The 62,381-nt window shown below is 42.2% G+C and overlaps 3 protein-coding genes and 1 long non-coding RNA gene across 12 annotated transcripts; 2 read left to right on the top strand and 2 right to left on the bottom strand.

The window, feature by feature from the left end:
• Positions 1-6,718: 6,718 nt before the first annotated feature.
• Positions 6,719-32,195, top strand: map7b (microtubule-associated protein 7b). Of its 8 annotated transcripts, none has more exons than XM_047573639.1 (20): positions 6,719-7,801; positions 19,017-19,181; positions 19,280-19,357; positions 19,888-20,051; positions 21,301-21,418; positions 21,784-21,885; positions 22,294-22,404; positions 23,087-23,182; positions 24,319-24,438; positions 25,994-26,166; positions 27,203-27,342; positions 27,570-27,829; positions 27,913-28,063; positions 28,149-28,320; positions 29,418-29,522; positions 29,614-29,664; positions 29,762-29,786; positions 29,875-29,989; positions 30,074-30,255; positions 30,523-32,195. In XM_047573639.1, exons 1-20 carry the CDS (start codon positions 7,756-7,758, stop codon positions 30,531-30,533), a joined length of 2,385 nt encoding a protein of 794 aa, XP_047429595.1. In that variant the 5' UTR covers positions 6,719-7,755; the 3' UTR covers positions 30,534-32,195. The 8 variants fall into 8 exon arrangements, with proteins under 8 accessions (XP_047429595.1, XP_047429591.1, XP_047429592.1 ...); XM_047573635.1 differs by lacking the exon at positions 6,719-7,801 and adding an exon at positions 10,838-11,601; XM_047573636.1 differs by lacking the exon at positions 6,719-7,801 and adding an exon at positions 10,840-11,601 and having other exon boundaries at positions 26,018-26,166.
• Positions 7,539-9,425, bottom strand: LOC124998964. Its single transcript, XR_007111115.1, has 2 exons — positions 8,081-9,425; positions 7,539-7,809 (listed from the first exon to the last, which is right to left on the bottom strand). It is a non-coding gene; the product is annotated as an uncharacterized LOC124998964 (long non-coding RNA).
• A 60-nt stretch (positions 32,196-32,255) lies between the features above and the next one.
• On the bottom strand, positions 32,256-35,297 carry armc1l (armadillo repeat containing 1, like). The gene is made up of 7 exons (XM_047573647.1): positions 35,207-35,297; positions 34,612-34,790; positions 33,700-33,791; positions 33,371-33,554; positions 33,159-33,275; positions 32,971-33,045; positions 32,256-32,859 (listed from the first exon to the last, which is right to left on the bottom strand). Exons 2-7 carry the CDS (start codon positions 34,762-34,764, stop codon positions 32,665-32,667), a joined length of 816 nt encoding a protein of 271 aa, XP_047429603.1. The 5' UTR covers positions 34,765-34,790; positions 35,207-35,297; the 3' UTR covers positions 32,256-32,664.
• A 63-nt stretch (positions 35,298-35,360) lies between these two features.
• mtfr2 (mitochondrial fission regulator 2) lies at positions 35,361-42,521 on the top strand. 2 transcript variants are annotated; one of them, XM_047573644.1, is made up of 8 exons: positions 35,361-35,524; positions 36,204-36,386; positions 36,512-36,616; positions 36,813-36,937; positions 40,581-40,795; positions 40,897-41,209; positions 41,333-41,516; positions 41,613-42,521. In XM_047573644.1, exons 2-8 carry the CDS (start codon positions 36,315-36,317, stop codon positions 41,652-41,654), a joined length of 1,056 nt encoding a protein of 351 aa, XP_047429600.1. In that variant the 5' UTR covers positions 35,361-35,524; positions 36,204-36,314; the 3' UTR covers positions 41,655-42,521. The 2 variants fall into 2 exon arrangements, with proteins under 2 accessions (XP_047429600.1, XP_047429602.1); XM_047573646.1 differs by having other exon boundaries at positions 35,377-35,520; positions 36,201-36,386.
• Positions 42,522-62,381: the final 19,860 nt, after the last annotated feature.

Below are 62,381 nucleotides of genomic sequence, written 5' to 3'. Positions count from 1 at the left end.
GTTAGCGTTGTTGACTTCTAGATGCCGACAGTTGACTAGCAGCTGTGTTGTTATGACGACTTACAGCTGATGAGGCCAATGAGCATCCAAGCATTTTGTGTGCATGACTTCTCATGCCGTACAAGCACACAAGTTGCATTTGAAAAAAAAAAAATCAAAAATCCACCCACTAGCAACTCTAACACTCAACAAATAACCTGGTACATCGTTCCATTTAATCTGCACCTAAACCAAAGTTTAAAAATCAAACCTTTTTCTTTTTCCTATCTTAATGCTAAGCTAAATTAAGCTAAGCTAATCAGGTGCTGGCTCTATTTGTGGCACACATACACAAGTGTATTTCGCAAATGCTTCTGTAGTCCTCCGAGCAACGGTGTTACTTGGTTTCTCGTTTGTTATTCGAAAGAGATTCGTGTCTGCACGGGGGGGCGGCATCAGAGCATCATGGTTGCCAATGTGCTCCCTCTCAGTTGCCACACACTGCAGCGTGGCAGCAGTTTAGTAGGACACTCCTGTGTGCTGTCTGATTCTGTAAAGAGCCCATTAGGGTATGACATTATTGCTCAATGTGTGCATGAGTAGCCTTTCTCTGCGGCACGTCTTAGCCCATATGGACTAACCCACTGGCCTACTGTACGTTGTTGCTAGGCAGAAAGTGGTCATTAGTCAGAGACAGGGACATTTAAGACTGTTGCTCAAACGGCTGAGCCTGGAAACGTGTAAACGCGGTTAAATTTAAGCGAGCATGTCAAAAATCAGTGGAAATGAAAGCTTGTGTATTTATTTCAAAGGGGAAGTCATGTGGAAGAATGTAGGCCAGTTTACTGAGGAGGCAGACAGAGAGAAAGAGACATGTTTGGTGAATGTGCCGCAGCTTTTATTCCCGCTGAGAACGTGACAATAACGAGGATCTTCTAATTCACTGACATACATTCCCAAACAGCCTTGTGGATGTCACTGCAGGAGACAGAAACGCACACACACACGGTTGCTGCTGCCATGTGTCAGGAGGTACACGGGAGTCAGAGCGGCGCCAGCGCTACTGTGTGGTGAAACGGGGCCGCGTGTGCCTTTAAATTCCGTGACCCACTTTTCACAGCTGGGCCTGGCTGGCAGGGAGCGCTCGTGCACGCTGCCTTGAATAATCGGGACTGCAAGGTGAATGTGAGGAGAATGGTTAAGGACGGGAGCTTCCCCCCCCTCCGCCAGCCACCGTGCCTGCTTCAGTCAGCTGGCTGCACACCAGCAAATGTCACACCAGACATCAAGTTGCTGTCGGTCATGTCGCTTCAGCACGTTAAAGCCGACGTGAAAATAAGACGCCGTCTGGTGTGAGGAGGTGTCGTTTTTCTCGAGCCGTAACCAGTTAATATTATTGAAGCCGTGGACTTTCAAAGAATGTAAGAGAATATATGAGATGCCCCAACAGACCCTGCTGTAAATTTCATGCCTTCCCATCCCCCCTCTCCATCTTTCCACTCTCTCTCTTGATCCTATGTTTTCCTCCTCGACTCCCCCTTTTCTCCTTCCCCATATCTCCCCCCACCTCCCTCCCTCTCCCTAGTGGATGCAGCGATCCATCATGGCTTACTTAACACAAACCGAGAGGGAGAAGGGGAGAAGACAGACACCGTGAATGATCAGGGATGCTGAAGGAAGAGACGAGAGAGCAGGAGCATCTCCAGCCGCTTCTCTACAGCTGGAAGATCGATCCAATCTCACAGCCACTGGAACATGCCACACTGTGGCTGGCAGCCTGCTCGTTCATTCATGTGACAGGCAATTCTGCTATAAAGCATCACTCGTTGCACAGACTTAGGCGAGAGAGAGATGTTTTCCTTCTTTTATCTGCACGACACTCGCGTCTCTATCCTACAGTGTAAACTGCAGCATTCACAGCGTCATTAGCCGAAATCAATTTAACGTGACAGTTAATTAAAAAAAATTAAAAAGGATTAAAAGAAGTCACTTCAGACTGAGTAACTTTCAGTGAATGTGTGCGTGTGTTTTGGACGCGTTCTTAATATTTCATTCTTCTTCAGCCTTAAGTACAACCAAATCCCTGGGAACTAACTCCTCGCTCCACCCCATAAATACTATATCACACACATGCACGTGTTCCACTTACACATTTCATATGTGTGTGTGTGTGTGTGTGTGGCAAAACCTGCAGCACCCTCGTGGGAAAGCAATTCAGTTTCACTACACTGAGTCCATTCACTTTCACTCCAGACACGAATGTTACAACTCTCGCTCTTTAGGCAGAGAAGTTTGTAGCGCGCACGGACTCTGTCGCCGTCACCGACCATTTCTACAGCTGCTGCAGCTGGAGGCGAACACACGGAGCAGATTCGGCCCGAATAAGCAGGAGGAGCTTTTGTGCATCCTAAGCAATTTTAGCTAGAACTAGTCCAAAGTTCTGATATTTCCACCAAAGCGTAAAGCTCGCCCGAATGATCCGAGAGGAAAATCAGTTTCCAACGGAGAGACTCCAGACCAACGTTTGTGCACAAAAAAATATATTGCAATGATGTGAATAAACACAAAATTCCTGCTGTGCCTGTTTAGCAGTGTATCGTGCATTAAAGAATGAATGTATCGTGACTCTTATTGTAACATATCGTGACAGTGTTGTATCGTAAGTGAATAACGTGTGTGCAGAGGCAGGAGCTCGGGGGAGAAGTCCTTCATTTAAAATTGCAAATTCATTTAGAAAACACAACGGACATGTTCTGTACTATCATCACATATTAGATTGTTAGTCTATAAAAAGCGTTTTACCGTTTCTCTTGGTCACAGGCTGAGTGATAAGCCAAAAATGTTGGGAACCACCGGTGCCAACATTTTACAAGAATAGACTCTCTGAAGGAGTCAGACATTATTATATAAACTATTACTACCAATTAATGAATAGATATGATGGAACAGATACGATATATAACGCCAGCTGGGACGCATTTACAGAGTTTGCTTTCCAGTACAGATTTCCTTTACCCTTCCCTAACACAATAAACACTAGACAGTAAACACGGCTGTTATAAACACTGTGTAGACAATACTACCGAAGCCACCCGAGGGCTTAATTGAGGGATTTAGATTTAATAGCACTATTTACTTGGGTCACACAGCCATATGTCTGCTGGCCTGTTTTTCCATCAACTACTTGTTTTTCCAGGTTTGATTCCTTTGTTGTGATTGGCCCTTCCCGGTCGTACCCAGAGGGATGACACCGGTCAGCTGTAAATGGTCTCAGACATAGATGCTGTATGCACCGCACGGCTGAGAGACTGTGTGTGTTTTTTGTGTCCTCATGCAGGGCAAGCCTATTCAGACAACACGGGGCGGGAGGGGGGTGGGGGGGAGTGGGGGGGGTTGGGGCGATGTGTCTATCCGCAGGGGGTGAGTTCAGATCATTCTCCTTCATGCCATCTGTTTCTAGTGAATTATGTAGAGGTGGATAATTAAAGAGCCTATTTTCATTTAGCAAAACAACACGGACTACGTGCTTCATTACAAGTGCACGGACGTAACAGTGGGGGAAAGAATAACAAATACGACTCAAGAGTCAGAAAGAATTATTCATCAAAAGCAAAAGAAGACTTCTTTTGATTGAAGCTCAGACTAATAAAACGCAGTGTGGTGTTTACACGGAAGATTAAACCGCCTTGAAATGTCTGATTCTTTCTTTTTTTGTAAGTCGTATTAATGGAATCAGGAAAATTGTGTCATTTGTCAAATCAGAGAAAGAGCCCAGTCGAAGTTAAAATGCCTCATGTAGCCAGCTTGGAACAGGCTGACGTACAACAAGACTGAGAGTGGAAATACGAGGTCGGTCCAGGTCGTCTTCTGCTACTGATTAAATTCAGTTTGTGTATGTATATGGAAAAACGCCTCTGTGGATCAGACTTGTTCTGGTGCATCTAAAAGATACTTGATCTGTTTGGGATCAAGTGAATTTAGAGGTCAGGTCAACACCGTGTGCTGTTTTTCATGTTATTTGAGTTGTTCCTAAACCTTATCTGTCTGCAGCCGATAAGGAATGTCATTTCTATGAGGTGGGGGTCTGGTCCGGTCAGTGGTACATGTCTAAGTAACATCTACAAGAATGCGAAGTCCAAACATCTCCCAGCAGAACATTGTATTGTCACAAGATGGTCAGTGTTATTTACTTCTCCTGTCAGTGGTCATAATGTTATGCCTGATTGGTTGGATCCTCTGATCTAAATGACTTTAGCGGGGCTGAAGAAATATTGTCCAAAAGCACGTCCATTCACTGCGGCGGAGAGATGTTTTCATCTGTCTGCTGCTTAAGAGGTAACACGAGGATACAGAGAGAGGGCGACAGAGGCAAAAGCAGAACCAGACACAAAGGAACTGACTGACTCTTCAAGTGAAAGGGATAAGAGCCAAAAGTTGAAACAAGACCGAGTGACAGTTTATGCTGTACTGTGATGAAACTCTGCTTTCATGTCTGCTATAAAATTGCGGCCGTGTTACAATTTTGTCGTAGAAAACATCTGCAGAGTCTGTGGTTCACAGTGGCTCACAGCCAGACGTATCGTCACAGTGCTGCTTCATCACTATCAACTGGCCAAAAAAATTATCTTAATAATAAATACAGAAGTAAATGATAATGGGGGACGTGTGAAAATGCACGGTTAAGCTGCGAATAACCATTACCAGATGGTATCACCGGCATCTGTTGACTAGTATTTTGTAGGTGGTGGCGCGATGCCGTCGACGAAACACAGCAGCATTTCACTGCGAGCTCATTTAAATGAACTTGTGCGGCATATGCGCTGTTCACTTTCAACACCACATACGTAATTAGCTGCTAAACTGACTTCACCGCTGTGTTGCGCTTGGTGTTAACGTGATGTAATGATTCAGATCAGTTGTTGACACAAATAAGACATTTTATAATCTTGCTTTGATAGTGGTGGAGGTAATGGCAGTAATGAGGATTCCCCACAGTCTAATTTAAAGACTGGCTTTTTGAGCAATGTAGTTGATGTAATTGATTATATTATGTTATTTCCCCCAGAACATCATTGTTGTCCATTGGCAGAAAATAGCTGAATAATCCAAATCTTGGGGGCTTTCAGTTCTAGATTCTAGACAATTCAGTTCGTGCCCAATTTGTTGATCCCACTTGTTAAACCAACCAGCTTAAGCTAGAAACTGATCTGGTTGCTCACCCGATGTTCCCGATGCCTAAACACTGGGCCACATGCAAGCATACAGGCAGACACACACAAGAGCACAAATTAATCCAAATGAACCAACGAAGGGGTGGGGGGGATAGAACGCACGTCCTCAAAATCAATCAGTTCCTCAATCTGCTTATTCCCACGCCAGCCGTCCCCCACGGTTCGCTGATTACTGCCTCGCATGAAGAACATTAATCAAGAGAGGCTCAGGAGCCTAAAGTGGGAACGTCTGACATCCATTTCCTTGAGATCTTTCCCACATTTGGGTCAAGCAAACATATAGAGTACACACAACCTTTTGTGTCTTCCGCTCTGTGTGGAAGAAGGTATAGAGAGCACGGTTATGGCTTTCATTGGATGGATGAGCAATCATGGTGATGTGTCCGTGTGGGGGGAAAGCACACGGCCTTTTTCCCTTGGGAACCAATTACAGACAGTTCGGAGAGGCTTTCATCATGCACTTGTGAACGCAGTCAAACACACATGACCTTGAGCCTCACTCTGGGTTTAACCGGCACCTATTGACACGACCTTGTAAAACATGACTACTCGACTTCTCACACGAGCAAAAACAAGACACCAAACGCAGGCACATAACGGAAGCGGGGGTGTATTCATCTGAATGACACCGTCGGAGTCAAAGGTTTTGGGTGACTTCACTCCACAGTCAACATTTTCTCTCTGCGTCTGTCAGACTCCAGACAGTAACCCAGGAGTGTGTGTTTATCTGACTCTTTGTCAGTATTCTGGTATATACCTGCAGGCCAATCCCTTCCCTCCACCTCCTCCATCAGAGGAATTGCCAAACAGCTGGTTGCCATGGTTGCAGTTTTCTGTGCACCAATCACTAGCCATTTTACTGGGGGTCCAGAGAGGGGGCTAAGCCGGCGCAGTCTGGTAAATAGCAGTTATATGAGCGGAGATTAGCATACATTTAGCCAAGAGCAGCAGAGCCATCCTTTAAATATCGCTGCAAATATCAGACGTCTGTTTTATGTTCATCTCATTTGGTTTTACTGAGCTGGGACTTTGTTGCAGAGGTAACTGGGAGATAAAAACATCCTTTATATTTGCGTGTCGCTCATCCTTTGACATTTTTGATGTTTGGTGAATTGGTGAAATGGTGCACATCCATTCATTAAAGCTGCTGTTAATCAGGCGTAATTATATGAGTTGGATGTATTGTATGAGTTTTTACAAATAGCTAAACCGTTGGTATGTTGATGATGTCAGTGAAACCTAATGAAATAATTATTAAAACCCTACAAAGGGACTGAATGTAGTTCTGATGGGTCAAAATATTTTTAATGTAAGGAGAGGGCTCCCTCTGCTGGTTGCATGGTATAATTGTAACACAGTCAATATTTATGTGTGATTTGCAGCAGTACAAAACTTCAGGGTATTACTAATATGTCCTGTATCTGCTCGTCAGTGAGTACATTCAACTGCGGATGTTTCCATCAACCTTAAAGACTAACTATTCATCTTCAACCAAGAAAAAAAGGTCCCACATGCATGTTTGCTTGTTCATACTTGTACATATATTTATATTTGTGATCTGTTTTAATAGTGTCTTTCTTTTCCCTCATCTTTACATTTCAACTTGTTGGAAGATTTCTGTTTTGATATCGTTGGGAGTGTTGTCTTTGGCATTCAGAAAGCATTATATATTAACAGCCTCAGCGAGTATAATCAATGCGCTGTAGGGCCTGCAGTGGTTTAAGGGGATTTATGGGTGCCTTTGCAAAATGTGTCAAAAGGCAGCCATCTGGCCCCCACCCCCTTCTCATTTGTGACACTGTCAGTCAGCTGAGCGTTAGCTCAGCCTGCCGGCTCTGTCAGGAACATGACAGCTGGGTGACTGATGGTACCTTGCTAACTCTGTGCAGCTTGTGATTTCGCATGGGGAAGGCTCCACAGACACCCAGCTACTGTGCCGTTAATGCAAGCTCTGGTCTCAATGGGGCTGAAGCTTCTTGGGGATAAAAACTAAGACTGTATTGTAAACTGTTTGCAGAGGTTGAAGGATTTTGCAAATTGTGGAACGCATTTATCTATGATTATATTCCATATCTGATCAACTCACTGGCAAGTACTTTTCCTGATCACCACCAGATGTCAGCACAACGCCTGTTATTATTATTTATGGAGCCATAGTGGCTGCCGTTTCACTTATGCAGTTTTCCTGTTTTAGGTTCATTAAAATAAATCTCACATTTATTTAAAGTAGTTAACATTTTAAATATGTTAACCCCGACAACAGCACCTTTTTCTGATCCTGTAGTTGCTGTAGGTAGAGTTTCCTCCCAAAAACTGCATGGCTCAAAATAATTAAATCAAATGTGATAAAAGTTCATTTACACAGAGAATTATTACGTGTATTACATATTTAGGGTTAAATTCCCGTGACTGAATCGATGCCGGCCCGCGTCCTTGCCCACCTGTCCGGGGGAGGGGCCCCGGTCCCTGGTCCCTGGTCTCAGGATCGTCGCAGCAGGTCGCTCTGGTTCCTGTCGCTGATCCCTCTCAGCTGACGTCAGGAGAAATGGCGGACCAGGATGGCAGCGACACATCTCCTCCGGAGTCCCAAGGTGAGTTCCTGCCGGCAGGAAACTTTACTTTGACAAACTTTATAACCGGGCGAGCGGCTACCCGAAGTGTTGCGGGCAGCTCAGCGGAGGGGCTGCGGTCCATTTACTCGTCGTTTAGCGCTGAATTACAGAGAGAGACTCGGAGCCGGCTCGGGTCACGGGAGCGGGATTAACTATCAACCAACTCACCCAACCGGTTGCTTTTACGTTTATTAAACACGGCGTGTCACGTAGACTACTCCGGCATTATTGTTATTATTTTAAACATATAGTTCTTACTTGTTTGCCTTCATTTAGAGACACTTTGAGCTCCTCCCGCGGCGGCAGACACCTGTTGCTGACATTTTGTCAAGTCGTCGAAAAGCGCTTTGCGTTGACGTGACAGGTGAATTAATGGGAATGAGCAGAAGAGAGGGCCGCGGAGGGAGCCGAGTAATGTGTCTTTAGGCTACTAGTTTATACACAGGCGTTTACGAGCACTTTAAACACGTTTTTTAGTCTAAGCCGTCTTGTTAAGGAACCTATTAAAAGAAAAAAGAAAAAAACACCTGACACCACTTTTATGGTGTCGTCGTTTGTTAATTTAACCTAAAAAAAAAAAAAAGGGCCACTCCCCCTCACAAAAAAACAACAAAACAAAACAAAACAAAAAAAGTAGCTAAATACGGGTTAATATTAGTATGGCTTAGCAGTTGTCACCTATCCCCAAATGATAATAATACTAATAATAATTCACTATCAGCTGTAGGCATACTGGTTTCTTTTTTAAAAATGAAAATAGCAGCATGTTTGAATCGCCTCTAGCCACAGAGTAGTTAGTCTAATGACACGGCAGGTGATTTCAACCAACTCTTAATGATATATTTCAGTCTGTGATGTCACTCAGTGGAATGTGGTGCCTTCAGTTTCCCCGGTTTATCAACTGTGCGTCGATGTTCAAACTCTTACTATCGCAAATAACATGACCCATCATCAGTTTTGCATGGATAAATCTTGTGTTTCATAAAACATTTTTTTTTTGTCAAATTGCATAAAAACTAATGTGCCATCTGAAAGAAATGCTATGCTAGACAGTGTTATTGGCATTGGCTCTGATTTTAACATGTAATGACATTTAGAAGCTGAACTCTATTAATGTGTATGTTAGGAGTGAGTAGTTGACAAAGCTGTCTAACTATGTCACTTCAGTAGTCTAAGTAACCTTTTAGAGTTTGCTGGTCTTCAGTTTTTCAAAAAATAAATGTGCACCACCCATGAGGAACTGAATGAGAAGGTGTGTCCATATTTTTGGCTGCGAGTGTCCATGTAGTCATCTGGTATATCTAGTCATCCTATGATCTTTAACTGCTTTCAAGCTGTCCAGTGAGCTTGTGTTCATCACTAATACATTTTATCCGGTTTATCTTATATTTCCATACCGGGTTAAAATTTAAGCCACGCAGTCGCTCCAACCATCGACAATTGTAGCTCTAAAAATGTCAGAATCTCAAAGGACTTTCACCTGTTAGCCCAAATCTGCCATTTGCCAGTGACGAGCACTAGCTGCCCTGAAATATGCCTGCACCAAAATGTTGCTTAAGCATCGGTGCACCTGTCTTGTGAGTAGCTACACTTGCTGTCCACTTTCCTGTCCATCATCAGTCCTGCATACAGCAGTAGTTAAAGACGACTGTGTAATATTTTTGTTTCTTTTGTTTTATTGGTTTAATCTTTGTCTACTTTCATGACTTAAGTAAAAAAAAAAACGCTGGAGTTTTGGGTTTATATATCTATATATAGATTATATTATCATCTTTGGTCACGGTTCTACTGCTCTGAACATCTAACATTTTTTGATTATTATAATACTCCTTCCCAATCCTTCCAAGTCCTCGTTAAACACAATAACCCTCTTAACCCAAGTGTCAAGCTTGATTAAAAAATAGCTGTTTATCCATGGAATCAAATGGAAAAATAACCATAATGTGCTTTTTTTCAGCCGCACATTCAATGTCTGTCTGAGACACATTCAATAGGTGTGAGAAGGGTGTGTAGGTAACCTATCAGGTTAAAGTCTGAGCGTAGGATTACAGCATGGCTCTGTCCTACAGGGACAAAGATCAGATTGCTCTTTCATGAATGTGTGCGGTTGTGCAGCATGGGTTCTCAGAGGAAATGCGGCGGCGAGGGTGGTTCCAAGTCCCTTTATACGTTAAATGTCCACGAACGTGGGATTTGAATGCGTTTTATTAATAAATATTACTTGTTTTTGAAGATTTGCACAAGTTTTTCATTTTACAAAGTCAAGTAGAAGAAGAGGTCCAACTGTAACTGGTCTGAGTCGAGAGGCCTATAAAAGGTTGCCTCCAGTCAATATATTCTCTCTGCTGCAGAGCCCTGCTGGCATCGAGCTAACATGCTGGCTGTGTAATCTTTGTCTATTGCCTTTTAACAGATTGGAGATACATGTGCACAAGCACACAACGCCTGTAATGTTTGTTCAGGTTGGTGTTTGCACTGTTGTGGGACAGGGCTTCGATCTAATCAGCTCATTATTGTTGCTGCAATAATACTGCTCAGATATACATAGTGATGTGCTACGCATTGCTTCTTCTGTGCAGTTGTGAAGAACCAGCATGAGATATTTACCACCTACCATGGTGCGACATGTCAAATAGCTGATGGCTCTTTAAGCGGAGGATGAGGCGGAGCCACGTACCCATGTGCTCTCTGGACACGCCCCTTCCACACAGGCAGTTCCAGTGCTGCATTGTTTGGTTTGGTGTGTGCATAGGCGTGCGTTCCTAGTAATGGGAGTATGGTTTGTGTGTGTGTGTCTGTGTACATTAGACGAAAGCGCTCCTGCTCTGTGACTTCTACCCTCCCACTGTTGTCATTGGCCCATGTGCCGCCGTTGTCAGGGAAACCCTTTACCGGTACCGGCTCACCTTCCGCCACTGGATTTGCACTGAATATTTTAACAACCGCACTGCGCTCACACCTGTGTACTGTATTTGGTGGCACCGTGTGTGTGTGTGTGTGTGTGTGTGCGCGCGTGTGTGACGTTATCCTTCTGACAAGTTTACATTTGCCAAGCAAGGGAGATCCAGGGAGGAGGGGAGGAGGGGATGCGGTTAAAGTAGCGGCGGCGGAGGCAGCATCCCTTGAGGAGTGAAAAGAAGTCAGATCCAGACAGCTCTCCACTGAGCCAGTCCTGTGGATTAAGTTTTTCCTCTTCTAAGCCAGGCTACAAGAGCTCATCCTTAGACTCCATCACCACTCTCTTTTACTCTCTCCGCGCCATCACAGCCTTTGTGGATGTGGCACACTGAGCCGCTCTGCTCGTCTGTGTCACACTCCCACTCGGCGTTGCACTGTACTTCCTTCCTCGCCCTTCTCCCCTTTTCTCTCTCCACTTTCTGATGTCTCAGACGCAGAGCAGCAAATGTGCAGCCAGAAGAAAGTAGCTGCTAGCGTTAGCCGTTAGCTGTCTGTGCCTCACCAGAGGCGGGGGTTTCTAGGGGTGACCCTGACCGCCTCCGTCCTCCGGCGTCCGTCACAGCTCACCTGCCGACCCCCTCACCCTCCGCCGAAGGGGCGAGATGGGCGGCGGTTGGGTGAGTTAGCCGGGGGGGCTGGAGGGTTAGCAACAGGGCAGGAAATGCCAGATAGTAAAGGACGAGGAGAAGGAGGTGGGTGTCCGCGGGGCAAGTGGAAGCTGAGGAAGGGAGGCAGCCGTTCGGCTATCCCGGCACTCTTCACTATCACTGAGGAAGAGGAGGGACAGAGACGGAAACATGGTTGCAAGAAGAAGAAAAGAGGTATGGAGGAACAGGAAACTGGCAGGGGTTTGGATGCTGTGTGCTGATCATTTAGACTGTTAAATTGTGTGTGTGTGTGTGTGAGAGAGAGAAAGAGAAAGAGAGAGGGTATCAATATCTAGGACAGAGAGGCTACTGGGGCAGAGTGATGTTCAACCAGTCTCCAGAGAGTCACAGCAGCAGACAGTCCGAAAACAGGTCTGAAAATGTGGGTCATTAAAGACAAAGTGTATACGTGTCTCTGTCAATATGATAATAAATTAATGTTTTAGGAGTTTTTATACAAAGTTCCTAATCGTGTTAACGTGCTGGAGGATGCGTGCGCATGACTGTGTCTGTGTCTGTTTGCTGGTTTGTGTACGTGATGCCGTCTGCTTGGGTCTCTTTAACCCATCCCGCTCAGCCATCCGTAGACAGGTGGCTGACAGGACTGGTGAGCAAGCACAGTTTGTGTTTTGTGTTTGTGAGTGAAAATCCGCTGACATGGCAAGATCAGGTCAAGACAAGGACAGCAGATGAGAATGTAGGTGCAGTCCACTTCACAAATGTCCATAATGCATCAATAAGCTGGGCAGTCAGTCAGCAGGAGAGCATGTGATTACAGAAATAACTTTTGGTTGTTTGCAGTAACCTGTTTCTGTCTTAAATATTAAATTCAGGTGGAAAAAAGGCAAAATAATTTATAGGTTGAGAGTATTACAGACTGAAACTAGAGGCTTAATGGGTTGTCAGTGCAATGGTATTTCTCTCTAGATACATTATTTGTCTCCATCAGCTAATAATATAGAAGGAACAAGACAAAACAAAGTAGCAGGTCTGATTTCTAAATACTTGTATTTCCTTTCAGTGTAAAACATTCTTCTGCATACTTTAGGATCCTCATGGTGCAAACATTCATATAAGTGCTCACTTAAACCATAAATAATAAAGGAGATAGATGGGGAGAACGATGGAGCTGTAGAGATGATTGTGTGGTCTGTCCGTAAGCATCATCCCTCAAGATAAAGCCACTGCATTTGTTGGATACTTGTCTTTATTTTAAAGATGGCACGTGTTATTTATAATGACCTTTTAATTTGTAAATAACAGCATGGCCGTCCTAAAAATTGATGGGAGCTTAAATTCTGACCCGAATATTTCCACAGGCTGATTTTGCTTCATGAGCAACTTTTGCTACGGACGTGTAGTCGATGCCATTCATACGGGTTTGTATGTGTATGCACCTTAGTGTCTTCTATACATTGGGTAGGAGAGGCCAAAAAGTTCCAACTGTCGCCACGTGGACTTTTCTAGGTCAAAAACTCTTCGTTAACAGCCACCCAGCCTGCCTACCTTCCTCCTCCTTTTGTGTTTACCCCCACCTACTCCTGCAGTCTACCTTTGCACCTAACATTGGTTACATATTGCTACCCCAGATTCTGTTAGCATAGCTGTTGTATGTTGGTGTGAAGGTGTAGTAATCCCAGAGCTGTTGTACAACCACATGAGCGACGTATTGGACCGTCCCCACTCGGAATGAAAATCTGATAAATATGTCTTATCGTCGCGCATCCAAACAAAGTTTCTATTTAAAATACCAGACAGCTATCATGAAACGTGAGACAGCAAATGTTCGCTGCTGGATGGTGGCGGTTTCTATTATTCATGGCCCTTTTTTCGATGACACAAGACATTCCTTCCACCATTTGACCTGATACATGTGTATCTGCAGTGAACGCAGCTTGTGTGCACTACAAAGCTGAAGCCACCCTTCTCCCACCTGTTATCAAGACCTGAGAGTGTAACTATAAAGGAAGTACTCCTATCCCTGCCCCCTTTGCCTCTCTGGTGGTTAGAGCTTACAGTTTAGCTTAGCATTAGCAGCGGCTAATCCTCTCAGGCTGCAGGGGAGGAAGGAGCCACACAGCATGCTTGCTGCTACCCACTGGCTCGGACAGCAGAGCATTAATCGCCAACTCTGACCATTTAATCTGACTGGCAATGAATGCAGATAGATTGGGGGTGGGGAGCGCGCACACAAACACACACACACACACACACACAGCGCAAAGGAAGGGAGGGGCAGATTAAACAGTCACACTCTCTCTGTGCCTCACTCTCTTCGACACACATGCTCTTATTACACACACATACAGGCACACATGGACAAAAGGATGGGGGCTGGAAAGTCGCCACAACCTGTCTCACACCGCCTCTCAGCAGCAGTGACACGGACCGTAACTGACCCCTCTCTCGTTTTCCCTTTACTCTATAAATAGTTGGGTTTGGATGGATCTTTTTGGCTTCTCTCATTTGCACCATGAACTTTGAATATGAGCTTTATCTTCTGCCGGGAAAGATGTTTTCAGGAAGTAGAAAGGTTGAGTCCGGCCGTCCGGTTTGAGTAGTCAGAGTGAGCACCTGCCAGGAGAACGACAAGTCCCACCTCAGGATTGGCCCCTGGAATTATGAAACACAATCCAGGTAAAGAACCCGGACCCTTTTTGACATTTCCCTTCATTTAGATGTAGTATTAGTGATACACCAGGAGAATGCAACAAAGGTCCCGAAACGGGCTCGGCTTTCAAGAACATTTTAGTCCATGTGGTATGCACCCTTAGCACTCAGTTATTGGGTCATCCCGCACCCCGAAGCTTCGGCTGATTTCCCAAACAAGTCCATACATATTGAACAGGGTGCAGGATGGAGAATGAGCACAGATACTTTGGCATTAATGTCCATCTAGTTTTGTACACTGAGTTCTACACTGTTAACTCAATATGGATCTTAACACACGTCAATATTGTTTCTGAAGGTTTTGTTTCTTTTTAAAGTTTATTTTTAAGCGAGATATTACAAATTTGTAGTATATCTGTCCCCGATCTCTGTCTTTTGTAGGACTTAAATACTTTTGTTCATTTGAATTGTGTAAATCTCTGGAGGAGTGAAAGGTAGTCCGGATCTCTGGAGGTTACCTTGTGACCATGGTTATAAGGACATTTAGTGTTGGCGGCTACAATTATGCTCCATATTAAACTGGCTTTAGTGTGTTTGCAAAGGTTGTTAAACTGCTGCCCAGTGCGCACAAGCAAATATACTCATTGCTATTTAAGGGTTTGTTGGAGTAATGACCTTTACAACAGATAGATGAGCATTTGAGCCAGTGGGAGGACACATCTTGATCTACTGTCTGTTCATTTTGTTTTATACTTATATCAGGTTTGGCTCATTGTGTCTTTACAGTGCAAAAGGCGTCCAATGAGTTTGTAGTTTGTTTTTTTTTAGGAATGGATGAAAAGTTATATCAACCAGAGATGATGTAGAAATCAGGTTAACAAATGTGGAATTTTGAGAGTTGAACCCTGACATGAAAAGTTAAAGGCCCTTTGTGAACCGTGATTACATGGAATCAGTTGTTACCTGCTGCATAACTATTATATTACTGCATACCATTTTTTTCAGGCCAATGCGTATTAGTCTGGTCAAAATAAAACCCTCTGCTGCCCAGACCTGGACTTACATGCAAATCCCGGTCACAGACCATTGACATTTGTTGTCAAAACTCCAGTTCATCGCTTCCTGTTTAATTACTAAGCTCTGTCAGGAAAGTCTACCTTGTATTCATAGTCTGTTTGAGAGAGTGTGAGAGAAAGTGAGAGTCCTTATTCGGCCTAATTGTGAACAGAACAAAATGTTTTTAAAAATTAGAATGGCTGAATGATTGTTGAAAGGACCTGAAATCAGAGCGTGGAAGTTAAATGTGGGTTTACTCAGTTTGCATGTGTGGACCATGTGGGCTGCCATACTTTCCATCATTACTACGACACCTCAGAATATGAGAAGAATTACTGTGGATTGATGTGACACATTCTAGCTTGTCATGGGTTCGATAAATGGATATCTACATATTGTTATGGGCGTTGTTGTTAATATTGGCCACATTGTTTTTAGCACATGTTAGCTTAGCTTTATTTAAATTCAGTGTCGGGCTTCGGCCAAGACAAATCTTTTAGATCTGCGATAAACTAAATACACATCTTTGTAACATCAAAAAAATGTCTTCCTCATTGCGTAAAGCCTGACAAAAAGAGGTGGTAGTCGGAGATCATTGTTCCATACTACCTACTTAAAAAAATAAGCGCGATATGTTGAGCAAAGGCTGCACAGAAACAACAACAAACACTGAACGCTGCTTTTTAAAGAAGAGAAATCTTTCCCGGAGAAAAGATCAATGTGAAAAATGCTCCAGAGAGCATTATGGAGTCTATGGCGATGGATGACCAGACCATTACTGACCGCCCTATGTATTGGACTGAGTACAGTCGCACTGTGCACACGATGTGATCTAGGACAATACAAAGAAGAGACACAAAGCATTGATGAATGTCCAAGGGAGGATCAGCTGATACAGAATCTTAAAAGACTGGTGTCAGATTAGGGCCAAATAAACTTGATCGGGACATCCCTAGCTTTTATTGTCTATTGTGTGTTGATTGTGTTACTGCTACTACTACGGCTATAAAGACAAATTTCGAACGAGAACAATTTACAACCTGCTGGTGTAAGAGTAGGTTAGTTTACAATAACCAGTCATTAAACATTTCCATGGAGGCGCGCTGCTGCTCTAACAATGGTGTTGTTATTTTTCTTTGACAAGTCGTTTGACTCAGCTTCCTCCTCCAGTCTTGAGTCTTTGCAAGTGGGAGTAGTTGGTTTCTGTTGGTTGATTTGCTTATACAGTGAAGTGCTTCAGTTCAAGCTGTCAGATTGATGAGAGTGGTTCTGCCCTTAGTCACCACCGTCTCATTGTACAGTTCTCTATCCGGCCCCTCTGAACGTCCACTTCATCACTAGATGTTAACTGGAAGGGATCTTGCACAAAATAAACTGTTCATTACTCTTCCTTTTTTTCATCTAAATGTATGGACTTATGACATCTCATTCAGTGTTCGCTTATTCTCATTTATGCTGTATTTAATCAAAAAGTGATTTCAAGTGTCTAGTTAAATGTTTGTCTGGAGCGCATTAGCCTCCTCTTTCATTGAGCTGATCTTTTCAGGGGGAAATAACATACAATCCCAGTCCAGCCTTTCCGGTTATAACAATGATCCTTATAAAAACCCTCGGTCCACCTGAGGCGGGGTAGACCTGTGAATGCTTGAGTACACACCTCTGTCTGCAGATGTCCCATACACTGTGACATACAATACCTAGACGCGCAGCTATGACCTCATGTCTTTGTCCAGCTTGTTTTTTGTGGATGACAAAAAACTTGTCAGTGTGTGATGCCAGCATGGATAGTTCAAATTGATAGTGTTTCCTGCAACACACCTTTTTTTCTGGATTAAACATACAAGCAAAACACAGGCACAAGAGAACCCACTTGTAGTCTTAAGGCTACTGCGAGACCTAGACACCGTAATTTACAGCTATTTATACTCCCTGCTTCACTCTTCACTTCCTGCTTCACCATCAACTATGGCGACTGAAATTTTGGCTGAAATCTTTATCTCTGAACCCTCCTCAATTAACCTTTCCTTAATGTTTTCCTCCTGTATTAATCCAAAACAATCAATTCAAAAACTGCAGATATGGAGAAGCAGCCAGAAATACTGAAGCGGAAACATGCTTCTACCAGATGGATCAATCACAACTCTTGCAGGCTGCAGCACTTCGGTTATGGCATCAGGTTCTGCATGTGGGTCTACGCTGTTGCTGTAGCTTCTGCGTCAACTTAACACAGAACTCTAAACCACCTATTAAACTTTTGCAACTCTTTTCCTACGGCGTCATGTCAGTAAAGGATAAAAGAGCGAGAACAGTCTCAAATAGGGTGTGTTGATATTTTAGGTGCAGTCTATATTTTCAGTTTGTCATGTTAGTCTTTGTCAGACTGATTTAATTCGGTCCTCTTTCTGGGACACACTGGTCTCTGTGGATGCTTCGCTCTCTCGATCCTCACCTCCTTCACAAAAGCGATGTGCTGAAATCTTTTTTTTGCCCACCTACGGTATCTAGTATACAGTTCAGAGCTATTGCTGCCTCAATATATGCCATGGTTTTCAAACTTATTGAACCAACTTTCCACCTCAAGGTTCTTAGGCATGTATATTTTTATTTTTACATTTGGTTCATGTTTTTGTGCGTCAGGGCCAGTGTTAAGCTTAGTGTCCAGGAGGCTGACCTGTAAGTGCTGAGTCACCTGGAGCCTGACAGCACCTTTAATCAATAGTCCAACTCAGTGGGGATATTTGAGATGTCAGAGTACATTTAGTTTTACCTGCCGAGTTAAAGCGCAGAGCTTAAAAATACACTAAAGGCAGCGAGTCCACTCTTGGGATGTAGGTAGACCTTTCCACACTTGTTTTTTCCACTGCTCCCTTTTGTGAGACATGACATGAGTCATATATCGCGTTGTGTTCAGTTTGTCTTTTTCTTCTAGACTTTGTTTTAAAGCTACGGCTATTTTGAATCAAAATCAACACACACACAGGTTGGATGTAATACGTTAATAAGCTTTCCGACCATCATTGATTTATTTGCAGTGGTGAGCTTGCAGGGTATTGGCATTTTCACTACAAATGAATCTGCATTTTTGTTGTTTTTATTCGTTTTTCATAAATTTTTATTTAAACAATAGCCTTCATTGAGAACAAACGTGTTATTTTATTTATTTATTTTTTTACCATTTGAATACATTTTCTTTTATATTATCCTGCAGCCCACAAGCTTCCTTTGATAAGCAGTAAAAGACATGTGAAAACTGACTTGACCGCTGTCAGTACAACTAACTCTAAAAGTGAAGGTAGTTCTTCGCTGTCAGATGCAGGACGTCCTCTCTTACAGCCTCCAAATGAGAAAACACATGGAGATAACGATCAGGGTGTGCGGCCACACATCTGTGGCCCTTTGCACACTTACGACCTTGCGGTACGACTTATTATCATGCATTGTATACACTAAGTAAGGATAAGGAAGTGTATTGTGTCATGTGATGTTGAGTCAGCCGGGAGGCTCACTGCTGTGCGCGTGTCTCAGTGCACAACTGGGAGGTAAATCTTTCTGTCAGGTGCTAATTTATCAAAGACACTGTATTTACGATGCATTTGAGACAGTTTGTGTGGAAAACTGTACTTTTTAAATATTTGGTAGAGCAATATGTGGATGTTATAATTACGCTTTAAAGACACTTTTGACTCTGAGAAAGGGCACCTGTGGTGGTGGCGGTGTTTTATTTGGTAGTAAAACTTTTATGACAGCAGCAGGTGATGATCTTTACATAAGGAGTCCAGGATAGTTAACCAGTCATGGAGCTGCCCTACAATTTTTCCTTTCGATTTCTCCATCGCTCTTTCACCTTCTTTCCAACTTCCAACTTTCCATCTTCCAATCTTTCCTCATTATGTTTCGTGACACGTCTTTGTCCTTCCGTCCAGCATCCTACTCCCAGTACAAGTCGGAGGACGGAACCCTGTCTTCAGCGACCCGTCCCAGCTCTGCGGGCTCCGGACAGACCTACACTCCCACTCTGACCCCCACGCCCACCCCCAGTCGCGCCACCACCAGCAACAGCCCCAATAACAATGCTGCCACCAAAACAGGTAAATTACACCGAGTGAAACAAACACCCATCTCGTTCTGACTCCGCGTCGCCTGCTGACTTTATTTTATGCTACTGTTAAATTTTTTTGTGCTGCAGACTCGTCGCTTTTTAACAAGATTGACGAGAGGCTGCGGCAGGCCCGTGAGCGGCGGGAGGAGCGTGAGAAGCAGAATGGTAAGTTACAAAGAGTTTAGTGGCCTTAAATGCACTCTTGACTTTCTCCTTTGTATTTCCCACAACATATTGCGACTGAACTCGGTTGGTAGCTGTTCTCCGCTTGTTACATAAAAGTCTAGGCTGAAGCCAGGCACCCTGTTGCCATGGATTCCTGTATTACATAACGACGCAGTCTACGGGACAGGTTTTAGGAAGGCTGGTGGTGGTGGTGGTGGTGGTGTTGTTTTGTGGGAGTGTGCGATGGGAGCCGGAGCTTGATTGTTGTTGTGTATTTTATTTTTCGTGTTAAAGTGTGCATGCGTTTATACAATCGTGTTACAGCGGTCATACGTCCGGTCCCAGCTGAGAGGTTGAGGGATTTGCTTTGTGTTGAAAGCTAAAGCTTAGTCACATGATCTACAGCTGACCCATCACACTGCTGCTGCTGCTGTAAGCCTGTGTGTGTGTGTGATTTTTTTTTCACATGCACACATAAAGATCAAATCGGTGTTAACGGTGTGTGTTTATGTGCACGCGCTGCGCTTCAGCTGCCAAGGAGGCGCAGTGGCAGGCACGTGAGGAGCGAGCCAAGCAGCACTACGAGAAGCTCCTGGAGGAGAGGAGGAGAAAGCTGGAGGAGCAGCGGATAAAGGAGGACAAGAGACGCGCTGCCGTGGAGGAGAAACGACGGCAGAAACTAGAGGAGGACAAGGTGGGATTTTTGCTCTCGACGTAAACACTAAGATGCTCATATCCACACAAGTCCGAAATTGACCTGCTCACCTCACATGGGCCCTGTCGTTTCCCCTTTTTACTCCCACAACGTCTCAACTAAAGATTCTGGGCAGGCACATATTGTCAAGAGACCAAGAGAAAACAGCCCTAAAATACAGTTCTGTCAATCACTATCTTCAACATTAACCAACAAAATATATAAATTATCTTAAACCTTTAGTATCTTGGAGAAACAATGATGTTTAGCATCTGTCAGCTGTTGTTTGCTGACAGTTTCTAGTTCTGTAGTAACTAAACTGCTCCAGAGTGAACTAGGTTTTTGTTTTAATGAGCTGGAACAGCAATATTGATGACTTTGCAAAAGCAACATATTTTTCTAGAGAGCAAAATCATCTTAAAGGTTAAATCTCACAGTAAATCGCAGGATTTATGAAGTGCTTTTCATCAAAAGAGCTTTACGGCTCAGGAGAAAATACTAAATGTGAAAACAGAATCACTCAGACAGTCTGCACGGATGCACTATTACTACTTAGTTTTAAGCCTGAACGATATATTTCATTTAATTTTGAATTAAGTTAATATTAACATTAACATCTTCCTCGGAACATGACGCGAACCACTTTGAGCATGTCAGAAAAGGTGGAGCTTTAAGCCTTTAGACATGAAACAAAGGCAGCGGTTCTGGCCCTAACTTCAATGACAGCACTTAATTGATTCAGTAGAAGGAGATGACCGGGGTGGATCCGCATTCCAGCCACTTCGTCTTTTCAGTGACTTGTTTGAACGGGATGTTGTTTTGCTATGACTGCGATTCTTGCTCCTAGGAACCTGTTGGACTGCATGTTTACTTTTTAATCAAAGGCTTACAGCACATCTCTCCATCACTCTGAAAATTCCTTTCATCTAGACTCGTCTGCTACTGTCGAGCTGGTTACATGAGATATTTTTGTTGTGACTGGGCTATTGTTGTTATTAATAGTAAGACACTAGCGTCCCTGTAAATGTAGCAGTTGGCAGCTACTAAACCATTTTCACTGTATAATCTAAATCTAATCACATCTTAACATTCTAGGATGATAATAAACGTCTGCTTCTACAGCCTAGAAACTAGCGACAGAGAGACAGAGCAGTTTTACTTTTGTTTTGGGCAGGTTTGATTGTATCGGACATTTACTGGTACAACTGGGCACACAGGACATTTCCTTTTGTTGTCTTTGTGACTGAAGGCTCGTCACGAGGCTGTTATCCGCCGGACGCAGGAGAGGAGCCAGAAAACCAGACCGAAGTCAAACCGCTGGTCCTGGGGAGGCGCTCTGCACACAAACACACCCAGCACACCAGCCGGTACTTTAACACAGCTCACACACTCCCTGCACACGCCAACGCTGCTAGTTTGCTTGTGTTCATTAAAGTGTGTTGAAGCAATATGTTAGTGTCGGTGTTATTGATGCGTTCACATTGATTGAATACTTTTGATATGTCCTCTCCCTGATACTTGTCAGTATTGTTCTGCAGTGTTTATAATGAACTTTTCAGATCCTCTGCCTCTGTTCATGCTGCTCACTCACACCCATCTCTGCCTCTCCCTCTCCCTCTCTCTCTCTCTATCCTCTATTCTCAAACTCAACCTCTCTCCGACTCCCTTCCTCCCTCTACCTGCTCTCTGCTCTTTGTTTCTCCGCTATTGTCCTTTTACCCTCCTGGTCCAGGTTTTGTCGAGTCGGCTTTCCTCTATCCACTCGACCTTGCTGGACTGGAGCACATGCAGAGTGCTTTCAGTGTCTGCTGCCGATACGGAATGACGGCTCAATGTGAATATTACATAGCACCGTGTCAGTTAGCTGGCTAGCTTTAGCACCGTAACCGTGCAGCACCGTCGTAGCTCACTCTCGTTAGTCTAAACGTAGGCCGGTGTGAAATGCATGGTTAGTGTTTGTTGTTTTATTTGCACGTAGCCGTCCATGTGTGACTTCAAATAACATCCCAAAGAGTAGGATCATCGAGGCCATTTTAGTTTCACTTCTAGATGACAGACTTAGAACTAATTCATTTTTCAAGTTGTTGGTAGTTTTTCAAGCCGAACCTGAATTAACCACACTAGAAGCCTTTCAGAGAGAGACTGCTGGCTCCAGCTTTCTCTTTCTTCCCTTCTTATCTGCCTTACGTCCAGCTGTTAAACACGCCGTTGACTTGTTTCTGTCCTCTTTGTTTGCTCCTAGATGCTGACAGACGGTCAGTGTCCACAATGAATTTATCCAAACACACAGATCCTGTCATTACCAAGCGCCTCTCCTCCTCCTCTGCCACACTCCTACACTCACCGGACAGAGGTAACGCAAATACACACAACGCACCTAGTTTACTCTGTCATTTTTTAATTACATGACATAGTAGTTTGGCCCTATTGTTTTCCTGTTTAATAGATTCTCAGAAGTTTAAACTGCCTGTTCCAGTTCCTGATCAGGCTAGGTTAGTGTGACTGAGGCATATTTATTAGACTATTATTCAGATTATTATACTCAGTATACTAGTCCATGGAAACGTAGTCACAGTTTTATTCTTTTAATGACTTTAATACAAAGAAAAAGCACAAAACATATTATATTATAGGACCTTAGATTGCTCTCTTCTTCAGAAAGAAAAAGAGTGCCGTCGCTGTTACAGTAAACGTGAGGATATACCCAGCAGATAATTAGCTTAGTTTAAAGAATGGAAAAGTGGAAATGGCAAGTCAGATCCTGTCCAATGTGGAAGAATACAGTGGGCCTCACCACTAAAGCACCTTTCAACATGCTTCATCCATAGAAAAACAAAGCAATACAAACAGAGTTTATTATTATGAGCTTATAGGGAATAGGGAAACAACAACCTGTCGTTTTACATCTAATGAGATGTAAAGTCTTATATAGTTATGCTAACAAGTTCCTGTCCTTTCTGTATTTATCTATATTTTGTCAGTGGTAATGTCACTATCAGCTCATGCATTCTTTGATGTCCATATGTTGCTGACAGGCTTACACATGAGGACAACCTCCTCCCCTGTTATAAGCAAAGCTCAATCCAAACCCCGCCTACATCCGGGGAAGACCACCCAGCACAGAAACACAGGTGTCTCCTGGGGAATTTTTGGTCTCTCACTTTATACTCTGCACCTTGTGTTGCAAAGCATATGAAGATCCTGGGCTGGAAACTGTTAATGAATTTCATAAAGAGCAAAAAACTCGTGAATGGTCCCTTTCTAGGAATATGTATATCAGTTTTCCACCACAAGGACTCATCTCTTGGATGATGTAAGACATTAAGTCAACACAGTGATTCAGAAATCCTTCTATCACAGAATGATGTGAGATTATATTTACAGTATCATCATCAATATGAACGCTCGCGTTCCGCCTCGCGCCGTATACGTGCACGTGTTTGCACTTGTGTTTCATGAGAGGGATCAAGAATTTTTTTTCCCCCTCTGGCGTGACCCCTTTCTCTAATCCTCTGTGGGATAATCTTTTTGTTTTTGTGGGAACACTGTATGCTGTTTTTATCCCAGCCGCAAATTTGACACCCACATTTCAAACAGTCAGACGTGCTGCATATCAAGCAGTCAACCAATCCCCCTTTATTGCAACACATTGACTCAAACGTTCTGTTTCATGTGTAGTGGCGTAGGGTAGACACTTATTCATATTCATAGAACAGTTTTCAGCCCAGTTCTAGTATCTTTGCCCCATCCTCAAACCTTACTGCAAAGCTGCATGTTTAGTCTGATACACCCTCTCGTGTCTCTTTTATGTGGCTAATGAGGTTATCGTGAATTAAATAAAATATTCCTACTTGAGTAAAAGCCAAATATTTTTAACTTACTTGCAAAAAGCTGTGAGCATTTGTTGAGTTATTTGGCTGGTGAAATCGCAGATGTCAGAAATCAGAGATAATTAAAGGCTGTTTTCCTAAACTGCTGATGTGCTTTGCTCTGCACTCGTTATTTAAGTGCTGTTTGCCCTTGGTTTGCGCTTCACGCCAGGCTGTTTGCTTTCTGCCATGATTAACAGTCCGTTGCATGCAGGTGGAGGTGTAACACAGCAGCCTGTGCATGGGTACAGCTTCTCTTTAGCTCTCAGTTTAATGAGGGAGCGGGTAACAAATGGAGTCGTTATGCATCATTCCTAATCTCTTCTCACTGATTGCTTGGACTGACCAATGGGAAGTTAACAGTTTTGGCTGCACATCTGAAAACTGTGTGTTTTCAGGGTTGCGCCGCCTCCCCTTGACGCCATGGGAGAGCAACGTGGTGAACCGCCTGCAGCAGCCGACGCACTCCTACCTGGCCCGCAGCCGCAGTGCCATGAGCCTGTCTGGAGAGCAAACATGTAAGAAACACCTGACCCTGATTTAAAAAAAAAAAAAGAAAAAAGAAACAGGCTTTTTAGGTCTGGAGGCACCTGAAACAGATGTTCAGAAGGACACACAACGCTATAAATCACTGCATCTTCCAGTGCTACAAAACGTCGCCTGTTTGTATTTTGGACTCTTGACCGGACCAGTTTTGGAATTTAATCAGATTTAGTCAGACTTATAGCATTATACTGTCTGAAACTCCCTTTAACGGACTGTATCAGGCACCCAAAGCTGCGTTCCCCCGCTCACACACACAAACACAAAGGTCTGAATAAGTAAGCTGCTCAAGTATTTCTCCATTGATATTATGCCTTGTTTTACTACGTTGTTACCACAGCAGAAAAAAAAAAATGAAGACAAGTTACCGATTCATATGTAATATCTATCATATCACAGCCAACTTTAACCCTTTAAAGCCTGAACGTATCGCTGGTGACACGTTAAAGCATGCGATATTTGAATTACCGTAACTCACAGTGGTTTGCTACTGACAACGTTCAAAGCGTGGCTGAACACTGGGAAGTTGTGCTTTTGTCTGGAAGACCTTTGTGACATCTCAAGGGTTTTGCCAACGAATTCCTCCAAACAACTCTTCTCTTCCTGGAGCTCCACGGTCTGGCATCGCTCCCTAACCGGCAGCCAACAGCAGCGCTGCACATCATTACCGTAATGGCAGCTTTTTTTCCCCCAGCTTCCCAGCGTTCAGCCACACCTTGAGTTTTGTCCGTCGGTGAGTTACGGTAATTCAAATACCGTAAGCTTTATTTTTACGTGCAGGCGGATGCTCAGGTCTTAAAGGGTTTCAGTCACGGATAGATCTTGAAATGATGTGTTTGTTGTGATTTACTTTTCCTGAGAATTTACAGCATCTTGTGCAGAAATACATGATGCTGTTCCCTTTGCTGAAGGAAGTGTGTTTTGTGTAACCACACTCTATTACACTCGCACAACACAGTCACACGACCTCTTGTTTTCCTCTACTCTGCACACTTTCACGTGTCCTGCGTGATCTACAGTATGTGAAAAGGCACTTCTCGCATGTGTTTATGTTCTCTGTGTGTTCTGCATGTTTTTAATCAGTGTTGCATGTTCACTTCTTTTGTGTGTGGTAGTTTGTAGTTTGTCAAAGTAGAAATGCTTCCAACACTGGGTTTTCTTTTACAGCTAATGATAATATCTCAGCCTACTCTGGAAATACTCCAAATATAAAAGTACAATAGTGTAACTGTATGAACTAACGTGATCAATCAGACCAAGTGCAAACTATTCCCAAGTGATGGTTGCAGCTTATTTGCAGCAGTTCGTCCAAACAGTAGCACTAATGCTTTCTTTCTTCTGTTTTTTGTTCCTATCAAACATCACCTTCTCATTCCTTCCAATCCTCCGCTGACTTTCCCCAAACTCTTGGCATTTCTTTAATAATTCACCTGACATCCCGCTCATTCCTTCCTGTCTGGTTTCCCACAACTCCTCACACTGTCCCGGTCCACACCTCCTTAAACATTCCCACCTCGTACATCACTGTAGCCTTGCCTGTGTGTCCTCGCTCAGTGTCCTGCCACCCCATGGGCTCCATGTCCTTTAAGGCCCTGCAGGCCCAGCCGCTCCCTCACTGCCGCAGCCACGAGAGGAGCCTCAGCAGGGAGACGGCGTCCTCGTCTTCCACCACCCCGCGGAGGAGGACGACCGGACCGACACAAGTAGGCGGCGCCGTCCATGTGTCCAAATGAAACTGTCCATTTGTGATGGCGAACTGTGAGAGTGGAGTTTTAAATATATATAGATGTACTCCACCAGTTAAAAGTTTGAACACACTGTCTCATCTAAGAAGTTTTTCTTTATTTTTAAGACTATTTACATTGTAGATTCTCACTGAATCACTACTTTGAGGACGTATTTAGTGTTATTTAACAATTTTTCTTTGCTACATAATTACATATATCTTGCTTCATATATTTAATGTCTTCAGTATGTATCTACAATGTAGAAAGTAGATCGAATGAGAAGGTGTGTCCAAACCTTTGACTGGTAGTGTGTATATATATATGTATTTTAAATTATGTTAAATATTTCACCTTTCTGTCGTTTTACTACCCTCAGCCACCCTCTCCTCTTCCTCTCAGTGCCTCTTCCATGTCAATAATGTCCCAGATCAGTCAGAAACAATAGATCATGTTTGCTATCACACACTATTGTCCCCCTGTCCATCTGTCTGCTGCTGTGTCCCGGCTTATGCCATTAAGGTCTTAGAGGGAAGGTATCTTCTATACTGTACATCCTGCTCTCTGACTCAAAGTGAGCTTTGTGCATTCAGCAGATAATCCAGACCCACTCCACAGCACCAGTGGAACACTGTTTATACTTATATTACACCTATTATCCTCCATAACGGTTTGAGGTACAGTTAGGTTAATATTATATTAGTGTGAATGAGAATTGTTTACCTTGTATGTAAAGATACTATTATGTTGCCGTTACTACAAACGAGAGATAATAGAAGTAAAGTAGAGTTTAGTTTTGGTTTCGTGGTGTCTGTGGCGGAGGTCACGCAGGGCCAGGTGAAGGCTGTCTGAGTCTAATCCTTTTACTGATCATCTTCTTCTACTGCAGTCACTAGAGCACCAAGGCATCTACTGTGATTACTTTGTGTGTTGCTGGGGATGTTTTTGTGAAGAGCTGTTTCGAATAACCTTTTTTTTTAATCTATTTTCTCTACTACGTGTGTTGCCCCTGCAGCAGAAGGAAAGAGACCATGTCAGGAAGTCGTGGAGCAACCTGTCACTCCCACTGGCTCCCATTCTGACTTTGCCCCCGAGCAAGCGCGCCTCTTCTCCAAGCAAGAGGAAAAGCAAAGTGACGGCACCCTCTCCTGGCAGGTAGGAGAATAGCCCCGGTGTGGGCCTGTGATAAGAGGCTGAACTACTTTTGATATAATGAAATTATGGATTGATCAGAGAAGAACTGGAGTGTTACTGGTGAGTGACATTTTAGAGAAATTAACAGTTGTTCTCCTGATCAATCGGATATGAAACATAAATTACAGATGAGGACATTTGACTGTTTTCGGACATGTTTCGTAGCTCCTCCTTTTCCTTACACACAGACCTCCACAGAAGCCAGTCGGCCGCCCTCCAACTCCCAAGCTGCTTAAGTCTCCGGGGGCAGAAGACCCTGGAAACCTTCGTCCCGTCAGGGTCACACCGGAGAGCTCCAAACCTTCAACACCCACCAGAGCCCAGGAGGAGGAGGAGGAGGAGGAGGAGGAGGACGAGGGCTATCAGGTCCTCAGCCCCCCTCAGCCTCGTCCTCAGCCGCTGGGTCAGAACAAGCCTTCCACCGAGCAGGCACCAGCAGCAGCCAGCGGTCAGCGTCCACTCTCTAAACAGTGTTTTAATCAGTCATTTCATCACATAAGCTGATTATAATTTCTTTTCAATGCCTTGTAGCGAGGGTAAGCAGCCCTCCAGCTCACAAACCCTCAGCAGGCACCACAGATCCAGAGGAGGCCAGTCGCATCCTGGCTGAGAAGCGCCGGCTGGCCCGAGAGCAAAGGGAGAGAGAGGAGGAGGAGCGCAGGCAACAGGAGGAGCAGGCGAGGTGCGATGGCTGGAGCCGCACGAGGCGGGTTACAGTTAAGAGAGGCGCGCGTCTTCATCCCTGTGACTTGTCTGTGTTTGCACAGAATAGCGAAGGAGGAGATGGCTCGCCGCAAGGCAGAGGAAAGGGCGAAGAGGGAGGAGGAGGCTCAACGGCAGGCGGAGGAGAGGAGAAGGAAGGAAGAGGAGGACAAGAAGAAAGCTGAAGAAGAGAGACTTCAGAAAGAGAGAGAGGAGGCAGAAAAACTTCAGAAACAGGTTAGTTATCACCAGGACTTGACATTAACACCTGCCAACACACACATGCGGGTGAATTTCAGCAGCAGCATGTAACACAGCCACTGAATTTTATAAACATTTTTTAATGTTTAATGGCATCTGAAACAATAAACGAAATGCAAAGTGAGGCTACAACACTACAACTCCCATGAGCAACACTCATGACCGACATCACCGTAGTCAGGCGTTCTCTGGGTAGAGTACGGTTGTGAAGTGGTGAAGCGATAATGTGGACTCGTATTGAAGGTGTCAGAAAACCCAAGGAGGAGACAAACAAAAGAAAAGCTGAAGATGGATCGCAGGATGGAGAGACAAAGAAAAAGAAAGGCCTGTTAAATGAAAATTAGAACAAGGCTCTCTTAAATTCTCAATTGGTCAATCGCCAACATTCAGTGGTGATTATTTCTCAATTGACCACTGCTGCCCCTGACAGCGAGGTAGACACTGTTGCCCCTGGCAACCAACAACACCCAATGTTAAGTCACTTAATAACTAGGAAAATGGAGCATTTTCCCAATGTAACATTTAATTTATCTGGAGGACAAAACACTGGAAACATGGCTGAAGAATGACATGTCCCCGGCAAAGAAGAAGAAGAAAAGAAAAGAAAGCGCAGATGTGAAAATAACTAGGAAGCAAATTTTCACACAAATAAGAACTCTTTGAATCATTACTTTGGTCACATTATTGAATAATTTAGTTGTAAGCCTCCTTCTAAGTGGGATTTTAATATGTGATAAGAAACCATACATTTTATTACTATAGACTGCATATTTTCATATAACAGGAGCTTTAGGCCGATGCAGAACCTTGGTGGCGCTGAATACTGACCTGTACTGACGTTTTTCTAAAAGATATTTTTGGGGCTTTTGCACCAACAGCAAAACTGCAGCTAGTGCTGAGTGGTTAGTAACTTTGGAAAACAACTAGCCACAGTGGCTGGTGAACAAAAAAGTTGATGTCAGGCCCTGATTATTACACACAGTTGTGTTGACTCTCGTTGTGTTGAACCACCAGGAAGTGTGGTTTTGGCACTTGACAGATCAAACAATCAGATTAACCTGTGTGTGTGTTAGAAAGAGGAGGAGGAGTCTAGACAGAGGGAGGAGGCCGAACGACTCAGACAGGAGAGAGAGAAACACTTCCAGAAGGAGGAGGCTGAACGTTTGGAGAGAAAGAAGGTGACGTACGCTCACGTACGAAGTGATTCACACATATTGTTCGTAGAGTAAAGCGCATCCTAAAGTTCTTTTATCCTCTCCTAAACACCAGCGTCTTGAGGAGATCATGAAGAGGACAAGACGTTCAGACACATCAGAAAAGGTGAAAGAAGATAGAAGGAAAACACTTTCACATTCTACCAAATATCCAAAAGTCTTTATTGAATATTCATTCTGGTTTTTTTCCATCCGTTCTCCAGAAAGTCAGCAACGGAGACGGTGCAGGTAATTCTATTTAAATAACCTCAGCAGCAGTGTACCTCTCAGGTTGCCCTCCTGACTGACTACCGTATTGATTGTGTTTCACCATCAGTGACCCCTGCCCCCCCTGCTCCGTCTGCAGTGACAGTATCACACAATAGCAACGGCCGCCAGCCCGAGCCCAGCACAAACCCCAGCAGCACAGCACTGAGCCATCCCGACCAGAGGTAGAGCCGGAGGCGACAGCTCGCGGTTGTTGTTGATGTGTCACTCTAACCGAGCTTCGACTCACCGTCCTCTGTTTTTTCCAGGGAGAACGGAGAGTTTGAAGAGGTGATTTCACTGCCCCCACAACCCAGGCTGTCTCCTCCTGAAGGGGAAGAGCAGCAGCAGCCGGAGGAAGAGGGAAGAGTTCCTGTTGTAGCGTTCACAGAAAACGGCCTCCTGAAGCCTCTGAGTGGAGTAGAGGAGATAACAGCCCAGCAGGGACCTGGTCAGTAACCATCACCTTTTCTCACAGTCGTCTTCCTTAACCTTTCTTCCTGAGTTAGGGCCTGTTCAAACTTTGGTGTAATCATCTTATTATATATAGCTTCTGGTACTCAGGAAAATGACTGAGGTCCTACTCCTACAGGGGACATTGCCTTTGGGTTGCATCATGGGAAATATAGGCTCCAAACTAATCCTGAGACGTAGACCATAAAAAAACCATCTGCTCATCAAATGATCTTTTTTTTTTGTTCGTTCTTCTGATATTTAGACGTTGCCTGATGCCCTGATCAGACACGATGACTCCACACCTGTAGAGACGGGAGGACAGGATAGAGAGAGAAGTGGAGAAACAAGGAGCTGTCGGACTGAATCAAAGGAAGGACTCACAGCACCAGATTCTTACTTCCTCACCTTCCCGCGACAGACGAGCACCGCAGCCACTTCCCAAAGATGGTGTCTCCAAAGATCTCCCCAAAGCGTCCCCAGAGAGAAGCCTTTTCCCCGGGACCAACTCGAGGGAAGAGCTCGTCTCTCCGTCTCTGACCTCGATTACACCGGGTCGTAATATTTGTTGTGCGTGCACCCCCAGCTTCCACCGACGTGGACGTCCTGACGTCACGGGAGGACTTCGAAAGGCCGACTGTGACTCTCAAGATGTGTGATTGTGAGTGTGAATGAGAAACTGATAATAATGTAAACTGAGATCTGATACTTGAAGAGATTTTTTTTCTTTTTTTTTTTGCTGTAGACATGCTGCAATCAGATGGGACTTTATAACGGGAGCTTGTACAACACTGAGAATTAGCAGGTTTCATTAATGCACTGGAACCTGGTAATTCTCACCTTTCGACATTTCTGTTGAAATGTTACAGAAGAGATTGAATATAGGAATGAATAAGTTGTATTGAGACTACTGGAAAGAGTCGTGTAATGTAATATATTCTGCTGTGTCTACAGTGTTTAAAACTAGAGGTTATTATTGGGTTGAGACGGGGGGTGATGGAGTATTATGGACTTTAGGTTTAATAATTACAACACGTTCTCACCGAGACAACTGAGAATTAGAGTGTAAACATCAGATTTTTTGTTTAGGTCTATTTAATTGCTGTTAAGATAAAACGTGATTCTTTATTTTGTCCTTCACTTTATCTTCAAATTGAAGCCCTTATCATTTGTCTACCCTTCTCGTTTAAACCCCGTCAACGCTGCACCTGCACCGTGCTTGTAGCTTTGGCGGTCGCCCTTTGTTTTGGCCACGTGAGTTTAAAAAAAAAAATGTATTAAAAGAATTAACATGTGATGTTAATGTTGATAATAATAATGTGATTCATTTGAAATTCTGGATTAAGGATTTGAGAAGAAGTGCTGCTGCTTTTGATCCTCCTATGCCTTACTGCATCGTAGAAGGAATGAGGTGACTTTGATGAAGATATGCATTCCTAGTACGACACTGTGGCCACGTGTCCAAACCATCCAGTGGCTTCCTTTTCTCGATTTATTTTAAAGCATGAAAGGCGGTAATTAAATGTTCTTTCATCATATAAGAGCTCTGATGTTAAACTGCTTATCCTTTGAGGTTTTTCATGACAGACTGCTGAACACCGGAACCTGCACATCACACTTCTTCTCACCAACGCTGCTCTCTTTGCATCATGCTCTCAAACTTTTGCACTTTCGTTTCCTTTTCCACCCTTAAAAAAATGAAGCAACTTTCAGATGTCTGTTATGTACTGCGGCTCTCTGTCAGTAGTACGTAGCATGCGGGTAACTTGATCCTCTAAATTATGTATAAAAGTAAATATTTTACGAAGACCACAAGAGCCCTTTGGTTCAGAGGCTGTGGGACGAGGTCTTTGAGCCACTGAAACACTGAGTTCTCTGGACAACTCTTACAGCTGTACTGTTTGGAAAGTAAATAAAACTTTTTGAATTGATTACCTATTCACGGATTCTTGTCAATGATTGTGTTTTAATTTCTAGCCAAAGCAAGATTATAACAAAGATATTTTGTACATTTATTATAATCGTAAACCATTACAACTACAAACAGAAGGACAGAGAACAACTTCTCATTGAGAGAAAAATAACATTTCTACATGTAAGGAGGAAATGAACAGTTTGAAAAGACTGAAAGAAAGATTTGAAAAAATATTTACACTTAATGAGGATAGTGAAAAGAAAAAGGACATTTTCCCAAGTGTGTAGCTTTAACTCCAACATGAGGAACAGAGCTTTAAATTCAGTCTCATACACATGTTGATTATGTGTAATCACAATAACATGTAGCTGAAACTGAAGTTCTGAGCATACAGTGAAAGCCACGATGTGCTCCTGTAGCATTTCACTACAGCCAATGACGACGCCAGTCTTAAAGCACGGCTCTGTGGCTCTGTGTCCAGAACGTCCAGTTTCACCAGTAGAAGGTTTTTGTGAGGAAACTGGCTGCGGCGTTGAGCCAGCTCCCGTTGGAATCTTCTTTAGCTGTGGTGCGGGAAATTGCTCGATCACACTTGGTCTCTGGGCTCTCCTCTTCCTCCGGGAGGTAATCAGGCAGAGCCGAGTTTTGAGGCACTTCCACTCCGGTAGAGTTCAGAGGGATATAAACCTGATGGCAATGTAATTAGAGGAGAGAGAACATAATGTTTTTGAAATGTAAATGTGAACTTAATCCCCTTATATGTTGAGATTTTCACCAAGAAGACAAAAGTTCATTTACCTCTTCTCCTGTCTCATTCTTCACAACTTGTTGAGCTGACAACACCTTGGTTGCAGCGATAGCTGTTCCCAGACTCTACAAATTAAGACACATCAAAGAAGAAAGAGTCTAGTGTTAATAGACAGCAATCAGACAGGATGGTCATAACTGCACATAGTTAGATAATGAGAGTAAATATTTGGCTTCACCTCAGTGGACAGGTCTGAACGGATGCGAACGGTGCATCTCTTGGAGGCCATTTGGAACGTGAAGCTGATCACTCCTTTGACCTTCAGAAGAGCCTCCTCACACAAACCTCTTTGGTCCTTGATGACAGAGAGACACTGTATGAGTTACTCTGCCGGTAATTACAACATTAGCTGCTCAGTGTAGGTGTGTGCACATCAACCAGTCGGCTTACAATGCTGTCCAAGCCCTGTATGTGCAGAGTCACGCTCTTGGCTTTCTTGTTGGAGGAGTTGATGAAGAACTGGGACTTCTTTCTCCTCTCCCTCTCAGGTGTGCGCCGTGCAACACTAACAGGTGCCCTCAGGATATTATACACCTCCTCTGCCAAGGCTGTGATGTCAGCTGACAGGCCCTCCCTGTGCAAAGAAATGAAGCACTGCTTTATCTGGATTATAGCATGAAACATTAAATAAACATGAAATTCATGTAGCAGATGATCTTAGGTATTTCTGTAAATTTCACAAACAGCCACCCCAAAATGTAAAGAAAGTAATTTCTTACCTTCCCATAAGAGTTTCTAGGCTCACCATCATACCTAGTTCATTATTCATGATGGGGATGTTGGGAGGCAACTCAGCCAAGTAACGCAGAGTCTGAGGACAAAGGGAGGAAGACAAAGGATTAATATACTCCATACACTGTCCATCATCTATCTATAATAAACTCCCAGGTTGTTACCAGTGACCGATGTCGTAACCAACTGTATTTTCCCCAAATTTCAAAAATCTGTTACGAACTGTATAATTTTAAACCTGACATTATTGCTTTTTAGAAGCATGTTAATTACTTTTCATGCAGTCACAGCTTTGTAGTTATTTCAGCAAGGTATACAAATGCTTTTCAGTTATATGAATCCTGCCTTATTTGTTGAACAGGTTATTAATCCCACAGGGAGCACTTGGTTGCCCTTACTTGCTTTGAAAGTTACAAACTATTGCTACTGGAGAATAGTTATGATTTCTGGCTGCAGCTGAGATGAGATCGGCAGCTATAAGTGCTTATTCAGAATCTGGAAGTTGACCAGAAATCGAAAACAAAAACATACACAAAATGTAAACTTAATAGACATGTGAATTACTATTAACAATTGTAATAAAATAATACTGTTTCCATGGATATAAATTGTTGTTTAACAGCATTGTATGTGCTCAAGAGTCCTATTAAAACTATACGTTTAGCAATTACCTATATTGACATATCACACATTAAATGTGTGAGGTAAGATTATTATTAGAAAATCTACTTTAATTCCAAAATAAGGGTCTATAATGTAAAATATATCTAATTTGCATTTAAACTTGGGCTTTTGTGTCTGTATGCTGATTACCAAGGTTTTATGTTCCTGACACCTCCATGAGACTATAACATTACTTCCAGTTCGTAACAAACTTCACTACAGTGTCTTCGCCCCACCTGCAGAGTAGCAAACACCACTTCTGGGTCCTTGTGGTCCAGGAAGAGAACCAGTCCGGGGAGACAACCCTGGTCCTGGACTATGACCGCTCGGTTCTGCGGCTCGGAGGCCAAGTCTCTGAGCTGACTCACCACCGACAGTGCATCCATCATGTTCGCTAACGTTACCTGAACGTTACCTGAAAATTGGAAGATACGTTTATAAATGAGACGTGTCAGTAACGTTACAAGGTTTAATGGGGACAACGAGTAATACAGTGCGTTAGTTAAAAACAGGAAATGTAACATTTTTTTAAATGTCTGGTTTCAGGTTAAAATAAATACCAAAACTAGCATCAAGATAGCTCACGAAGCTGAATAAAGGTTGTTTTTTTGTTTTTTAAGCTAAATAAAGGTTGACCTGTCAGATGGCTAACTGCAGAAGCTAACTGCTTTTGACACGTTAAGGAGCTAACCAAGTTCACAAAAACAAATTTCTAGTCGTTTCGCGGCACCATTTAAACTTAAAATGTCAAAATTATTACAATTGATGAAATATCAAAGCCACGACAATGCAATGGGCGTAGTTTGGTAAAATTAGACGATGTTTTCTTACCCAAAGAAGAAGAAGCTCGTGCACAAAAATACGAATTTGGTGCTAGTTTCTCGAGACACGCAATTGGCCGTGCAACCGTTGCCCACGGTAAAAGAACACGCGTTCCCATTGGCCGCTCAGGCCGGTCCTGTGCTCTCAGCCAATCATAGGACGTTTTGCTGCTGCAGCTTTATTTGACTTTAGACTCGCTGCTCGGACTCGTGAGGAAGGAGGGAAGCTGCAACTTCTCAGTGTATTTTTACAGTTTGTGTTGATATTTGCCAGCAACGCGGATTGAGGATAAGTGTGAATACTTAAACGCGTTTTAAGAAGAAAACGGTAAGTTCATATTCACAGTATTTATCACCTGGCGTCTTCTCGGTGGCGTCGCGCAGGTTACTTTTTGATGAGCCGTGCAGCTTTTTCCACTGCGGTGTTTGCTCCAGGTTACAGCTCAGAGCATACGTTTACTGTTTTTTATTTCCAAGCGTGAATTCAGCGTGAACCACCGCTTTGCTGTAACACAGCTGAATCAGCATCTAGCGGCTGGATACTGGGACATCAGTCTCCCTGAGCATCACTGTGACCAGGTGACACTAAAGGCAGCTGGTTAGCAATGGAGGCCAGCATCCGTTTCCAATAAGTTTCACATCTCCTGATTTGAAAATGTACAAGTCACCAGTCTTTATGTTTGCAGCACGCTCAATATTTGCCTCATGAATGCAAACATAATCTATCTTTGACCTTAAGCTTGCTTGTACGATGTACCTTTAGTTAATATATTCAAGGAGAGTTAAGACTTTAAGATAAGAGACACAATGAATACAATACAATATTGAAGTACTGTAATCTTAAATGAAATTAGCAAAAAAGTTAATATAAAAGAAGGTTTTTGAGTTACAAATAGATTTCCAGCCTAAGGTATCTTTTCATTCTTGCGCTAGTTTCAAGGAAGAGGATGCACCTGATCTCTGACATAAGGGACTCACCTGAAAGCGTATGTTTTGTTTTGTTTCAGGTGCCAAGCATGTGACTTAGTGGCATCGTTTCAGTGTTGGCCGCGCACCAAGTCAGTCAGCAGAAAGAGGAGCCTTGCACTCGTCAGCTGCTGCAGGAAAAAGTCCTTCCAATGTCTTTAGTAGAGGATGTCCTGGACGTGCTGTGCATGGTCCTGGAGTATTTCGGAGTGCCTCCGGACATGGTAAATACACACTTGGAAAAGCGCGAATACTTGTTTTTACAAATGCAGCAGTGTTGTCTAACTAAGAGAGTTTGTAAAGATGACCGTTTTTAGCTGAGGTTGTATGTGTGTTGTCTTGACTGTAGCTGGTTCCAGTGTGGGACAGTCAACTGTGCGGACAGTATCGCAGTATTGTGCGAATGATTGGTACAAATCTCCCCCTGACGCCTGCACCACGTGTCAACTTTCAGGTACTGTACAAACTATGTTTTCAAACACATGCTAGTAGTTAACATGAGTGTCTTTATTTGCTCAAATGCAACTCAGCGTATTACATTAATTAGCAAATAATCATTTCCATGAAGAAGACCTCCAGGTCGAGCGTCATTGCATCTCACATTATGCCATGTATTCAGAGTGTAATCCATGCCCCACATTTCTCCTCAGGTCCCTCTGATCAGCTACAAAACACATGGACATGTTGACGTCACCGTGGACACACCAGCCATTCCCTCATTTGCTGATGTTCTGTGGGTGTTTGAGGACGAGGGGGAAAGCTTTGCCAAAACCAGGTGAGAACGCAAACTGTCACAGCACAAATAACCTCTCTATCTTCTCCTCATTGGCTGTTACGAATACACAGTGTTAGTTTGAAACTTGAAGTGGTTAAAGCTAAGCTCTATGGAGTAAGGGGGAAGTAAAGAGTTGAAGTGAAACTGGACACTCAAAAACACGGAAAGTCCACTTTCGGGTACTGATCCACTGGATCGGATATCGGATTTTTTTATTAGAACCTTTCCGATCCGAAGCCCAAACTATCTCATATATCCTCAACTTCACTTTGCGCCACACCGTAACACTGTTATCCAGCTGTCCCATGGTTGCCATGTGCCTTTGTTTTTGTCGTGTGAACAGATGCCCGCAGAGCTGTAGTCATGTCTGCCGTGTGGCATTACTTTACATAGGGCTGGACGATTATGGGAAAAATAATAATCATGATTATTTTGATTGATATTGAAATCACGATTAACAACACGATTATTCTTTGATTTAAAAATAAGTATTTATTGAACCACCAAAACTGAACTTTAAATATCACCTTTTTCAAACTTTGTTTATTGAATTTTCATCACATAATTTATAGTTATAAGAGCAAGTATCATCGTTTTCATTTTCATTGTGATCACAAAACTGAAATAAAGTCAAACAGTGTACAAGACACATGTATATAAATATATAAACAAACAAAAACAACAGTATAACAAACAAGTAGGTCACCTATACAAAATGAAGAATTAGGCAGTAACACAGATGACAATAATTAAAGTCACACTGAAGTGTATAAACGCATAAATCCGTACAAAGCGTGTCAATACAGCAGATCAGATCATGTATAGGAACTGATTGTCAGACTGGGATATAAGGAAAAGTCAACTTATTTACATACTCAAAAAATGGCCCCATGTTTTCATGTGATCAGCAGAAGATCCCCTCGGTGTGCAACGGATTTTCTCGAGGTCAGTAAAGTAAAAAATGTCTTTTAGGTTGGTGGAGTTTGAGATTTCCTCTTCATAAGAATGAGACGTCTAGCTAAGAGGGTTACAAAAGCTACCAGGTTCTTCTTATACTTTGGAACAGCAGGTATGAGGGTGACTCCAAATAGAGCAGTGACCACAGATGGTGTGAAAGGGACCGAGGTGATCTGTGAAATAGAATTAAATATCTCCACCCAAAAGGTATTCAGTGAAGGGCAAACATATGAAAATAGGTAGCCGGGTACTGGCGACATCTGCCACAAGTAGGATCACTATCACCATATATTTTAGACAGTCTGACCTTAGTAAAGTAATAGCAATGAATAACCTCACATTATATCAGCATCCCGTGCCTAACTGATATAGAGGAAGAACGAACTAGCCGCAGACACTCATCTAAACATCATCTGTAAGTTCACATTGTAAATCATTCTCCCATAGTGTCCTGATAGTACAAAGTGAGGCTGGGTTTAAGGAGTGAATGAGATTATATAACACAGAGATCATGCCCTTCATAGCAGGAAGCAGGGTCAAGAATGGGCCCAGGTCAGTGGGATCCGGTACATTAGGAAAGCTGGGGTTAACATTTCTAACAAAACTACGGATCTCTAAATATCTGAAAAAAATATTATTAGAAAGAGCCAACTTCACTGATAGCTGTTGGAAAGCTGAAAATATGTCATCATTACACAAGTCCTTGATTGTTCTGATACCCCGCGCCCGCCAGGAAGGGAACGCACCATCTATTAGTGAAGGTTGAAATAGCAGGTTTGGTGCAAGCAGGGCCAGTCAAGAAAGAGCCTGAAGGCAGAGATATCATTTAAATTGTCTCCATATCCTCATAGTAGAATTAACTATTATATTCTTCGCATAGGGTGAAATGGGGTGACTTACAGGAGCATGAACAAGTGCAGACAAAGAGGTTGGTTTGGCAGACATGGATTCCATAACTACCCATGATGGGGCCGAAGCGGACTACCTTTCTTTTAACTAAAGGCTCAGGCTGGCTTTCTGACAATTGATCCACACACCTCACACACTTGCTGCAGCTGCACGCGACAGAGGTGTGTTCGCGGGGCTTTTACAGCGCAGGAATTTGCGAACACCCCGCACGGCACATTCATCGTTTTTCTTCGATTACAGCGTTTTTATGATCGTGAGAAGCCAAAAACGAAATCGCGATCAAAATTCGATTAATTGTCCAGCCCTAACTTTACACTCAAGGAGGGGAAAAGTCAAACAGCTGAGTGCAACGTTTGCAAAACGAGCATCTCAAGGGGTTGTTTCTGTTTTGGTGCTTCTACCTACATTATTCTAGTGGAGATGCTAATATTTTATGTTATTTCATAAACTTATTTATTTCAGCTTTGCAGTGTCATTGAGATATAATGTGACATTATTGTGACATTAGAATGGTGCAACTGGTGCAGTGTGTTTACAAATGCTGTTAAAATCTATGTGAGCTTTAAGTGTTAATGAAGTCAACGCATAACTTCAGCTGTGGTCACATATTTTCCTTCCTCCTTTCTTTTGGGGACCAGAATAGCAGTTGTACTGTGATGTTTTAAGATGTCAGTATCAAGCAAATTACACCCACGTATTATTAACGAATTTTAGAGTGACAAAAACAAACGGATCGCAGTGTTGGTATCGGATGCAAAAAGTGGTATCGAGCCATCACTAGTATGTTTAACCTACGCTATAAAAGTGATGCACAACCATAAATACGCTCTAATGCTTAATGTACAGTTTATTTCTGCATCCAATCTACACAGAGTTTATGTTGTACCACACACAAGTGGCCGACAATTTGTGCGTTTAAGCTTGTGTGCTGATGTGTCACTCTGTAGTTATTTACCTGCTAGTCGGCGACTCCATTTTTTCCACTGTTGACTTGATTCCTAAACTTCAAACTGTGTTGACTCAAACTTAGACGATCATAATGGAATCAGAGCCACAGAACAACCAAGTTGTTGCTAATAATTAGTTTAATCAGCACTGTGCAAACCACTTTAGCCACAGCTTTAATGTTTAAGACAGGGCAAGTACCGTATTTTCCGGACTATAAACCGCTACTTTTTCCCCACGCTTTGAACCATGCGGCTTATGCAAAGATGCCGCTTTTCTGTGAATTTTTATTTTTTTTTTGCGATAAATCCTTCACAAAAACTGGCCGCATGCGAAAAGCATCATTTTCCGCCAGCTTTTCCCCGGGATGACAGCGACACGGAGAGCAACACTGACATAGACACAGAAAAGGTATGTGACGACACTGAACAAGACGACTTCAGTGGTTTCAGTGCGCAGGAGGAGGATGAACAAACCATTCAGTTACTTTTCTGTTTTGTTTGATCAGCACTTTTACTTTTATGTTACAGGCACCGTTCGGAAACTGATCAGTTCAGTTATGTTCAGTTAAACTAATCAGTTCAGTAGATATCAGCTGCTTATAGCCCGCTGCGGCTTATATATGTACATTTCCATTTTTTTTTTTTAAAAACTTTGTGGGTGCGGCTTATATTGAGGTGCGCTCTGTAGTCCGGAAAATACAGTAACTTGTTTTTGTGCTTTGTTTTGTCCCCATTCGATATTAGCCTGTTAACATATTGTAGTTTCAAATGAGTTCTACTGAGAGAAATAGTGTCGTCTGAAAAAACTTCCCATCAATCCCTCTTCACAGGAACCATTTACCTCCAAAGACGAGAAACACTGTAAACCAAGACGTGATGATGAAGAGGTACCCAAGACCGGCACCGAATCGAGCTGGCACTGGTGGGGGATCTGTACGACAGGCGGTGAACCCAGACGCACTGAAGAAGATCAGTGCACTGGAGAATGAGCTGCTCAAACTACGGGCTCAGATAGCCATGATTGTCACTGACGGCCCAGCCTCAGGTACACATCATCCCTACGTCGCCTTATCTGCACATTACAAAAACATTCTAAGGGATTATGGAAAACTCGATCTCTGTTTTTACTCTCTCAACTTGTTTCAGGGTTGACCGCGTCCCATGATGCTCCAGCTTCTCCTCTGTCACGTCCACCTCTTCCAGCTTTCACCTCCACACCTCATAGTGCTGCTGCTCCGCCTCCACCACCACCACCTCCACCACCACTTCCACCCTCTCCATGCCTTAGCTCGTCCACCGAGACTTCATCTGTGCTGCAGCTGATCCGACAGCGAAAGAACGAAAAAGGTCTCGATAAGGGTCAGCTCAGGCCCCAGGAGGGTACAGAAAAGAAAGGGATGCCTTCCATGTTGGATGTCTTGAAGGACTTGAATCAAGTGAAACTGCGGTCAGTGGAGAGGTAGGCATAAGGATTCACAGAATACTTTCAAAGCGCAGAACGCCTCCTTCACTCCTTCGTTTTATTTGCTGCAGTCTGTCTCCTCATTTTAATTTGCTTCACCTTACTCTTTTCTCTTTGTAGATCACCAGGAGGCACGCCGGTGATGAGGAGGCGCAGTAAAGGAGGTGGAGCATCGCTTAATGACCCAGCAGCCCTCATCGCAGAAGCACTAAAGAGAAAGTTCGCCCACCATCGCCATAACATTTCCTCAGACAAAGAGAATTCACTAGAAGTCTCACCTTTCGGCAGTCCAGAAACACCCATGGTATGTGTATATCGTTCTCGCCACCTCTTCGTCTTGTTGCAATAACTCATGAGAGCTCATAAGATATAAGCCGCTAACCTGACTCTTCTGTACCAGGTTCCTCATCGCAGGCGCAGTAAGGGACGCCGGCACCTCTGATCCCGTAAAACAGTGACCCCTGACTTCATCTCGGGTCATCACAAACCGCTGCAGCTACTGACTCACATTTCTATTTTGTCTGCCTTCTCTTTGCTTTTTTACTGTGAAATGTCTTGTTGTTTTGTTGGGATTTTGAATGTATGATTTTGTTGCTTTAAATGCTTTTGTACACTCGTTTTGATTCTGTCTCTCTGTTTTAAGTGTTAATCACAGGGCTGTGTTTGTTTGCACATCTTGAACACGTTCGAAGAAAATAATGTATTGAGGCAAGAGTGCACTGTAGCTTATATAGTCACTTGTCAGTTCATTAGGTACACTAGTGAAAACTGTTACATTCTAATTTAACAGTTTTCAGTGTTAGTTTAAAATAACTGAGAGAGCTGTTGATTCCACTGGGTTTTCATCTTTATAGGTTGTGATTGATGGTATTATAGTGTTATGTTGTACCGACACACTGTTCCTATTATTCTGTTCTCACAACCCTACATTTGTCAGTGGGCTAAACTACATAACTGAAACGAAGTGTTGAATTCAGTCCAGTTTAACAGCATCACATCCTCCAAAAAAAGATCATACAAGTGAAGTACCATCTTTCTGACACCATTTCAACATCAACTAAACATAACAGTCATCAAAGGGGATCATAGTGCAGTCATAGTGCAGGGCTGTTATATTGGGATGCTTTATTTTTCACTTGTGTACCTAATGTTTTGGCTGTGAGTATAGATACCTGTCTTAATGCTTGTAAAATCATTTTGGGAGAGGTTAAGTCGTACCTAAACAGTCGAACCCAAACAGTGGGTTTTGAGATTCTATGCAACATCTTTTTTAGTTGTTTTGTTTTATTAAAAAGTTCAATTGCACTGATCAATTTTTGTTCGTTTTTCATGCTGGTTACTCTTTTTATCCGTGTCCAGATCTGTTTATGACAGTGGGAGGGCACTGATGTGTGTACTCTACAAGAAGGTCAGAACATGCAACATGATTACATGAATTTGTTCTTAATATATATATGTGTGTGTGTGTGTGTACATACATACATACATACATACATACATGGCTAATGACATGAGATCTTCCACTAATGCAAACGTGGCCTCCTTTCATTAGTTTAACTACTCTCTGGAATGTCTACAGCTTTTTGATTATGCAGAAATATCAAAAACCTGTGGATGTCTCAGTCTTTCATAATGTTTAAACTCACTTGTGTTTCTCTTTGGGACATTTTTATCTCAGCCTTCTATACTGTTCGGATAGTTAGTTTGTGTGCAAGTCATAAAACCAAAACTTCAACACTCATTAAGTGCTCACAAATTCACAGATGTTCACTCAGTGGTGAACAGCCATACAATACGTATCGAACACGTCACAATTTTTCATAGTAAACATATTTCTAAAGGTGCTAGTGACATGAAATTTTCATCAGGTGTTGATAACAACCCAAGTAATAAACACATAGAACCAAAACAAATAAGTTCAGAAATTAGGTGTGATTATGTGTAATAATGTGAAATGACACAAGGAAAACATATTGAACATACGTAGAAAGCGAGGCGGTTAAAGGCATGGAAAAGACACCAGCTCAGTGATCAGAAAGCCATCCTGCCCCTTGTCAATGTAAATAAATATCAGCTGGTTCAGTCCGAACTGATGGCCTATAAAAAGGTGTGTCATTACCAAGGTGTCCCACAAGGAATATCTCATGATGGGTAAAAGCAAAGAACTCGCTCAAGACCTGCGCAACCTAAATGTTGCGGAACATTCTGTTGGCATCGGTTACACAAGGATTTCTAAACTTCTGAACGTTCCAGTGAGCACTGTTGGGGCCATAATCCGGAAGTGGAAAGAACATCATTCAACCATAAACCGGCCACGACCAGAGGCTCCTCGCAAGATTTCTGACAGAGGAGTGAAAAGAATTATCAGAAAAGTTGTCGAGTTGTTGAGCGAAGGACCACTTGTGTGGAGCTTCAGAAAGACCTGGAATCAGGTAAAATTGTTTCAAAGAAAAACAATAAGCAATGCACTCAATGGCTGTGGCCTGTGTGCACGCTTGCCACGCAAGACTCCGTTTCTGAAGAAAAAGCATGTTGAAGCTTGTTTAAAGTTTGCTGCGCAACATTTGGACAAGCCTGTAAAATGCTGCAAGGACATAGTCTGGTCAGATGAGAGCAAAATTGAACTCTTTGGATGCCATAACACACCATGTTTGGAGGACAAAATGTACTGCACGTCACTCCAAAAACACCATAGCGACAGTGAAGTTTGGAGGTGGGAACAACATGGTGTGGGGCTGTTTTTCTGCATATGGTACTGGCAAATGTCATATTTGAAAGGAAGACGAACGGAAAAAAATCTTGAGAAAAAATCCGCTGCCATCAACCAGTATGATCTACCTTGGTAATGACACACCTTTTTATAGGCCATCAGTTTGGACTGAACCAGCTGGTATTCATTTGCACTGACAAGGGGCAGGATGGCTTTCTGATTACACTGATTTCAGCTGGTGTCTTGGTTTTCCATGTCTCAATACTATTTCCCTGTGTTATTTCACATTATTACACATAACTTAATTTCTGAACTTATTTGTTTTAGTGTCTTTCTATATGGATAACTTGGGTTGTTGCCAACACCTAGTGAAAATTTCATGTTAATAGCACATTCAGAAATATGTTTACTATGAAAAATTGTGATGTGTTCAATATTTATTTTACCCTTTGTCGAAAGCACAAGCGGTTGGCTACATTTATGGAGCATTACTCGACTATTAACATTCATGTGTTACTCAATATCATGTAACTTTTAAAGCACATATAATTTCTTCAACCTAAACAACACATACACGGCAGGTATTCAATTTGACATCAAAATACGCTGGTATGGTCCGCCTCTTTAAACTACTCAAAAAGCTGCTGACATCTGTGAGCGCTGTTAGAAATGTGCATGTGCAATGCTCACACTTGCTGTGAGAGCTGTGTAACTGTTTTTTTCTCCCTCATACGTCATCGCGTACATTGCAGACAACATTGCAGTTTGTTGAAGACTGGACAGGTCAAACCCCTGATCCTTCAAAAGGCTGCCAATATTAGATTTAATCACTGTGTCCTGCACAGTGCCCGATATCCGCCACCAAATCTCCTCTTTTCCAGAGATCAGTCTTTATGGGAGTAGACCAAAACTTGTTTTTGAGCTGAAGCTTCTACAATGATAGTCTGTCGAATCAGAATGGAACAAGCAGATATATCAGCGTCACGGGAAAAACCCAGGTCGACGCGGCATTCCCGTTCACAACGAAGCTGCGTTGCGCTGCGCCGCGCCACTGGCAGGTCGTTGACCCTGGTCAACCCTTTCACATCGAGCAAAAAACCTGGGTTGACATGGTTCAACACGTGTTTTTCGCTCGATGTGAAAGGGGCTCTACTGTGCATGGGAGAGTGTGTTTGAATCTTTTGGCAAATGTGTACCGTTAATTTCACGTGTCACCAGAACCATTCACACTCACACCTATGGCAAATTTAGAATCACCAATTAACCTAATAACCATGTGTGATGGTGGGAGAAAGCCGGTGCACCCGGACAGAATCCAAGCATACACAGGGAGAACATGCGATCTAAACAAAGCCTAAACAAAGGAGCAGAGAGGAGCTGATTAGGCAGGCAGGTCTTATGTAACCTAAACACACTGGGCGCCACACGTCACGCCTGTAGAACAGGCAAACACAGGTTACTCCGATGTCATACCCAAAGAATCAGAACACTTTATTAATCCTTACAAATTACACAAGTGGTCGAAGTTATGGAAGTCAGATGTTTCAAACAGCAGCGTTTGTGGTGGTTTAGCATCGTCCAGCTGCATTAGGGTGGGGATGTGCAGGTTCATGTGGAATTTCAGCAAATCTTCATTCATTTGCTTGACACTGTATGAAATGCAAAAGAAACACATGTATAGGCACTGCTGAATGTAGACAGTCCACTTCTGTCATACAAAATATGGGAAAAAAAAAAAAAAAATGTCTTACCTGTTGTTTCCATAATCATGCTAATCATGCTAGTCTATCTCCATTGGGATTTCACCATCAGTGCCAGTGGAGGATCCAGATGAGCCCACATTGCTACATGGTAAATATAAAATCTACCATTAGTAAGCCATGCATGCATAAGTTACTAACCTGGTAATGTTGCCGAAATATTTAAATGGGCAGGGTAGGAAGTGTATAGTACGTGTAATTTAGACTGCATTAACCTGTAGTAACCTTGTGCACCATACGCCGTCCACTCCATGGGTTCCTGGTCAAGAAAGAAAAGAAAATACACCGCATATACTTCAAATAAACTCTTGGAGAACATGTTTTTAAAATGTATTTGAAATTTGCACTTAAAATTGAGGGGTTACTTCTTTAGAAGAGATAGGAATTGTTATGTGGTGATGGTCAGACACGGCAGGGTTGCCCACAAACTCGACGAAAATCTGCAATATCATTAAAAAATTTGTTATCAAAATTCAACCTCTAGCTCAAATGGCTGTTACAGTGCCACACAATGCTAACATGCTCCGTGCTAACAAACCAGTACGGTAAATAAGTTCAGCCGATCTACATCAAAGCAGCAAAATGCAGGTGACAACATTTCAAGCCAAAGTTTTTACCTACGTATTTTAACAAATTCTTTAACATGTATCTTAATTTCAGCCTAAAATGTGTACACATACATTGGCAGATATGATCGTTTTCGTGCTGCAGTTTTTTCGTTCCTCCATGTTTGGCGTCGTGTCTCTGACGCATAAAGGAAATGTACAACCCTCGACAGGATTTGACGTATGTTGAAATACTTTTTCAATTACATTTTAAAATCATTAGACTGGCCTAGATTGAGTTCTTATACATTTACAAATATGTTACTAAATATGTTGGGCTTATTATTTTATTTTTTTGTTTCGTTTTTTATAACTCCACGTGTGCTACTTCCCGTTCCGTCATCTTTCCGTCAGTCTCAGAGGCCTGTTCAAAAACTATGTCAGTTGCATTTTAAAAACACATTGGCTTAGTATTATTTCTAACAAGTTTTCTCTCTTATACACTAAGATATCATTTATATTTAAGGTGACCGATGAAGTGGCAATATTTCTATAGAAGTGTATCTTTTTTTCTTTATAGGTGTAAAAAAAACTCATTTTTAACAACGTTTTCAACCCGGCACTCTCTATATGCTGATGACACATGATTAAATATGCGCTTTAAACCAAGTACGTTCCCCTCAAAGAATCAAAAAGAAATTAGCTCCACTCACCAGAAGAACACTCAGGATCAGAATGTTGAGCCATCCTACGGTCATGTTAATCCATGCTGATCCATGTTGAGCCACAGTCTCAAATCAGAGAGAAAAAAATACATAAATGAATAAAATACAGCCTTCTCCCCGAGGAGAAGCCAACTCTTTACCTAAGATGAAGAGCAAGTGTTAAGCCTGTAATGTACTGTCTGAGGGACTGAAACTGATTAGCAAAGCTGTTTTAGTTTTGATAGACTGTGGACCCACAAACCAAACCAAAACTACGTATTTTTGTTGAAGTTCAGATTTGCTGACCAGACAATTACTTATTGCAGGAATCATCATTTTTAAATATATGGATGTATATAGCCTATGTAGATATGTGTGAAAATTTAATAAGACATTCAAATACATACAGTGGATATATGAAAGGGATGTGGACAACAAGTTACTGTACAGGTGACATATGAGTGTTAATTGTCGGCTCCTTAATAATAAATCGAAAGCAGAAACTGGGCTAAACCATGTGTAACTTCTACCTACATTATTCTAGTGGAGATGCTATTATTTTATGTTAATTCATAAACTTATTTATTTCAGCTTTGCAGTGTCATTGAGATATAATGTGACATTATTGTGACATTAGAATGGTGCAACTGGTGCAGTGTTTACAAATGCTGTTAAAAGCTATGTGAGCTTTTAGTTTCGAGTGAGTTCTACTGAGAGAAATAGTGTCGTCTGAAAAAACTTCCCATCATTCCCTCTTTACAGGAACCATTTACCTCCAAAGACGAGAAACACTGTAAACCAAGACATGATGATGAAGAGGTACCCAAGACCAAGATTTCTGACAGAGGAGTGAAAAGAATTATCAGAAAAGTTGTCGAGTTGTTGAGCGAAGGACCACTTGTGTGGAGCTTCAGAAAGACCTGGAATCAGGTAAAATTGTTTCAAAGAAAAACAATAAGCAATGCACTCAATGGCCGTGGCCTGTATGCACGCTCGCCACGCAAGACTCCGTTTCTGAAGAAAAAGCAAGTTGAAGTTCATTTAAAGTTTGCTGCGCAACATTTGGACAAGCCTGTAAAATGCTGCAAGAACATAGTCTGGTCAGATGAGAGCAAAATTGAACTCTTTGGATGCCATAACACACCATGTTTGGAGGACAAAATGTACTGCACGTCACTCCAAAAACACCATAGCGACAGTGAAGTTTGGAGGTGGGAACAACATGGTGTGGGGCTGTTTTTCTGCATATGGTACTGGCAAATGTCATATTTGAAAGGAAGACGAACGGAAAAAAATCTTGAGAAAAAATCCGCTGCCATCAACCAGTATGATCTACCTTGGTAATGACACACCTTTTTATAGGCCATCAGTTTGGACTGAACCAGCTGGTATTCATTTGCACTGACAAGGGGCAGGATGGCTTTCTGATTACACTGATTTCAGCTGGTGTCTTGGTTTTCCATGTCTCAATACTATTTCCCTGTGTTATTTCACATTATTACACATAACTTAATTTCTGAACTTATTTGTTTTAGTGTCTTTCTATATGGATAACTTGGGTTGTTGCCAACACCTAGTGAAAATTTCATGTTAATAGCACATTCAGAAATATGTTTACTATGAAAAATTGTGATGTGTTCAATATTTATTTTACCCTTTGTCGAAAGCACAAGCGGTTGGCTACATTTATGGAGCATTACTCGACTATTAACATTCATGTGTTACTCAATATCATGTAACTTTTAAAGCACATATAATTTCTTCAACCTAAACAACACATACACGGCAGGTATTCAATTTGACATCAAAATACGCTGGTATGGTCCGCCTCTTTAAACTACTCAAAAAGCTGCTGACATCTGTGAGCGCTGTTAGAAATGTGCATGTGCAATGCTCACACTTGCTGTGAGAGCTGTGTAACTGTTTTTTTCTCCCTCATACGTCATCGCGTACATTGCAGACAACATTGCAGTTTGTTGAAGACTGGACAGGTCAAACCCCTGATCCTTCAAAAGGCTGCCAATATTAGATTTAATCACTGTGTCCTGCACAGTGCCCGATATCCGCCACCAAATCTCCTCTTTTCCAGAGATCAGTCTTTATGGGAGTAGACCAAAACTTGTTTTTGAGCTGAAGCTTCTACAATGATAGTCTGTCGAATCAGAATGGAACAAGCAGATATATCAGCGTCACGGGAAAAACCCAGGTCGACGCGGCATTCCCGTTCACAACGAAGCTGCGTTGCGCTGCGCCGCGCCACTGGCAGGTCGTTGACCCTGGTCAACCCTTTCACATCGAGCAAAAAACCTGGGTTGACATGGTTCAACACGTGTTTTTCGCTCGATGTGAAAGGGGCTCTACTGTGCATGGGAGAGTGTGTTTGAATCTTTTGGCAAATGTGTACCGTTAATTTCACGTGTCACCAGAACCATTCACACTCACACCTATGGCAAATTTAGAATCACCAATTAACCTAATAACCATGTGTGATGGTGGGAGAAAGCCGGTGCACCCGGACAGAATCCAAGCATACACAGGGAGAACATGCAATCTAAACAAAGCCTAAACAAAGGAGCAGAGAGGAGCTGATTAGGCAGGCAGGTCTTATGTAACCTAAACACACTGGGCGCCACACGTCACGCCTGTAGAACAGGCAAACACAGGTTACTCCGATGTCATACCCAAAGAATCAGAACACTTTATTAATCCTTACAAATTACACAAGTGGTCGAAGTTACGGAAGTCAGATGTTTCAAACAGCAGCGTTTGTGGTGGTTTAGCATCGTCCAGCTGCATTAGGGTGGGGATGTGCAGGTTCATGTGGAATTTCAGCAAATCTTCATTCATTTGCTTGACACTGTATGAAATGCAAAAGAAACACATGTATAGGCACTGCTGAATGTAGACAGTCCACTTCTGTCATACAAAATATGGGAAAAAAAAAAAAAAAAATGTCTTACCTGTTGTTTCCATAATCATGCTAATCATGCTAGTCTATCTCCATTGGGATTTCACCATCAGTGCCAGTGGAGGATCCAGATGAGCCCACATTGCTACATGGTAAATATAAAATCTACCATTAGTAAGCCATGCATGCATAAGTTACTAACCTGGTAATGTTGCCGAAATATTTAAATGGGCAGGGTAGGAAGTGTATAGTACGTGTAATTTAGACTGCATTAACCTGTAGTAACCTTGTGCACCATACGCCGTCCACTCCATGGGTTCCTGGTCAAGAAAGAAAAGAAAATACACCGCATATACTTCAAATAAACTCTTGGAGAACATGTTTTTAAAATGTATTTGAAATTTGCACTTAAAATTGAGGGGTTACTTCTTTAGAAGAGATAGGAATTGTTATGTGGTGATGGTCAGACACGGCAGGGTTGCCCACAAACTCGACGAAAATCTGCAATATCATTAAAAAATTTGTTATCAAAATTCAACCTCTAGCTCAAATGGCTGTTACAGTGCCACACAATGCTAACATGCTCCGTGCTAACAAACCAGTACGGTAAATAAGTTCAGCCGATCTACATCAAAGCAGCAAAATGCAGGTGACAACATTTCAAGCCAAAGTTTTTACCTACGTATTTTAACAAATTCTTTAACATGTATCTTAATTTCAGCCTAAAATGTGTACACATACATTGGCAGATATGATCGTTTTCGTGCTGCAGTTTTTTCGTTCCTCCATGTTTGGCGTCGTGTCTCTGACGCATAAAGGAAATGTACAACCCTCGACAGGATTTGACGTATGTTGAAATACTTTTTCAATTACATTTTAAAATCATTAGACTGGCCTAGATTGAGTTCTTATACATTTACAAATATGTTACTAAATATGTTGGGCTTATTATTTAATTTTTTTGTTTTTTTGTTACAGCTCCACGTGTGCTACTTCCCGTTCCGTCATCTTTCCGTCAGTCTCAGAGGCCTGTTCAAAAACTATGTCAGTTGCATTTTAAAAACACATTGGCTTAGTATTATTTCTAACAAGTTTTCTCTCTTATACACTAAGATATCATTTATATTTAAGGTGACTGATGAAGTGGCAATATTTCTTTCTATAGAAGATCAGCAAAACGCATTTTTAACCATGTTTTCAACCCGGCACTCTCTATATGCTGATGACACATGATTAAATATGCGCTTTAAACCAAGTACGTTCCCCTCAAAGAATCAAAAAGAAATTAGCTCCACTCACCAGAAGAACACTCAGGATCAGAATGTTGAGCCATCCTACGGTCATGTTAATCCATGCTGATCCATGTTGAGCCACAGTCTCAAATCAGAGAGAAAAAAATACATAAATGAATAAAATACAGCCTTCTCCCCGAGGAGAAGCCAACTCTTTACCTAAGATGAAGAGCAAGTGTTAAGCCTGTAATGTACTGTCTGAGGGACTGAAACTGATTAGCAAAGCTGTTTTAGTTTTGATAGACTGTGGACCCACAAACCAAACCAAAACTCGTATTTTTGTTGAAGTTCAGATTTGCTGACCAGACAATTACTTATTGCAGGAATCATCATTTTTAAATATATGGATGTATATAGCCTATGTAGATATGTGTGAAAATTTAATAAGACATTCAAATACATACAGTGGATATATGAAAGGGATGTGGACAACAAGTTACTGTACAGGTGACATATGAGTGTTAATTGTCGGCTCCTTAATAATAAATCGAAAGCAGAAACTGGGCTAAACCATGTGTAACTTCTACCTACATTATTCTAGTGGAGATGCTATTATTTTATGTTAATTCATAAACTTATTTATTTCAGCTTTGCAGTGTCATTGAGATATAATGTGACATTATTGTGACATTAGAATGGTGCAACTGGTGCAGTGTTTACAAATGCTGTTAAAAGCTATGTGAGCTTTTAGTTTCGAGTGAGTTCTACTGAGAGAAATAGTGTCGTCTGAAAAAACTTCCCATCATTCCCTCTTTACAGGAACCATTTACCTCCAAAGACGAGAAACACTGTAAACCAAGACATGATGATGAAGAGGTACCCAAGACCAAGATTTCTGACAGAGGAGTGAAAAGAATTATCAGAAAAGTTGTCGAGTTGTTGAGCGAAGGACCACTTGTGTGGAGCTTCAGAAAGACCTGGAATCAGGTAAAATTGTTTCAAAGAAAAACAATAAGCAATGCACTCAATGGCCGTGGCCTGTATGCACGCTCGCCACGCAAGACTCCGTTTCTGAAGAAAAAGCAAGTTGAAGTTCATTTAAAGTTTGCTGCGCAACATTTGGACAAGCCTGTAAAATGCTGCAAGAACATAGTCTGGTCAGATGAGAGCAAAATTGAACTCTTTGGATGCCATAACACACCATGTTTGGAGGACAAAATGTACTGCACGTCACTCCAAAAACACCATAGCGACAGTGAAGTTTGGAGGTGGGAACAACATGGTGTGGGGCTGTTTTTCTGCATATGGTACTGGCAAATGTCATATTTGAAAGGAAGACGAACGGAAAAAAATCTTGAGAAAAAATCCGCTGCCATCAACCAGTATGATCTACCTTGGTAATGACACACCTTTTTATAGGCCATCAGTTTGGACTGAACCAGCTGGTATTCATTTGCACTGACAAGGGGCAGGATGGCTTTCTGATTACACTGATTTCAGCTGGTGTCTTGGTTTTCCATGTCTCAATACTATTTCCCTGTGTTATTTCACATTATTACACATAACTTAATTTCTGAACTTATTTGTTTTAGTGTCTTTCTATATGGATAACTTGGGTTGTTGCCAACACCTAGTGAAAATTTCATGTTAATAGCACATTCAGAAATATGTTTACTATGAAAAATTGTGATGTGTTCAATATTTATTTTACCCTTTGTCGAAAGCACAAGCGGTTGGCTACATTTATGGAGCATTACTCGACTATTAACATTCATGTGTTACTCAATATCATGTAACTTTTAAAGCACATATAATTTCTTCAACCTAAACAACACATACACGGCAGGTATTCAATTTGACATCAAAATACGCTGGTATGGTCTGCCTCTTTAAACTACTCAAAAAGCTGCTGACATCTGTGAGCGCTGTTAGAAATGTGCATGTGCAATGCTCACACTTGCTGTGAGAGCTGTGTAACTGTTTTTTTCTCCCTCATACGTCATTGCGTACATTGCAGACAACATTGCAGTTTGTTGAAGACTGGACAGGTCAAACCCCTGATCCTTCAAAAGGCTGCCAATATTAGATTTAATCACTGTGTCCTGCACAGTGCCCGATATCCGCCACCAAATCTCCTCTTTTCCAGAGATCAGTCTTTATGGGAGTAGACCAAAACTTGTTTTTGAGCTGAAGCTTCTACAATGATAGTCTGTCGAATCAGAATGGAACAAGCAGATATATCAGCGTCACGGGAAAAACCCAGGTCGACGCGGCATTCCCGTTCACAACGAAGCTGCGTTGCGCTGCGCCGCGCCACTGGCAGGTCGTTGACCCTGGTCAACCCTTTCACATCGAGCAAAAAACCTGGGTTGACATGGTTCAACACGTGTTTTTCGCTCGATGTGAAAGGGGCTCTACTGTGCATGGGAGAGTGTGTTTGAATCTTTTGGCAAATGTGTACCGTTAATTTCACGTGTCACCAGAACCATTCACACTCACACCTATGGCAAATTTAGAATCACCAATTAACCTAATAACCATGTGTGATGGTGGGAGAAAGCCGGTGCACCCGGACAGAATCCAAGCATACACAGGGAGAACATGCGATCTAAACAAAGCCTAAACAAAGGAGCAGAGAGGAGCTGATTAGGCAGGCAGGTCTTATGTAACCTAAACACACTGGGCGCCACACGTCACGCCTGTAGAACAGGCAAACACAGGTTACTCCTATGTCATACCCAAAGAATCAGAACACTTTATTAATCCTTACAAATTACACAAGTGGTCGAAGTTATGGAAGTCAGATGTTTCAAACAGCAGCGTTTGTGGTGGTTTAGCATCGTCCAGCTGCATTAGGGTGGGGATGTGCAGGTTCATGTGGAATTTCAGCAAATCTTCATTCATTTGCTTGACACTGTATGAAATGCAAAAGAAACACATGTATAGGCACTGCTGAATGTAGACAGTCCACTTCTGTCATACAAAATATGGAAAAAAAAAAAAAAATGTCTTACCTGTTGTTTCCATAATCATGCTAATCATGCTAGTCTATCTCCATTGGGATTTCACCATCAGTGCCAGTGGAGGATCCAGATGAGCCCACATTGCTATATGGTAAATATAAAATCTACCATTAGTAAGCCATGCATGCATAAGTTACTAACCCTGGTAATGTTGCCGAAATATTTCAATGGGCAGAGTAGGAAGTGTATAGTACGTGTAATTTAGACTGCATTAACCTGTAGTAACCTTGTGCACCATATGCCGTCCACTCCATGGGTTCCTGGTCAAGAAAGAAAAGAAAATACACCGCATATACTTCAAATAAACTCTTGGAGAACATGTTTTTAAAATGTATTTGAAATTTGCACTTAAAATTGAGGGATTACTTCTTTAGAAGAGATAGGAATTGTTATGTGGTGATGGTCAGACACAGCAGGGTTGCCCACAAACTCGACGAAAATCTGCAATATCATTAAAAAATTTGTTATCAAAATTCAACCTCTAGCTCAAATGGCTGTTACAGTGCCACACAATGCTAACATGCTCCGTGCTAACAAACCAGTACGGTAAATAAGTTCAGCCGATCTACATCAAAGCAGCAAAAGGTGACAACATTTCAAGCCAAAGTTTTTACCTACGTATTTTAACAAATTCTTTAACATGTATCTTAATTTCAGCCTAAAATGTGTACACTTACATTGGCAGATATGATCGTTTTCGTGCTGCAGTTTTTTCGTTCCTCCATGTTTGGCGTCATGTCTCTGACGCATAAAGGAAACGTACAACCCTCGGCAGGATTTGATGTATGTTGAAATACTTTTTCAATTACATTTTAAAATCATTAGATTGGCCTAGATTGAGTTCTTATACATTTACAAATATGTTACTAAATATGTTGGGCTTATTTTTTTTATTATTTTTTTCTTTTGTTCCGGCAACTTCCAGCAACCCTTTCACAGCATTTTTTTTTGTGGGGGGGGGGGGCATACTGTCCAAAGTACGCAGTCGCAGGCCTGTTCAACGAATGCCAATTGCAGTTTAAAAACTTTACATTGGTTTAATATTTCTAACAAGTTTGCGGTCTTATTTTATTTATTTTATTCAATTAGTCATTGCGAGAGTAATCGTTTTTAGGTATATCGATGTATCTAGCCTGAGATACATACGTGTGTCAATTTAATAGATGTTAAAATACACACAGTGCAGATATGAAAGGGATGTGGAAGACAAGTTACTGTACAGGTGACATGAGTGTTAAGTGTCAGCTCCTTAATAACAAACTGAAAGCAGAAACTGGGCTAAACCCTGTGTCTCTCATAAAACAGTAGAAATTAAAACGGTAACGTATAAGAACATGATTCGAATACACATCGCTATACTCTTCTTTCTATTCCACCAGGTGTCAGCAATGATTTAGTACTTCCACATTTCACATTCTTATCAGTAAATTTCACAAGTATCTCGTTTTATAACTAATAGCTAATAGCGCACTATAGCATGAGAGGTGCGACACAGCAGGTCACCAGTCCATCACAGGGCTAACAAAGGAATGTGGTTGTATTTCAGTTTATATTGCTTTTTGGGTTTCTCCTCCTAAGAACATTTGTTGTATTAACTGCTTTAGCAATCAATGCTCAATGACCAGAGCCCATTATTACACAGCAAAGAGAGGTGACTTTAAAATAGTAATTTAATATGGCAATGTAAATCTTTTCAGTCCTGGAGGATTTTGCGAAGTCTGTTGCTGGTGGTAACAAAATTCAGTAATTTCTCAAGCGCAAGTATCTCTCAGAGATCTCAGGAGTGATGTGCAGTGATTCTTGGTGTGAAAAGAAATGTTCACGGACAGCGTGCTGTATAAGATGCCTTAGACTGACAATGTGAGGTCCGACACTGCACAGTATTGGATGTCAAAGTACTATTCCCGTTGCATTTTAAAAACTTAAGTTTGGATTTCTTTCCCCCTGATATGTTACTAAATGTATTATATAACGTTCTGTTATGTTACAGAGAAAATGGTGTAATATCCACCTCTCTTATACACCAAAATATCATTTATATTTAAGATGACGGATAAAATAAGACAATCCCTTATTTATCCCACAGTACAAAAAAAACAAAAAACAAAAAACAAAACAAACAAACAAAAACAGCAACACTACTACATTTGAACATTTTTAACAAGTCTCCCTCTAAGACCCAAAAAGAAATTAGCTCCACTCACCAGAAAAACACTCAGGTTCAGAACGTCGATTCATCCTATGGTGTGTAATCCATTGTGCTGGTCTTTGTTGGGCCACGGTTTTACGTGAGAGAAAAAGAAATAAAATCCAGCCATCCTCGCAGGCTGGATTACACATGCCTATGTTAATTAGATCCCTTCTGAATTACAATATTTCAGATCACATCACTCCCCGACAAGAAAATTGTTTGTCTGACAGATGAGGTTGGATCTTAGTTATGAGAGCAGAGATGAGGTACAGGCAACCACAATGTGACAAGTAAGAGAACTTCTGCAAAGTGTGGTATAGACAGGTTGACAAATCGTATTCTCACAGTGTGCGTTCTCATTTTGAGATGCACAAACAGAATTAACAGTCAAGCATTTTAAATTTTAAGAATTTTTTTTATATATATCTGTTTAAGTTCAGTTTGCAAAATGATCAGAATTGTAAATACTTTGTGCATCATAACCCAATTGATTCAAGGCATTTAGTGTTCGTCGTAGACCAAGTCATGTCAATAGTTAAGGCAAGGCTAACCAACATTTCCCAGCTGCTCTCAACATACTGTATGTCTGACATGTTATCAGCAGCCTTCAAGTTGCATCAATTTTTATTTTATTTATTTTCTATGAGACATCAACTGTAACTCACCATCCTAGCTAAACAAAAAATAACCACATCTAGAACTGTAGTAATACAGCCTCTGACCTGACTCTTCTGTACCAGGTTCCTCATCGGGACGCCGGCACCTCTGATCCTGTAAAATAGTGACCCCTGACTTCATCTCAGCTACTGACTCACATTTCTGGTTTGTCTGCCTTCTCTTTGCTTTTTACTGCTGTCTATGGAGCAGCGTGCCGGAGGACCTCAGGGCTGCACAGTGTTGATATTTTTAAAAAGAGACTCAAGACCCACCTTTTTAGCTTAGCTTTTAGCCGATCTTAAATGTCTATTTTAGCTTTATTTTAGCTATTTAGGCTTGATTTATATACGCTGGACTAACAATATATTTATTTAGTTTATTTATGTATTTAATGTTTGTATTGGTGTATCCAGCGTATATTTTTTATATTTTAATTACTTACTTATTTAATTCTATTTGCCTACTCTTTTACTCTGTGTGTGTGTGTCTGTGTGTGTGTGTGTGTGTGTGTATATATATATATATATATATACACATACACACACACACAGAGCCGCACGTATAGCCACACGCAGCGCAGTGGGGATGGTCCTGGCTCGGTGGGATGGGGGGGCCCGGTCGTTGTGGCATGGACTCCTCCGTCTGCCTGGGCTGGGGTTGTCCCTGCCGGGTTGTCCCTTCGCTCAGGGGATGTGATCGACTCCTAGTGTGGACGGTCCTCTGTGATGGCGTCTCCTCACTAGTCCTTTCGTGCGCAGCCATGTCATTCCTTTTATCTGTGCTTTTTATGCTACCTGCAGAGAGCGAATACCAGGTTTTAAACCCAGTCAAGCATGTGTCACTGTAAGGTCTGCAAGTGGGAAACTGACTCAGGTGGAAGAAGCAGAACCAGTATGGATTAGGGACCCAGATCCAGCTGGACAATCATGTCGATTGTCAATCTTGATGTTTCCAGAGTGTCCTGTCAACCTCCTAGGCCGAGACGGTTTACTGTTGTTAGGCTTAGCACTAATACCTACACCTGAGGGACAGATTGTGGTAAAAAGAAAAACTGAATTGAAGAAAGGAGACTCCTTTGTACTCCAAGGGACAGGACAGCCACATTACTACTACACCCTCGCCGTGCCTAACAAACCTCCCTATAATACAGCATCAGCCTTAATGGCTGAAGGGAGAAATGCAATCCCAAAACCACAGGATCAGATGACGGAGAGCAACCTACATATCACTCTCTGGTACAAATCAACACCTGGCCCAGATGAAGATTATGAAAATAAGCTAAAGAAAGTCACTCCTACCAAGGTTACTATAAATTATCTGTATGGAGATACAGAGAGTGCAGTAGTAGCTGGAGTGACATTGCCTGACGAAAACGCCAAGCTGTATAGGATGTGGAACCCTCCCCACATATCTCTATACAAAGCAAAAAAACAACAGTGGAAGGATTTGGGCAAAATAGTGCAGGTGGGAGAAAGTGCGACCGATTGGGGAGAGACATCAGTAAACACATGGTATAGCTGTAGCACAGGTCTAACAAAGAAAGCCTTATTCTGGCTGGTCCAATTATCGGCTGGTATACACCTCGATCAAAACAAAAGGACTCAATGATACGTAATGTTAACTGAGGCTGAGGAGCAGCTGTTAAAAGATGTTCCAGACAAATTATGGTCTAAAGGGCCTACTGATGTGGGATTGGTGAAAGGTGCACTGCCTGTACAAATCAGACCCAAAACAGAATATAGGCCGTGTGTGAGACAATATCCCTTAAAGCAAGATGCACAAGAAGGAATAAAACCGGTAATTGAAGACTTGATTGCAGCAGGGGTAATAATTAAATGTGAAGACTCCCCGTGTAACACTCCTATTTTTCCCGTTAAAAAGCAAGCTCCATCTGTAGGATGGCGCATGGTTCAAGACCTGCAAGCTGTAAATAATGCTGTAGTCCAAAGAACCCCGTGTGTGCCTGACCCCCACACACTGCTAAATTCCTTACGGCCTGACGCAAAAATATTTACGGTCGTAGATATCAGCAATGCATTCTTCTCAGTGCCAGTAGACAAAGATAGTCAGTTCTGGTTTGCGTTTACCTTCGAGGGTCAAAGATACACATACACCAGGCTGCCCCAAAGTTACTGCGAGAGCCCAACTATTTACTCCCAAGTTATGAGTGCAAGTATGGCAAAGTTCAAACCTCCAGGGGGGAGCCAAGCATTATTGTACGTAGATAATATCTTACTGGCTTTCCTTGATATGGAAACGTGTAAAAAAGATACACTCGCACTCCTAAGACATCTAGTCGAGGAAGGTCACAAAGCAAGTAAAAATAAGCTACAAATGTGCAAAGACCAGATAAAATATCAAGGACATAGTCTTAGTGCAGGAGGACGAACAATATTAGAAGACAGAAAAACTGCAATTCTTCAAGCTCCAAAACCAAGAACTAAGAAACAGATGATGTCCTTTCTGGGCCTTACTAATTACTGCAGAAGTTGGGTGCCTAATTATGCAGAAATAACGGCACCACTGACCAAATTAATGTATGAAGAAAACCTCAAAATGACATCCCCTTTGAGCTGGACCGCAGAAGCTGAAGAAGCATTCTGCAACATAAAACAAGTCTTAGTGTCCAGCACAGCATTAGCGTTGCCAAATTATAGCAAAACCTTTGTTCAAATGGTAGACTGCAAGGGTCATTTCATGACCTCAGTATTGGCTCAACAGCATGGAGACAAAATGAAACCTATAGCGTACTTCTCATCTAAATTAGACAGTGCGGCATGTGCTCTGCCTCACTGTGTTAGAGCAGTGATAGCAGCCTCTCTGGCAGTAGAAACGAGTGCCACAATAGTGCTGTTCCATCCTCTGATTCTGAAAGTACCACATGCTGTTTCTGTACTACTCTTACAAACAAATATGACATTCTTGTCACCAGCAAGACATTTATCATGCATGTCTACGCTACTATCACAACCTCACCTCACTATACAGAGATGCAGCACACTGAACCCTGCTACATTGCTGCCTCTACCAGAAGACGGTATGCAACACGATTGTCAAGAGATAGCGGAACAAAAGGCCAAAAGCAGAACCGATCTGAGAGATCAGCCATTAGAAAAAGGAGAGGTGCTGTTTGTAGATGGTTCTTCTAAAAAGAATGAACTAGGAAAAACCCTAACAGGATATGTAGTCGTGACCCAAAAAACCATGTTAAAAGCAGAACAGCTGCCCTCACACTACTCAGTGCAAGCAGCAGAGCTAGTAGCATTAACTGAAGCGTGTAAATTAATGCAACACAAAGAAGTAACTATCTACACTGATAGCCAGTACGCGTACGCTACGGTTCATAACTTTGCACATTACTGGAAAAAAAGAGGCATGATTACATCAACAGGGAAGCCAGTGACACATGCCGAACTCTTAACAGATTTACTGCAAGCAGTACAATTACCTAAAGCATTAGCTATATGTAAGTGTGCAGCGCATACGTCTGGCACAGATACCGTTTACCTAGGAAACGCCTTCGCAGATGAAACAGCAAAGGCAGCAACAGGCCAGATCAGCATTTTAACAGTAGAAAAAAGTACAACCCTGGATCACTCTACTTTAAAAGACATGCAACAACAAAGCCCGCAGTCTGAAAAAGAAACCTGGATAAAGAATGGGGCTTGAGCTCTTCCCAACTAAACATCCAGACGCTCTGACAGTGGCAAAAGCACTCTGTAAAGATATAATCCCCAGGTATAGACTACCTGAGAAAATATACAGTGACAATGGAACTCATTTTGTAAATCAAATTGTGAAGAAGATTGGTGTAATGTTCCACATTGATCTGAAGAACCACTGTTCTTACCACCCTCAAAGCGCTGGCTTAGTGGAAAGGATGAATGAAACAATTAAAAATAGATTTAAAAAATGTATTGAAGAGACAGGGAGACCATGGACACAATGTTTAGACTTAGTGAAATTATATATCAATATTACATGCACTTCAGGTCTGACACCATATGAAGCGTTGTTTGGAAGACCGTACAGATCACCTCAATTTAAAAATCAATGGGAAATGGATAATGAGACAAATCTCGCCGACTATATGAGAACGATGTTGGAAAAACAAAAACAGAAACAAAGTAATGAGAACCCCTCTGTCTCCCAGCAGGAAATCCAATTAGTGGAACCAGGAGACTGGGTGCTAACCAGAAGCATAAAGAAGAAACATTGGTACTCATCTAAATGGGAAGGCCCATATCAGGTATTACTTACGACTCCCACCGCTGTAAAAATAGCAGAGAGATCGACGTGGATTCATCTAACACACTGTAAAAAGGTCATTTTTGACCTTTGATGGCTGAAAGCTCTGATAGGGGAAGTGAGCCAAAGCCTGATAATAAGGTGGATCCAGACGTTTAGAGACTGGATAAACCTGAAAGTCAGTGAAGCTGTTAAAAGACACCGACCCAAGTAGAAGAGATAATTTCAGCAAAAATGACTCAGAAATGGTTAAACCACGCCATCGGGTGTTGGGTGGTGGCAATTTTTTTAAATAATTATGATCCTGTTCATGTGGTATCTGTGGGAGCCACCTAAAAGAAAACTAAATGTAACACTGCCAGCTGTGGACCTCATTAAACGCAAGACCAGTCAGAACAGAGCACTCCTCTGTCAGGAACAGACCTCCTATAAAATCGGAATCCAGATATGTGTACCATCCAAATCCAGTGTCTCAGTGACCATTCCTTTCTCCAGCCTCACCGAACGCTCCCTGAAAGGACAGGACCAGAAAATAATACATGGTATCTTACGAATGATCAACAAATGACAAAATGGTCAACCTTAGTAGCGGATGAGGGTAACGTGTGGACACCCAGCTGGGTGACAATGCAGGATTGTGTTGTATGTATGGGCCCTAGACCTTTACTACAAATAATTCCATCAACTATTCCACAACCATGTGTTACTGAAGTAATGAGCAACACGAATCTAAATAGTGATTGCGCGGAGTGGGATTTTGTATTTCCAGTAACGACTGCCAACCAAAACAAACCATTGTTTTCTAAAAAGGTTGTGCCAGGTAACTTTACGTGCATCAATATGACTAAAGGTAAAGAACGATTAGGAAATCTCTCAAAAGAATGGTGCCAGAAGATAATACCTGTAGACGGCCGCTTTAAAACCATAGCTAGAGGCGACATCTGGTGGTGGTGTGGGGATGACAGACTGTTTGACAAATTACCAAAGAATGCAACAGGATACTATGCGCTCATAACTCTCTTACTGCCAGTATCCATTCACCCCATGTCCGCAGTAGATATAGCGACTAGATTATCTACCATTATGCCACAAAAATGGCAACATAAGTAAAGGTCTCTAGCCTGGCAGGGTGCAGATGATCCGACATACATTGACGCCATCGGGATTCCACGTGGTGTTCCAGACTTGAGT

Source organism: Mugil cephalus, chromosome 21, assembly GCF_022458985.1.
Source record: "Mugil cephalus isolate CIBA_MC_2020 chromosome 21, CIBA_Mcephalus_1.1, whole genome shotgun sequence".
Classification (NCBI taxonomy): Eukaryota; Metazoa; Chordata; class Actinopteri; order Mugiliformes; family Mugilidae; genus Mugil; species Mugil cephalus.
This window is presented reverse-complemented; position numbering and strand designations above follow the sequence as displayed.

What these genes read in the sequence shown, in the direction of transcription:
- armc1l (XM_047573647.1), bottom strand. Translation starts at nt 34,764, where the DNA reads ATGATGGATGCACTGTCGGTGGTGAGTCAGCTCAGAGACTTGGCCTCC. An exon ending in TGGTGTTTGCTACTCTGCAG is followed by an intron (nt 33,792 to 34,611) that starts GTGGGGCGAAGA and finishes CTTTGTCCTCAG; the next exon opens with ACTCTGCGTTACTTGGCTGA. An exon ending in CTAGAAACTCTTATGGGAAG is followed by an intron (nt 33,555 to 33,699) that starts GTAAGAAATTAC and finishes TTCTTTGCACAG; the next exon opens with GGAGGGCCTGTCAGCTGACA.
- mtfr2 (XM_047573644.1), top strand. Translation starts at nt 36,315, where the DNA reads ATGTCTTTAGTAGAGGATGTCCTGGACGTGCTGTGCATGGTCCTGGAG. An exon ending in TCGGAGTGCCTCCGGACATG is followed by an intron (nt 36,387 to 36,511) that starts GTAAATACACAC and finishes TCTTGACTGTAG; the next exon opens with CTGGTTCCAGTGTGGGACAG. An exon ending in GCAGTCCAGAAACACCCATG is followed by an intron (nt 41,517 to 41,612) that starts GTATGTGTATAT and finishes CTTCTGTACCAG; the next exon opens with GTTCCTCATCGCAGGCGCAG.
- map7b (XM_047573635.1), top strand. Translation starts at nt 11,442, where the DNA reads ATGCCAGATAGTAAAGGACGAGGAGAAGGAGGTGGGTGTCCGCGGGGC. An exon ending in CACACCCAGCACACCAGCCG is followed by an intron (nt 21,419 to 21,783) that starts GTACTTTAACAC and finishes CTCCTGGTCCAG; the next exon opens with GTTTTGTCGAGTCGGCTTTC. An exon ending in CCTGTCTGGAGAGCAAACAT is followed by an intron (nt 24,439 to 25,993) that starts GTAAGAAACACC and finishes ACATCACTGTAG; the next exon opens with CCTTGCCTGTGTGTCCTCGC.